At 39.0% G+C, this 72,089-nt stretch overlaps 1 long non-coding RNA gene across 1 annotated transcript; it reads right to left on the bottom strand.

Annotated features, from left to right (window-relative positions):
- Nucleotides 1-13,277: 13,277 nt before the first annotated feature.
- Nucleotides 13,278-68,435, bottom strand: LOC142053888 (uncharacterized). Its single transcript, XR_012659357.1, has 5 exons — nucleotides 68,332-68,435; nucleotides 20,565-20,637; nucleotides 17,943-18,043; nucleotides 16,462-16,533; nucleotides 13,278-15,823 (listed from the first exon to the last, which is right to left on the bottom strand). It is a non-coding gene; the product is annotated as an uncharacterized LOC142053888 (long non-coding RNA).
- Nucleotides 68,436-72,089: the final 3,654 nt, after the last annotated feature.

Genomic DNA, 72,089 nt, shown 5'->3' with positions numbered 1-72,089 from the left:
AATAGAAGAACATTTTTAGAAAGGAAGGTAATTATGAGGGAGGTAGCTAATATTCACTCTAACAAGCCAGAATGCAAACTCCTTCAGAGATAGTTTTATTTGTTAAAATGTTTGTGATTATTGTAATAGCACTTCTTTTTTAGTCTTCGGGGTGCTTTTAAATCCAGATGCTGGCAAACTAATATTAAACAGGCTGTTCCTATTTTTTAGAAAAGGAATCTTGAAGTTTATGTATTTATGACATATAGATAGACAGGTCGCTTTGTGTTTAAGAGAAAAAAAACATGATAGAGCAAAACTTACAGAGGGAGACAAAGAAAAATACACTGGCAAAACTGATTTATCAGCTGAAAGAAAACAAGGTGAGAGACCAGATAAGAGGCAGATGTAGAATGAAAGAAGACAAAGGAATGTGGCATCAGGTATTTTAAAAATAGTTGAGCCTGGAAACCCTAATACCCAGAGTCTGTATGCTTCTGATAAAGCAGATGAGGCTCTAGGAGAAAGGAAAAAATAACATGTGAGTGGGTTAAAGAAAGAACAGACATATGCAGGGTGAGAGGCCCACCAAAAATAAAATTCAACTTGAAAAATTGCAAGCCAGGACATCTCAGGGAAATTAATGTAAAACACGGGCATCCAATGATCAGATTAAAACCAGGGAAGCAGTAATAGCAGTGTGTCCTTTGGAGAAACTGTGAATAACATGCTAGCCATGAATTTTCAATGTAATATGACAGAGGGGGGACATAAAATCCAAGTAACAAACACAGGCAGCTAATCACAAAGTAGAGAGGAAACAGTTCCTTATCTATATGGCTTTGCTACAACTGTATCTGGAGTATTTCATTAAGGGTACTTTATGGCCAAAAATATACACATACTGTGAAAGGGAAAATAGGGGAAAGAAAACAGAAAAAATTACCAGGTTGATTTGGGCTGGTTTATGGGACCAAGAGGGACAGACTTATGAGGAAAGATTAAATAAATGCAGTATGGCTTAGATGCTTAGACATCGCTGGGGGAATTAAAGCAACCAGGTACAGACTGGCATAAACACTAGAGGCAGAAAGTATAGTCCTTATAAGACAACAGGAGCAGACTCCAGATATCAAAATATCCTTTTAGAAAATTTCCTGAATGGTATGTTATTGTACAGACAGCAACACAAATTTTCTGCTCATAGCCCTCAATCTGGTTCTTATTTCAGCTCCATTAAAAACACTAAACTCTCCCTGATCACCCTTGGCAGACAGTTCTTCCCCACCATTAGTAATCTGGAGATATTAAAAAACCCAATACTTTTCCAAGGAAAGGAGGAGGTTTAGGTTGGAGGAAAACCAGAGACACAAATAGATATAGACAGCTCAATATTTATGCTCATGAACACCAAATCAGGAAGGTATTTGCTCAGCCCCCTCAGGAAGTGTCCCACAAAAGGTGGTCCCACCCACCTCTGCAAGAACCCCTCAGCTTTATGCAGACATGTCTCTGAGAGTTTGAATGAGGCTGCACAGACTCAGTCAGGCTTAGCTCACTGTCAGAATTTTTACTGTGCAATTTGCGTGCCACAGCCTCTAGCCCAAAGCCCGCAGGTTCCTGTCTGGGCTGAAGAGTAGCCCTGCAAAGCAGCAAGGCCACACTGGACTGCGAGCAGCAGCGGGCATTCCAGTTCAGTATTACTTTCCTGGGATTAGGCTTTGCTTAAGGAGCTGATGCAGGCTGTCTTCCTCTTGCTCCCTGGGGCTGAACATGCCTCCAAGCATAGCTTGCAGCACAGCATGGTGAAGAGCTGCTGAGATGGCTTTGGCACAGTCACGGCTGCTGCCATGCCAGTGTGGACATCATCAGCTCAGCGTGCATTAGTCCACTGAACTGATTTCCTGCATACTGTATGGGAGGTGGGAGCAGGTCCCTTGAGAGAAGGTAACAGAAAAGCAAGTTGTGATTGACTGCATTGTCTAACGAGTACAGCAGAAGAGACAGCCTCTGGAAAAAACAAACAAACAAACCCAAACAAACAAAAAACCATTAACAAACAAAAACCTCAAAAATGGAAAAAAAAAACCAAAACAAAACAAGACAAAAAAACAGTACCACTTTTCCCATATACACAATCTTCTGATGTTCCATTGTCACATGGCCTTTACTTACCTCCACAGTGTCAAATAAGTGGTTTGTATTTAGCCCTGCAAGTTACATTGTCTTTATTTGTCCCTTAAAATGTTGTTTGACATCTGAGGGTCAGAACTGCTACATTTCCTCAGCAGATCTGCCCTTGGGGGTTACAAACAGTGTTTCTCCATTAAGAAAAAGAGAAGATTACTGAAGATTACTCTGTATCCATGGCTGAACAACCACACCACATATCAATACCATGTCCCTGAGCAGCCGAGAGTGACTGACATATTTTGGAATTTTAATGAAACCCATCAGGGAATATCTGATTGGTAAAACATCTGGAAATCAAAAATCCATGGAGTTGTGCAATACTCAAGTGAGGACTGCTTCAATTCTCATTTTTGTCACACTTTCTTTGTGTATTTTTAAGGACATTTCTACCTTTAAAGTTAGCTCTGCCAAGTCTGCTGTCAGTGCAGTTTGGTTATACCCATTCCCAGCTGATGCTATCAAGTTGACCTGTGGTGAGGCAGGGCTGTCAGAGTAAGCGGATTCCAATATACAGTAGTTGAAATAATAAATGATAGGGGCTGTACACCAGAGAAAACTGTGATTATATCATCACCCCAGTGCCCATTAAGCTCAGCAATTTCTAGCTATTTGAAAAACTGAGATGTCATTTTTGCAACATGTAAGTGTTTTACTGAATGTAATAAAATCCACCATTTTAGCAGTGATTGCTTCTCAGGACCTGCTCACAGGACTGTTATCTAAATAAACATTTCAGGAGGTTACTTACCTCTATCAGACTTTTAATTCATAATGTGAAGCTATATTGTTTTGGAAATGCCAAGCACTCCATGACTCATTTCTTTCTGTCTGCCAATGACCATTGGATTTATACCAGGACAGTGTCCAAAGTCTGGGAAGTGCCCAGGCTCTTGAATCGCTCACCTCTGGAAATCTTGCAAGGGCTGGCTATGAGAAGTTCCCACACTCTCCTCCTACTCTTTGGACTAGCACAGAAGTACAGCAAAACTGTACTTTTAGCACTTCTACTCTTCTGCAGCTGGAGAGTGTAGTTAATTGAATCGTCTGAACCTTAGATAGGTTTGCATTTAATTTGAAGATCTTTTTGGAAAGCTTTTTATTTTTCCTGGACTAGTTCTTCCTCCATGAACTCCCAAAACAGACGATTAAATGTAAAAGTGAATTCATCATCTAAATAGATGATGAATGTGCCACACAGTCATGGTAGAATTTGATGGTGAACTGATGGGAGGGTCCCCACAGATTTCACTGGGCTTTGCATCAGATCCTGAGAAAGTCCAAACTCCTCTTTTTCTTCTCAGCCAACTTCCACTTCTAGTTTTGTGTCAGCTGAGTCACAGAAAGAGAACTTAGCACTCCTGAAGTAAGAGAACCCAGGATCAGCAGCCAGGGAAGATATCTTGACACATAAATGTTCTTGGGGAAGAAAATATAAAGCAACTGTCTCACCTTTGACCCAGAGGCACTTAATGAACCTGGAGGGAAAGTACTGTTTCTAATTGGTGAAATGTGTGCTCAAGAACCATCAGAATGTGCATGTATGAGCTATGAATGTGAATTAAATGGAAATCTGGCTCAATGAGAAAAAAAGATCCAGAGCAGGAAAAACAAATGTAAACCAGTGCTACCAAGAAACAGATGAAACAAACACTGTACAAGAGAACAGAATGAAAGGAGATGTGCACACAGACTGCAGATGCAAAATACACTTACATCTTTTTAAAACCAATTAAATAGATGACAGAAATAAATTAATGTTTGTAATTTACAAGGAAAAGATGCCTATAAAAATGTTTGCAAGTGTTTGTGGGAGGGCAGATTTGCAAGCAGTGCCTCTGTGGCAGTTAGTGTGTTTATCTGAAAACAAGGGACAGTAAACCAGGCTTGAGCAATTTTAGATTTGAATCAAAATTTAGGGCTAATACACTGACTATTTGCTAGTTGAGCCTTCACTATCCCAAATATATTCAAACGGGAAGATTGTAGATAGAGACTAAAAAATAGTTTGATCTCTTTCTTTTTAATGTTATTGACCTCAGCAGAGTTTCTTTCCCTTTATTCCTTGAGTTAGAAAGCAGAAGAAAGTGTCTTCTAGTTAGTTGCTGAAGACTCATGCTTTTCACTGAAAAAAACAGTGAGCTGTGTCTATTACTTGAGATTAATTTTATTCTGATCTGTTAATCCTCACTGGATTATGGGATTCTTTATGTTCTTCTGTACTTACCTGTAACTCTCATGGATTGAGTACTGAAGTGCCACTTGTTCTAAAAAACTGATATTTAAAGGAAATTTTTTTGCATCTTGCTAAGACTCTGCTTTCCATGAGTTCTTCTATGTTGAACACTATAATATGGTACTCATTCTAGGCTGCATGGAAAAAAGAAGCCCCAAACTTTTCTTCTCCATTTTCTTGAGCTAATCTGATAGCCCAGAAAAAGATAGAAAGGTAATATCAGCAACCATAAGATCCCCTCTTGTCTGTGTTATTTGCTGCTGATTTTCCAGCTGAGTCCACAAGCATGGCCAAAAAGATTCACACTGCTGTTCTTAGCCCAGATCTCCAGGTTATTTCAGGATACGAAGCAACCTACATGGATGTCATGGTGTATAGGAAGCCTTCCGCTTCCTTTATACTCTTTTTGTGTCAGGATCTGGTCCAGATTTTTAGTCTTGTGAAATGTTAGTACAAAGATTCCAATGTAAATCCCTCCCGGTCAGTACCCAGGAGATTCTGGTGCCCTAGAAATGCTGAAGCTCTGAGCAAACCATGGTGTATAGAGCATCCTTAGACATACAGTGCCACTCTTGAGATTGAGCTAGACCCATTCTTCTTTGTTCCCATTTTAGACTTTGTTTCTATTTTATCATCTTCCTTTTCTTCAGTAAAAGTGTCAGTCTCCCTACTTAGCTGCATGTATTTTGAATGCTGAAATGCCTTATGTTTGAATTTTACTGCAAGAGGTAACAATCCTGAAGACCACATTTTATAAAAACCCGAGATAAACAGCTTCAAGGTATAGGAGATTTAATCCTAACTAAGACCTGATTTAGGACAAAACTTACATTGAGACATAAGGACAAGTAATAGTGAAGTCTGGATGACGAAATATGCAATGACTCATTCCTCTAGTAAAATACTCTCCTACAAGTCCTAATACACATGAAATTCCATTTCTTTTAAGTCAATAATTTGTAGCAGTAGAAAGTTAGGGAATGCCACATTTGTGTGGGATGGCGATTATCTGGATCTAAAATGAAAGATGTGACTCATAATAAGTGACAGTTGTGTACTAGATTGCATTTAATTTTTTTCTTCCCTCTTCAGCTACCCAAAAATAATTACCATGCTATTACTGTCTTTTTCTGAAGAGAAATCCTGCTTCCTCCCCCTCTCCTGCCTTTTCCTCCTCCTCCAGCTTTCAAGTTAAAATATTGAGAAATGTTTAAAATGTGTCTTACCATTTACAAACACACTTGATTAAGAGCAGCACTGGAAGCAGTGTGCCAAACTGTAGCACACCTGTTCTATCACTAATGCCTCACACATGCATACAGAGATGACAGCAAATCCTGTTCCTGTTCCCTTCCTGGACAATCTGCTTGGCCCCGTCACAATGACTCCATATGCTCTAAACTTCCAGGGAGAACCATTGCATCCCACTTTTCTGTCTGTGGCAGAGGAATCCTGCTGGAGGAAAAGGGAACACCTCAGCTCAAGTCCTGCAAGCTCTTAGCACCAATGTGGACATTACTCTCAGAAACCCCAGTAGCTTAATAGTTTAAGCATTTCACCTTCCAAAACATTAGCCACACAAGCATGTCAAGTTTATTGATAAATTCAGTGGGATGTATGACAATGAGGAAAATGGATCCCCAGACAGACTTTGAACAAGAAAATCAATCAAATTCAGTTATGCTTCACAGAAGAAATACCCAGAGTTAGACATAATCCTGAACAGACATGAACCTCTTTCTTCACTCCTTGAAAAACCTGTCTGGGCCTAGGGCAGAGCTCTGTGGAAGCTCAAAAAGCCATGCCTCTGCCTGGGGACTCTTTCTGCATGATCTAAATTGGCTTTCTCTGCCCCACTGTTAAACAGGACTCTCTTGATTGTGACCTTGCTCATCTTAAGCTGTTCCTCGCCTTGTCCTCCCAAGTTTGTAGTTGGTATTAACACCTCTTTCCCTTGCTCTGGCTCCTCCCTTGCCCTTGCTCTGCTTGCTGCCTCACAGCCTTCTGTATCATTTGGAAGAAGCTGAGCCCTCCTGTGATATTATCAGGCTTTCAGCCTCCCAAGGCAAAGATCTAGCCACACTATTATTATTCCTAGCTATTCACAGAAAGACACATCAATGACATCCCCATGTCCTTCATTCCAGGGACACGGAGCAAGTCCCTGTGTAAGAAGACAAATGCTTTGTGAAATCAAACCAGAGTCTTCAAATTTTGGATGCCAGTGTTCAAACCTGTCACTTCAGAGCTTCTCATTCTATTTTCCACTCTAAATATTCACTTGACTTTGGTTTTGAGGAGAATACCTGCTCTTCAAACACAGCAACTGTGTTTAGACACCAGCATCCTTTAACTGCACTAACAGCTTGCAGAAGGAACAAAGACCAGAGATTAATCTTCAGCTAGTAGAAGATGTCGTATCTTCACAAAATCAGATTGCTGAGGTGACAGCCTTTCTGTTGTTTTTGGTGAAAGCCACAATACCATGGGTAATAGTTTCTCAGAGCTGGAGTACTGGCTGTTATAGATGGAAATGAATCACACCATAACTGAAGGCATTTTAAAGTTAGTATTTGAGGCCTTCAGTCCTTGGCCATGTGAAATAGTTTTCCCTTGTGAGGTGCAAGAAGCAAATGCACAGACCATGTATGTCAATGATCTTTCCTTCATAAGACTTTTTCAGGACTAATTCTGTTTTCTGAAATAAATCTAGAGTGACATCTTCTGTCAAGTAAATTGCAGCCTCGTAAAAGAAATGACCATAACAAACCCCTTTCTTTCCTTCTTTTAGTGTAATTTCAATGCTACTGAAGTACTCATAGAGATTTCTACCTTCTAATGGCAAAGATCCTGAAATGCAGCTTGCAGAGGTCTAGTTAAGGACCACATAAACCTGGCAATAAAAAAGAAAAATAATAGGTCACATTCAGAAGGGTTGTGAGTTCTTACAAGACACCATCTTGCTGCTCCTCACAGAGCTGTACCTTATCAATTTAGATGCTTTTTTTAAACTCTGTAAACTTACTTGCAGCATGCATAAACATCAATAAATTGAGTGACTTACATACGTTAAAACTGGCTTGATGTGTATGTTGAAGCCTTAGAAGAGTACGGCAAGAGAATTAATGGGAGTATAAATTAAGATAGCTAACCTTACTTTCTGTAGCTTCTTGATAGGTAAGTTACTATGTAGATTCAGTTTCACCCAAGTATGGATAAATGGATACTGGTAGATCTAGGTGAATCTAATTCTATAAGAAATTAATGTTTATAAAAAGGCCAAAGTATAATTTATACATAACCTCTGCATTTGTCTCAGAACAGAAAGTTTTTAAACAAGTCATTCAGAAAGAAATAATTACTGTTTATTGATTCTTCACTCATTCTTGTATTTTTTGTGAGACTTTTTTTTTCTTTAGATATTTCAGGTGCTGGATTCCTCTACGCAGAAGAAGTGGGGAGAGCTGCTCTTTGGGCAGGTGGGACACACAGCGGCATGACCACTCTTCCATTGCTTGGCACACAGCAGGAAAGCTGGAGGAGGATACGGTCTCCTGAGCCACCTAATATAGCTGCCTCCCAAAAGCATATTTGAAATAAACACAGCAGATGCAGGAGCTAGACATTGCACTATTGATGCACACCAGTGTGAGGAAAAACCTCTATTGTACATCAGACACCACACACTATAAAGAATTAAGATCATCTCTGTTTGTCATGTCAAGAGAAGGAATTTGGGTTGATATGAGTTACTTCTGCCTATGATACCTATAGGCTCTGGCTTCCCCATCTATCAAATTTATGGCTTAGATTTTATCTGTTCACAGTCTCAGACCTTTTAATTTAGAGCTGTATTACATGAATACATCTCACTCCAAGACAGTTCCTCATGGCAGGAATGTGATGATATCCCTCTATTTTACATAAGGGATGATTGTCCTAATGTGGCGCTTGGAAAGAGAATAGGAATTAGTAAATCCATTGTCTTGAGTGAAGACATCCTGGGACAAATTCTGGAAAGGGCTATGGGCTGAGGAATCCTTGGCTTTTCCACAGGCTCCTCAGGAGATGGGGAGAAGGCAAAGAATTCCTCTTTTTTGCTGCCCAGAGAAGTACACAGTACTACTGTACTGGTTCAAAAGAGAGTCAATGCCTGCAAATAGCCAGCAGCACATACCTGGAGAAGAGATTAAAAACAAGATATGAGGGAACTCACTGTTCCCTTAACCTTCTTTACCATCTGTCAAGGATTTCTTAAGACAGGTTATCAGCATCTTTTTCAGTTCATTCCCACTGGGGACAAAATTACTCTGATCAAAATTACACCTAAATGCTCATGCAACACCTATACTTCCCAGGTGTGCCTGGGAAGGAGACAGTCATAGCTTTTTTAATCAGGAAATGTGTTCAACGCGCACGCGCACACACACCCCACACCCCCCAAGATGCTGATTCATCAAAACCAACACTTTTTCTAATGGAAGGGCTTAGGAATTTTTAAATATTTTTTCTTCACTCTCTAGAAATATACTTTAGAAGTTATAAAACTATTTCCCAGGTGCAGGGCAAGGGGGAGGGGAGATTGTTTTCTGTGTCAAAACAAGGTTTTGGGTGTTATTTTGGTATTATTGTTATTGTTGTATTAAGCTGCCTACCACTGCAACTGTTTTGAATGTAAAATGTTAAATGAAGTATTTTGGTGGATAAACAACATCTTTTTTTTGAAATTTCATTTGATGAATGTTTTTTGAAAATTAACTCATTGTCTTAACATAAAACAACATGATTTAGTTCATCTGTGAAAGGTTTTCATGAAATAGAAAAATTATTTCTTCTGCAGCTATAATTAAGCAGCAGTTTATGTGCATCTTTGCGTAACAGTTCCTTCCCTGTGTTTCTTTGAATCTGTTCCTCTCTGTCCTTAAGGCAGGCCTTATCCATACAATATAGTTGAGTCCTAAAAATAAAGTGTGTTTCAAGTTTTCAAAGCTAAAAGCGGGTGATTTAATCATGGAGGGAGTTAGTTTGCTTAGGCTATCTAAAAATAAGTCTGGTCTAAGCAAGTTTTTTAGGCTGTTTTAGTTAATGGAAAATTAATGTCAGCTGTACAGGGTGTTGGTACAAAAACAGTGTCTAAGATAGATGGGATTAATTATCATGAAGACTTGCCTACAGGCTGATGATAGAATAAGCCAGGTAACTAGCTCAGACTAGATTAACATCTTTTAGATATCTGAAGTTATATGAGATTAATGCCTCCTCTCCTTCCCAGTGAAATTAATGAAAACATGGAGGATTTATTAGCAGTGTTTGAGTTAGTCTTTTTAAACCCCTGAACAATTTAAGATTTTTTTTCTGCCATGTATTTTTAATAATATTTCTTTCTCACTAACAAAAAAGCTTTTGTTTTCCTAAATAATTTGATTTTATTGTTTGAACTCAACATCATCAAGCGAACCTGATTGAGCTGTCACACTGTTATCACAGGACCATATGGGAAAAAAAGAGGAGAAAGTTGTTGTCCCCATTTAATGGAAGAAGACATGAGGGCATAAAGAGATGAAATGATGCTCCAGGTCTTCCAAACCTTTCCAAAATTATCATTAGAAATACTAGATTGATGGTAAGCTGTTATTAGAAACAGAAACTAAAACTAAATAGTAGCACAGAAGATTTTCCCCCATACAGCTATATAAAGAACCATAAAAGAAAATTTCATGGACTTTCTCAGTACTGCTTATTTTCTGATTGTGACTGATCTCTTAAATATGTATACTTGTTAAACATATTTATGTAGCAGATTATGTCAAAACAACAGGTAACATAATTCTTAATACATGCAAACCTGTTTTTCTCCTTTCTTCTGAGCTCACCAACATAATGGCAAAAAACAACAAACTCTATTAGAGAAATCAAACATCTGTAATGTAAAGCCAAGTCAAAAGTAGCAGGAATAGTGTGTTACATGCTACTTTACGTTCCTCTTCCATGTCTAAGCTGTCAACCTTTCAGTCTCTGTTCTTTGAAAGGGAGCACAAGAACTGTCATTTAATAGTCATGGGATATTAACAATGAAAGAACTATCACTTAAATAAAAATAAAGGTTGTGAAACTGATGTTGCAGCTGTCTGATCTCCAGTTAAATTTTGTTTTGTATGTCAGGCAATAATATTTCATTCAGCAACTCCAAAAGAGATACAAATGTTAAAATTCAACATGCCTCACATTTAGACCTCTGGCAAGAAACCTGGACCAAGTGGGTGCGTGGCAGACTGCCCCAAATGACTGACACAAGGCAAGCACTAGATTTAGCATGCCTTCATTTGACAGCTGACCCAGCAGAACAGCACCTCAGTGGACTGCCAGTCTTTTTTATATCTCTGCTTTCAGTTATAATCTCAATTATAACATCACATCTCATATAGCACTCCAAATTCACAGTCATTTACAAACACTACCCAAGCCTAGGCAGTCAGCTAAAGGGATAAACTGTCTTATTGTTATTAGCCATCAAAGTTCTGAAACATTGTCCTCTTGCGGCAGGTTGAGAACATAACAAGGAAAATAGCAGCTTCTCCAGGCTGTTTCCCTGGCCCTAGAACCAACCAGCATGCCTGGGGAGATTTCGGGTGCAAGGCACACGTGTGAATTGCGGCAGAGAAGTTTCCTTAGTGCCATACTGTGGGCAGACTGGGACAAACTAAATCACAGTAGACTTACATGGCAAGATCAGGTCTTTAACTTGTAGCACTGTGTTTTGGATTCCCAGTGTAGCAATACCCATTAAATACAAAGCAATTTAGCCATTAGACTGGCTCACTTTTTCACTGGCCTGAGGAAGTACCAGCAGTTTGCATATTTATACCTGCTGCCTGGCTGTATATATAACTAACCAACAGAAATTAGACCTGACAAAGTTTAAAAGGTGAGCTATAGGAACATAATGCTAATAACTGCTGTACCAACCTAACACTTTTTTTGCTTGTTTTTAGGAGAACTCCTACAGGAAGAGCTTTGCCATCTCCGTTTTGTACTGTCACACGCCTCCTTCCAGAGCATCTGAAGGACATGCTAAACTCAGCACAGTTCTTCCCAGAGATTACACTGTATGCACTCATTAGCCAAGAAAACAGTGTGTCACCATACCTTGAGTCATCACTGAGTCAGAGTTTTACCTCTTCAGGACTCAGTGCCATAACTTTCTACCCAAAGTTCCTGAATCATACAGAGGAAAAAGAAAGGACAGCTACAAAAAAACTTCATGTTACATAAACAGCTCTAGACATGCCCAAGATAAGGGCACATCTGTCAGGGTGGACATAGACACATCTAAGCCCATAGAGAAGGAAATATTCAAACAGACCAAGCAACATACCAGTGCAGGTATGCAGATCTTAAAGATCTGGATTCAGCAAATTTGAAGGCCAATGTAGACATATCACTAGATGTCTTCATTGCCTAAGAGAATCCAGGCTCCAGCAGCATGTGCGTCCACCTTCTCACATTCTCAGCTCTTTTTTAACATATTTGTACTAGAAAACAGAGCTCATACAAAGTTCCCAAGCTCTTTCATATGAAATCAAATGAGTTAGTTACACTAGAAATGACCTGACAGCATCGCATTTGGCTTAAAAGTACTCGAAGGTTTACTGTTTCCTACAGAGTCAAGCCCAAGGCTGTCTGGTTCACCCTGTCATGTAAAAAGTAGAATTACCATCTTCATACGTCACCTGCTGGCGGACTGTGGATGGAAGATTCATGGAAGCTAATAATAGCCTCATGATACATATAAAGTGAATTAGTTCCTTATTCTGACTGAAAGAGAAAAACAGGAGCCACCACCACAAATGCAGGTCAGATCAGCTGAGCGATGTCAGTAGAGAGGGGTTCAGCACAGAATGAAAGCAAATGGATATAGCTGGTTTTTATAGTGGATATATATGCAGGCATGTGTAAGCATAAACAGAGACACGCAGAAGTATCACAGACACAGAGTACGACAGAAAGTCAAAGGCAGCTAGTTGTTGTTTGACCCTGACCTGATAGAAAGCCAGGAGAGCTTTCTAAGGAGAATGCAGACTGGAAAAAAAAAAAAAAAAAAAAAAGAAAAAAAAAGAAAAAGGAAAGGACAAAAAGAGGGTTGGAATCATAAGAGAGAAAGCATTCTGCTCTTTGATTTCCACTGATTCAGGGACACAGGCTTTTATGTACATTTTTTATTAATATACATTATCAAATCAAGGAAATGTCGTCTCTCACCTGAAGATTTCCTCCCAATAGAAACTACCTGCAGAAACCTAAGTGTTCTCTGAAGGCTAGGGCTGCAAAAGGGAGGGATGTACTACCTTTAGGCTCGTGTATGAAGGCTCCTGACCCACCCGTGTGGAGCATAAGGCCACAGTTCTGCACTGACCAGCCTCAGACCCGGACTTCCTGGGATTGTTCAGCCACACGACCTTGACCCGGCTTAGGCAGGTAGGCAAAGTTGTTCTATGCCGCTGCAGGAGAGAAGAAAGTACCTGACTGCAAGTAACATCAGAACTGAGCAGTCAGATCATATCTGAGCTGTCATAAAATCTAGTGCGTAATTGCCTGCCACAAAAATCCCTTGATCACACCAGAACAGTCAGGGCTACTTTGCACCAGTTCAGTGTTGCACCATATGGCTATGACATTTTAAATCCTATGTTGCATCTTCTAAAAACATATTTTCAATTCCTTGCAACCACAGCCTAAGGAATAAAAGTGCAGGGAAAACACTGTAAAGATAGCACCCAGCTGAGAGGCAACATTAAAGCAGAAGTATGCCTCAAATCCCATCTCTGTATGCAATTTATTGAATATAAATAGAGTAGCAGGAACAGAACAGAGGTGCCCCAAGCATTCCTGTATCATGCTTATTATCTGGCATGATGCACATTTATTTATTCCACATAAAACAGAAGTGTTAACAGAGGGAAAGAGAACATCTTCATTCTGTCCACAGTAGTTAATCCCAGGTTCAAATCACTTCAGAAAGATGAGGAAAGTTAAATCCTTCCCATCATCACCATAAAGTCTGAGTTATAATTAGTAGGTGAATGATTAAAACAGGAATGAGATAGAGACAGACATGTCAGCACTTCCAGAGATGCTCCATGTGAAGCCCAGTACAATAAGCAGCACTGGAGCATTCTTACAAATCAGTTGCAGAGGGAAGCTAGACAATTTGTGAATCTAGGCCAGACCTTTAAGCATTTAGGGAGTTCCACTGTGACAGTGTTCAGCACTTGTGCCCTTTAGGTATCACAAGTGTAAGGCAGCAGCAAAGCAAGACTACAGATCCAAATTTCGGCCCTAACTATTAAAAGCACCAGTGAGGTGGGTCATCAGCTCCAACTGCTTTGTGATAATGAGAACCCAACACCTGGATGAGAGCGCATGGCATGTAGCCACTGCCTGCTGCAGCCTTGGAGAGGACCAGCATTTCCCCTCTAACAGTGCAAAATTGTACTGTGGATTCCTTGCTATCATGGCTACCTTTTAGCATTGAGGTTGTGTGTTTGGGTATGAGAAGGTGGCTATTTAATACTGTGCCAGACAAACACTTGGTGTAAAGTCTGTCAAGACCAATAAAGTTTCACCATGGAAGAATTTGACTTACTATTATAATTCAAGGAGTTTTAGGACTAAGGGAAAGTACAGAAGAATGTGTTCACTGCTTAAAGGAGGGTCTAAGTATTATTTTTCTGACACCATTCATTAATATATTTTTTTATAGGAGTCACACTCTTATAAATGCTGTCTCATATATTTTGAAGCATAAAAGGTGACTGTCTCCTACTTAAATGAATAAAAACAATGTTCCTTTCTGATCAGATTTGAAAGGAGATCACTAATCAGCAGTTTTTGAATGAGGACCAGTAGCCAGCTAATCCATATCCTTCACCTTCCCATTTACCTTCTCATTGCCATTGTTCACATGGTTATTTAGCCAATCAGATGCTGAAATATTGGGTTGGCATTTATTCAAGCTACTTAAGCATTTTTATGCAGACCAAGTGAAAACACCTAAACAGTACCAAATCAAAGAGCAGATGCCTGCAGTTTATTTTCTTTGATTGAATTTCAGTAGAATTTACAGGCGGTCCTCTTCATATTCATGTTATCACATTAGGGAGTCTGGGCTTGTGGTGGAGAATGACAGACGTTTGAGAAATTTGTCCAGCATTTGCAGAGGACAGGCTTCCAGATCCAAGTAGAGAAAACAGTGAAGTGGTGTTTGCTCTTCCAGGACTGGAAAGGACACAGTGGATTGCTTTTGTGTCAGGTTCAGAGTTGACAAACTTCTTAACTAGCTCATCTGATGCAGCACCTTCAATTTCTGCATTAAGTCAAGGTTCTTTAAGGTATTTAGCCTTTAAACTGTCTTATCTCAGTATCTTTGAGGGTTAATATTCTGGCTTATCTTGGAGGTGAATTGTAATGTCATTTACTTTAATCAATTTTGTTGAACAGCTGTCAGACACTGCAGTCATACAGAGTCCTGAAGGAGTTAGGACACAAGCTCTGCTTCCCTCCTAACTCTTCTTGCACTACTTTCCCAAGGCATTAGAGGAGATAAAACCTTATCATCTTCACTTGATGTCCAATGCTGGAAGGAAGGCTGAGAGGTTAGGATTATATGAATGATCCTGTCATTCCTCTGGGGAATTATGCTACCAGCAGTAAAGGAAGTGTTCTCCCTTTGAGAATGAGCTGATATTACAGGCTTGAAAGATGGCTGCTATCCTGGCTGCTCCAGCAATTACTGAAGTAGACTTGGTGTCTGGAGTCTTTCAAAGGCAGCATGTCAAATGACATTTTACTTTCCAGGTTAGAAGTTAAGCGCATAAGTATAAACTGAGCAAGAGCCAAGAGATGCTACCTTTAAAGCAGGCAAAATGCCATCTGTCAGCAGTGCTCAGCCTCTTCAGGAGGCAGTGGTTTCTGGCTCATGCTGAGTTCAGGGTCCCATGGAACTCAGAAACTGGAAAGCATCAATATCTCCTCCGTGTGCTGGCCCTGTTCTGTGCAATTCAGAGTCTGGCACCCTGCAGTACCAACCCATGATGGAGGCAGCCTCCACAGATGATAGAATTGTGCTTCTACAGCCTGGTCTTTAAGAGGTGGGTGTGCAGGACAGGGAAGCTTCCCAGTGCAAATCCAGTATGAATCAATGGAACAAAGCACACTGGCATACAAGCATTGTGTATTCCCATAGCGTGCTGGTCTCCAAGACTGTAGAACCTCCGTGGTGGGCATGCATTATGGTCAATCTGTTCTTCTGTCAAATAGGCAATTCCTGAAGATCTAGTCTTTATTATTGCTCTGGCCAGAGTGCTTCCTGTGTGGTATATTAGCGTACCAGCCCCAGAAGAACCGACGCCTTTCATATTACTGTGGAAGAAGACACAGAATAAGTGCAGTTTCACAGTTACTCTCACTGCACAAGCAATACATGACAGCAGATTTCAGACCCTATCAGAGCTTGTTCTTCAGCCTGGTGCCAACAGGAAAAGGAGAGGTTGCACTGCTGCAGTGCTGACTGCGCCTGCAGGGCAACTCACACCCTCCTTCTCCAAATCATCATGTTCTGCTTGTGATGACCACCCTTTAAATGGTGAGGAAAGGCCAGTACTTTTGGAAACCCAGAAGAATAACTTGGGACACAACAAACCTGGCTGAGATGGTGTGGTTGAAGCCATTTTCTAGCAAAGTGACCAAGGCTGCCCGAAGGGAAATGCAGCAATTGCAGTTGACCGTTTACCTCACCAGCCTCCACTCCCTGCCTTTCTGCCTCTTTTAGTTGCCCTCATCTTTTGCAGGTGCATCTATCATTTCCTATCATTAAATACAGGGAGAAATGGGTGCATTTGAGGGCAAGGAAAAAAGGACAAGGAACAGGGTATTTTGCCTGTTCAGAGCCCAGAGCAACTTTCATTTACTCTGGCACTAGAAGGCTCCCTAAAAACACATAGTAATTCAGGTTAAAGAAAAAGAGTAATATATCAACTTTCCCATTAAATCTTACTTACAATCTGTCCAGGCCATTGTAATTCAAATGTTTTCCCCTCCTCATTTCAGATAAAGCTTTTACTCTCAAGTACCTGTTCAGGAAAGAGCTTTTAATTCCATTAAAATACATATTCATTTGTATATGAACATATGAATATGAAAATACAGAATCATCTTCCATACTTCATCACAGACTGTGCACATTAGTCACTGTGCTTCTTTAGTCATAAGTGGTCATTAAAAAAAGGCCTTTTAGCAGAATCTTTAAGCTTATTATAAACTGTGTTATAATACATTTCCTACTGACTAATCTACAGGTATCCTGATACAGTGGTAATCAATAAATTCACGGCTGCAGCTAAATTATACACCGCTAAGAACGGATGCGTACATTTGAGACTGGACTCTCTAGACTGCCAGTGAAAGACCAGTCCTGTCCCCAGAAGCTTCATTCTAGTCAAAACCAGCGATGAGTGGGAGAAAGGAAGCATAATTAAGCACAGTGTACCTATGGGGAACAGCAACACAAAGAAAAGGACTTGCCCAAGATCACACAGGAAGACAGGGACAGAGCTGGTAATTGAGCCCAATTGTCCTGAAATGCAGCCCAGTTGCCTTAATAGTAGCTTTTTCCATTTTATGCTGTCTTTAATTCTTTTCACTTCACTTAGATATTATGGTGACAGCTGCCTTATAGAAACCTAAAATATATGGAAAGCAGGTGTCAAGAATTTCTTGGACACAAAAGTAAGCAAAACAGAAGAGATTTTCACGTTCTCCAGGGTGTACACTGACTTGTCTGCTATCTTCATCATAAGAACACCACACTACTTTGATAGCTTCCCTAGCCCTTTTATATAGATCATTTTTGTAATTGATAGCGTTACTGTGAAAAAGCAATCTGCTGCTGAATAAAAGATTAAACCAAGACTAAACCCTTAGTCAGTGTGAATGTGCTTATTATTCAAGGATCCTGTTTATTATCAAGGTAATTCTACATTTTAATGCCCATGAAGATTGAAAATAAACTAGTCAAAACAATGACCTTACCATAAATTATATTCCTAGAAGGGATGAGTCTGAACTGTCGTTACCAGAGTAGTCTGCCTCAATCATTTTGAAAAAGATTGTGTTATAAAACAGGGTGATCTGTACACATTTTATACAGGTCAACTTCACCTAATATTTTTCTTTGTAAATTCAAGAGCTGCCAACACATACATGTTCCCATGTTTTCTTCATTAAAAAGAGAGAGAGAGCAATTTTTCCTTTTTCAACACACAGTCCAGCTGAAGCCAAGCACTCAGGTAGGGCAGCAGAGAGAGGAAAGAAACAAGCAGCCCCACAAACCCGCAAAAAGATTTCTGCCTGTTGTGTGCAAAGCGCTAGCCTTAAAACACAGCTGGTTAAAGCTCGTCCTGGCAGCAGGCAGGAAAATTTATCTGCATCCACCATATCCACTGGTGTTCCCAGCAAGTACAGTATTAAAGGTTTCACTGACCTGGAAGAGAGGAAAGCCAGGCTCTGGCCATAGACCAGTGGGGCTGTGTGCTGCACCTGGTTCCTCTGACTGATCCCTACATGTAAGGTAGTCACTGCAAACTTAATTGAGAACAAATTGAGAACAAAATGAAATCATCCAAACTAGATGTCTCAAGTATGACAACAAAAACCCATCCTGAAATTGCTTCTCTGTCTCCATTAAGCAGAAAAGGACTTTTTGGCAGCTTGCTCAGCTGAGAAGGTGTAAACCCAGTGAGATGAATCATGGTCCAGCCCCTTCTTCGGGCTTTTGCAGTGGGTAGAATGTTTGTAAGTTGTGTCACTTCCACTCTACAAATAAGTATAAGACAGACAGACTCGGACCTGTCAGAGCAAGTCTAGAGGAGGCCACAAAAATGATCAGAGGGCTGGAACACCTTTCTTAGGAAGACAGGCTGAGACAGTTGGAGTTCTTCAGCCTGGAGAAGAGAAGGCTCCTGGGAAACCTTACTGTGGCCTTTGAATAGTTAAAAGGGGCTTGTAAGACGGGTGGAGAGATTTTTTTTTTACCAGGGCCTGCAATGACAGGACAAAGGGCAATGGTTTTAACCCAAAAGAGGGTAGTTTTAGATTAGATATAAGGAAGAAATTCTTAACAGTTAGGGTGGTGAGGCACTGGAATAGGTTGCTCAGAGAAGTTGTGGATGCCCCATCACTGGAAGTATTCAAGGTCAGGTTGGATGGGGCTTTGAGCAACCTCATTTAATGGAGATGTCCCTGCCCATGGCAGGGTGGGTGGAAATAGATGACCTTTAATAGCCCATTCCAACACAAACCATTCTATGATTCTGTGATTATTAAAAAAGATTAATGTCTTCAAAATACCATAAATTCTATCAAAAGTCATGGTTAAGATAACAGTCCCTTGGGGCCTGGGTCTGTGATCTTTCATCCCAATGTGCCTGCCCTCATCATCTCCTCTCTTTGCTATGTAAATATGCAGCATTACTGCAGCATGTGGGGCAGCTATTCATAGCACAACTTAGTTGCATTATTTTGGTTGCTATATATTCTCATCTGATTGCCTTGCAACCCTCGTTTTGTTTACGCTTCTCTAGTATTGATTTTATCAGTTGTGCATATGTACTTAAAGGCTATTTTAGTACAAGGCCATTTAAAGCCTTTCAAGCCAATCAGTGCCATTGAGAAGTCACAATTTACAGGCACACAGGAGACACGACAATTATGCCATCTGGATCTGAAGGAAGAAATGGAAACAAGAACATTTTACCTTAATTTAAGTACGGACTAATCCCTGACATACCGATAATTAGTTGTAAATATTGGTTGTCTCCTGTGAATATTTTCTCTGTGTTTCAGGGACCTAGAAATGCAACTGTGGTACCTTCCCTCTGAGGAGGGCATATGGTCCTGATCCATGCTCAGAGTCTGAACACAGCTGCTCTACAAGCATTGCCCAGAGCTCACAAAGCAGAAGCAGAAAAGTGTGGGCCAAAAAAACCTTTCAAACGCACCACTGAAGGAAAAGGCAGATTCAGCCCCCAGTCTTGCCCCCTCTTGAAAAAAAAGCTGTAAGATCTTGTCCAGCCTCAGACTTATGTTGAATAAAAAGCTGTGGCAAATGTATCTTTTCTGCAATAAAAGATCATCAAAACTTTTTAAGGTTTCTTTTTAAGACATTGCACATTTCAGTGGGGAAAAAACATTTGTTAAAGGTCAGAACAATTTGCCTGCCATTTTCAAAACAAATAATTTTTGGTTCAGACTGACAGTTGACCCAGCAATTACTTTTAGGGCTTTTTTTTTTTAAATTATGCCTCAAATTAACTCTAATGAAATATTTTAAGACTTCCTTTTTTTAATATGATGAGTAACCTCCCCCCCAAAAGAAATCATTTCAGGTCAATGTGAATGGAATTTTTTTCAGTCAGTGAACTGAAAAATCAATTAATCCAACAGCCAGTGCTGTGAGCAACTCAAGGGCACTGTGAGACCAAGAGACAATTTGGGAAAGAAGAACTGACTGATCCTGCCATAATACTTTTCAGTATAGTGCTACCCATCTTTCCAACAGGGTGCCTGCTCAAGTTTCCAGCTGAGTCACATCTCTTGCTCATATCTTACTAGGGTTGGTGTAGGGGAAAAAAAAAACAACAAAGAAAACAACATAAGGAGGAAAATGAAAGTAGCAGAGTTCCATTTCTGCAGGTGGAAGGTTAGAAGGGTATAATTATATTTTCGTGGTTTAGTTAAATTAGAAGCTTTTTTGAGAATCTATCCTGTTGATGCCCCCTCCAGTCCCAGGTGGAGTGGGCAGGGGAGGGCAGACAGTAAAATACTCCTCATAGGCTCATGACACAAATGCTAATACCAGTGCTCTCACACTCATTATTTCCTGTGATTCTTAAAGTACCAATTTATTTCTCATTTCAGAAACTTTATTTCCATTCTCTGCTTGCTCTGAAGAAAATACTACATATTTATGCATATTTAAATACTTCTTCAGATGCTTAACCTTCCACCTCTTCTTTTTTTCATCTCATCTACTATGACTGGCTTGGGAAGCATTTAAAGGTTATAATGCATAGACTCAAGGCACTTGATATGTGATTGTACTTACCTATATCACCACAGAAAAACAGAAGCTTTGTTAACTTGTGTTAATTGATGAGAGCTGCCACTTTCTCTTCTTTCTGCACACAAGGTCAAAGGAAAGTAATAATAATAACCATCAAACTCAAGACCCAACCTCTCACACACAGGTCACCTAGTTCTGTGTGCACCAATATATTACATTATCAAAAACATTTTGGTATTTAGGGGGGAAAAAAATCTATTTCTAATTTCATTTTCTCACTTCTCATTATTTCCCTGTTTCTCTACAGCAAAAGTTAGGCTGGTTTGAGTGTAGCTGCAGTAGCCTGAGAAAGAGTAAAGATCTGTGCCTGGGAAGTGTTAGGATCACATGAAGTTTGCCATCTGGCCATGGGGCATAAACATGTGATTAGAATCACGTTTGGCCACCTATGACTCCCTTGCCTGGATGACTTTACAAATAGCTTAACTGGCAACATCCTGTGGCAAAATTTTTAAGCAGTTCCTTCCAAAATCCTGCTAAAGATATACATAATTTCATACTGAGGTGCCAAAATTAAGTGACTTAGTTCTCACATGGAAACAGCATTTTCTTAGTGCCAACAAGACTTTGTTTCCAGGACTGAACTAATTTTTGGATTCCAGTTAAAAAAATAAAATCTAAGGCCATTGAATAACCTTTAGGGAAGAGTAAAAGGAAGAGTAAATTAATTTTCATTTAATTGAGGATCAATGTCTTTTGCCTTTAAGCAGTCTGTTGCCTGAAAGTAATGTGCTTTTTATTGTTTGGCATAACTCCAAGGCTTGCAATAACTACAGATAACTGGGAAAATGAAAAACTATTTCTGGTTCTTTCTAGTTTGTTTACTTCTGCATTTATATGCATTCTGTGTATCTTCAGTTCCATTATTTTCCGTGTTTCTGTGTGTCTTTCACACTGCAATAGCAGAATGAAAATCACGATTGTAAAGCCCCAAGAATTTGCAGAGCAATCAGAAAGTGGGAATTTTATCTGATACTACTTTTAACACTTTTTAAATAAATTCATGTATTTCAAGTTGATAGGGTCCCTTTAAATCCTTCTACTCTGATAATCTGTATTTCTGATTATCTTACACATAGGCACCAGCTTGAATTTTTCAAAGCAAAAACCTCATTTTCTTATTTTCTGCAAAGCTTTGCAACATGTTTCCCCCCACCCCACCCCCCCACTGATGTTAGGATGAGGATTTATATGACATTTCTGAGAGTGACTTGATTTTTCTCTTCAAACACCCCAGGTACCTTGTGTTCTTTTAAGCATTCTCTTTCATGGCCCAGTTCCGCAAAAGCATTTAAGCCCAGGCTTAATCCTCGGTCAAGTAAAGTACATAAACATGTTAAGTTAATATGAATGCACACCCTAAAGCTAACATCAAAATGTGTGGCCATTCTATCTCCTCTTGACTTCAAAAGACCAGGTATTTTCAGAAAGGCAACATATTTCATTTAATAAAAAAAATATTTTTACGATCTTTCAGATCCCACAAAAGCCCAAAGTATTTCCATCTAACTGTTGCCTCGTCTCATACCAGAATAAAAAAATAGCTTTGGTGGTTTTAACAACAAAATCTTTTTCTTTCCATTTGATATGGAGTTTCATACAGCAAAGTATAAAACTCAAAGGTACCACTGTTTAATATGCTTGAATTCACCATCCTTAGTAGTCAGAGTGGGCTGAGAATTTTCCAACAGAGTACTTCTCTGCTTGAAAACACTGTTTCATGGCTGAAATATGCTGCTTTTGGACGGTCTCTTCTCCCTTGCCTGCCGCCGCAGGCCCCAGGCCTTCGCTGTGCCTATGGGACTGTGATGAGGAGAGGGTGTGAGAGGAGGAGCGGGAAGCAACTGCCAAGCTAGGTGATCGTGAGCAGGACTGAGAGATAAGATTAACAAACATCTTGGGCACCAGCTATATTTGTAACAGCTGGCTGGACTGGACCACCTGCAGCACTGCTCTGGTTTCAGTGAAGCAGCACTTTATGGTGTTAATTTCCTTATTCTTTTTTCCTTACTTTATCAGGACCACAGAAATGATACTCCACATTAAATTTTCATCTGGAAGTTTGACACTAGTATTCTTCAATTTCTGTCAAAATTATTCCCTTGTAAAAGGAAAGCCATCAGCGTTTCTTCACTGTAGATCCAATTTAGCAAAGCTTCACTCTCAAAAGTAACTTTTTTATGCCCGAACAATCTATGCACAGTGATAATGCATGTACTCTTGTAAGGCACATTTGTAAATTTATAAATATCTTCAGGTCTTAACAGTTTTTCCTTTGATTTCTACTAGAATCTTTCCTTTGTTTTTTTTTCCAGCCTTTATAAATGGGATATCATCACTGTTACAGTGTCCTGAATTGATGGGTGTGGATAGGATTCCCATTTTAGGATGGACTATTCGATATTTGTATTTCAGGATCCATGGTCACGTCCTTGCAAGTCCCTGCAGAACATTTTTGTAAAGTATGTGCTTATGTGTCCTGCTGAATAGTCAACGAAAGAGTTAAATATGGCATGGCATTTGGAAACATTGCAAGCTCAGAACTTTTCACAATTAATAATACAGGAAAAAAAATGAACAGAATGCTTTATGGCAGTCTGCATTTACTGTATGTCTATGTTTTGCTCTGATTGCATTTAAGTTACATTAGCACGAAAATCATGCCACTAACAAGATTCAGTGCACTTTAAGAAACACTAACAATGATCTTTGAGAAAACCCAGAATATAAATTCCACAATCCATTGTCAGAAATAACATTATATTGTTCATACTTTTAAATTTGATGGTGTAAAGCTTTCTTGATTTCTCTTCAAGCCCTGTAAGCATTGTATAAAATAGCCTGTGCTGGTGAAATTACCTGGCAATGCATGATGTTCCATAATCATTGTTCCTACAGTACAGCTGGAAATTCAGCAATTCAGCAGTCAGCATTAGATTAAGTCATGCTTAATCATCATGAGCAGCAGTTCTGGGAATACAGGCGTAATCCTGCTAACTCAGTCTTGTCCTCATCTTTGCAATAAAAAGATTCCCCCACCTATGGTCTCTGCTCCCAGGTAACTTGGTGGTAAAGTATCCATTGGACTTTTGGATCATCTATCCAGTGATGGTGATTTATTTATTCATCTGCCTTGAAGAAAAGCTATAACTTTTCCAGACTGCTTTGTGAGTGTGGCTGCTAATGAGGTGTCTGCCCCTTTTCTAGATATGGATGACTCATTTTAGATCAGAAAGGTTAGGTTTACATTACAGTACTTTATTCAGTTTACAATGCGTTGCTTGCATTGCAGGTTGCCCTGGTATTTTTGTAAAAAATTCAAAAAGTCATGATTTGCTATTTTACTTAAGCCTGCTGTGTGCTAATACAAAAAACCACACTAGTAGTAAAATTAATTTTCTTTAGGAATAAAGATGATGGGAATCTTACAAAATCCATCTTGTGGTCAAACCAATTTTCAAGAAAAATATTTTATATATTCTATAAATATAAAGTTCTTATTACAGCAGGTTAAGAAATTACTTTGCTCTGGAAAAAAATACAGAGGGAACTATCATTTTAACTTTTAGCTTAAAATATGCCATGAAATATCAATGCATGAAACCAAAGAATTTGAATAATATTTAAAGTGTTTTGTTTTGTTTTAAATATTTAATTTAATGCAAAAATAGAAGCGGAGTTGTAAGCATTTTGAGCATCTCCTCAGAATGTAATAAAGTGAAAACAACATTATTAAGGCATTGAGACTTGTCCAGGGCTTATAATTAACTATTGTGCTTGTTGAGCAGAAGCACCAATCACCTTCCCAAAAAACTTGTTTTGAGTTATAATAATTTGAAAACTAATTAATTTCTTAGTACTTTTGCCCCTGTGTGATCCCAATTACAGAAGCAGCAGTGTGCATATATCTACCCAGGCATTTGAAGATTTACAGGTTTGTTTAGCTGCCCAGTCGAAAGGCTCTACCCTGACAAACTCTGTGTCTGGATACCTTCATATGACTACACAGGATCTGCCACACCTACAGGCATTCACCTACCCAGAATGGACAACTTCATTGGCACTCAGTTAAACCAACAGGAGCTATGTCTGGTTCAGGACTTCCCTAAGCTTCAAGTGGACATGGGAGATGCATGATATATGCTCTTCTCTTTCTGATCTTTCCAACTTTTGGCCAATGCCAGAAGTAGGATGCTGAGCTAGACAGACATTTTGTCTGACTGTGGCAAACTCTTTTTATAGTGATCAGGACCAAAACTCTGCTACTTGTGGTGTCCTGATGCTTTGGCTGAACACTTTTTGTAACTTAAGTACAAACCTAAGTTGCATGTAATTATGAAACTTAAGATGTTTCCCCTGTTTGCAAAAGTGAGTCTCCACCTGTGTAAACAGAATATACGATAAAACACATCAGTATATAATCAGAAGAGCTGAGACACACATAGGTATGCCTACTGAGGCTCTAATTATGGAACTCTATTAAAATTTTTAGACAGAAGAACCTCAGCATCAGCCTGCTATTTCTCTCATACTGACATTGGGTCATTTGAAACAGGGACTGAACAAAGAAGCTCCATCCTCTACCACTTGAAAGGGTTTATTCCATCCAAACTACACCCTCAGTGCCCAGGAAAAGACAAAAACAAAACAAAACAAAACACACACACACAAAAAAAACCCAAAACCAAAACAAAACACAAAAATCCCCACTACTAGAGAAGTTTAGAAAAAAACTTCTAACCAGCCACACTGAAGGCAAAAAAAATGTTATAGCCCCAAAGTGTTCCAGCTAAATTTCTGAACGGCATCTTTAAAAGCCTTCTGAAGCCTTCTTAGCTTCTGAGCTAAACAGCCATCTAAGCAGATTTCTGAAAGTCTTTGATAGCGAACCGAAACCTTTCCTATCGCCTGTGCAGCTGTCAGTCTCTCTCCCATGCCCTAACCCTGCTAGCATTTGCAGCTGTCTTTTATGAACATCAGAATTGCTTTAGTGCTGCAATGCCCTAAGAAGACATGCCTTTTTCAGGTAACCTAGATCTGTCAATCTGTCCAAAACTAGCACATCATTCCATAGTCAGTAGTTTATTTTGTGACAGTAATAGGCAATAAAATAATGCAGTGAAATATTTTAGTGTGAAGAGTCTAATTCAGTATAGGTTAATAAAGTCTGGGTGATTCATCATGGCACATTATTTATCCACAGTAATTTAGTAGGTAGATGTCTGAAATCCCATTGCAGTCAGCTGAAATTCATCTGCTGGACAGTCTTTAGCTTTTTCATTTATTTTTTTTTTAACCACAAAGGACATTTACTTTCCTCACAGCAATTGAACAATAACCAGGAGTTGTAAGAATTGCATAATTTCTGGCTAAAAAAGCAAGACACAGATTAATGCTGATCTTTTTTCAGCACAGAACTTTTAAACTGCTGCTTTTTAAAAGTGATGCAAATTCTGCTGAAAGCACTGTAATGGTTAAAAAGAGTTTGGGAATTAAAACACAATTGGACACAGATTTGAATGGTTAAAAATATATATATACATAAAGGAAACACCTACCTATGACAATTTTTAAAACAACTTATGTTAAACCACTGTAGCTCATGTGCTAAGACAAGCCCCACTAGTCTGAATATTGGAATAGATTGGAATATGAGAAAATATCACAGAACAGTGCAAATGAAAATGTTATTCATTAACTGCATGAGAAAACAGCATCATAAAGGACTTGAGGGTGCTTTCCAAAAACTTCATTACTGAGGGCTGAAAACTTAAGGAAAAGTTATCTACTCTCTCCAATAATCAAAGCATCTCTGGTGCTAGCAACACAATGTGAGGCTCGACTGTGAGCAAAATACTGTCTCCCTGGAAACCACTAGAATGTGTCACTTCATCTGATCCCAAAATGAGAGATAAGAAACAAGAAGTGTGAAATCCTTTGCCGTAGAGGTTAGCATTTTATTAACAAACACCTGCAGTTTGATGTTTAGCAGTACCTGAAACATATTATTTCCTAATTGCTGCAAAAGGCACAGAATCTCCTTTACAGTTGCATCTGTCATGACAGAGGTCCTTCTCTTCACTGTTACTTTCCTGCCTGTTTAACAGATCATAGCCTCAAAACAAAATTATAAAGATCTCCTTTGCATAATTTCCTAATTAACCCACTCTTTGCTTCACTAAAAATTATATTAACGCTATCCTGGAAGCAAACTTAACATGTTTACTCAACACCAACATTGGGACTTTATCAACACAACTTTTATGTATACACTAGGATTGCTCAAAACAGTGTCACACTAATAATTTTAATTAGGAATCCATCCTAAACCAAAGCTGTAGAAAAGGGACGTTGATTCAGTAGCAAACCAGCCAGTGCGCATCACAAGCAATAATTTTTTCTGTTACAGCTGCTCCAGATTCTCTGATCTCACTAAAAATTAAAGCTTGCTTGGGAGATTCTCAGTCTCCACACAGATAATTATCCAGATTTAGACTGAATTTCTGGTCACAATAAGAGAGAGAGAGTGCTCTTTGGGGCAGCAGTAGTCATGTGCAGGCTGATGCCCTTCAGTTACATGGCTGTATCCACACTACATGAACTGGATCCATGCAGAGCAGCAGTGGAGGCTAAAGCTAAAGTGTCCTTAGATTTCTTGAATAAATCAGTATGTGGAGAGAAAAAAGAAAAGTGAACACCAAGCTCTTGGATATCATGGGTTGAACGCCTTATCCATTTTCTCTCTGTTTGGAAGGCAAGCTGCTTCAAAAGCCGTTAGTTTCCTACTGCACAGAGGGGAAAGGAATTAACTTTTCTAGAAGGCACATGAGATACAAAATACCTTCATATCTAACCCAGTTACTTAGTCAGGAGCAATCCTTACTCATGTGAACATACACCCCACCATGCCTGTTGGGCATAAACAGAACTCTGCAGTGAATAAGATATTTGAACACCTGTGTGAACCCTTAACAACTTCTAGATTTTGCAGGTGAATGATGAATGAGAGAGGACTGCAGAAAGAGTGCCTGAACACTGTATTTGAGAACTGGACTCTACACCTGTTTTCTCTCACAGGGTACAAAAGCAGTGTTAGGTAAATGTCTTTGCAGTGATTGCAGCTGCACCAATGATGACAGTTTGTCCATCCATCATCATGTAAGCCTTTGAGTTGTGAATCTGCTCCACAAAAAGGCTGTAGCAGTCAATGGATCGTTATACTTAAAAAGATACATAATATTAAGTACTCTGGAAATAAAAAAAAATCAATTATGTCTTATTTATTTAACATCAGAACCACCCCCCAAAAAAAGTGGAACATTTCAATCTTGAACTGCCCATGCTTTCGTATCTCTGTCTGTAATACAAGAACGTCACAACCACTTTTTGTAGTGTGTTATGAAAGTCATTTCATTAATAGTTAAGAAGCACTCAATCCATAGAGGAAAGAATGTCTTCTCTAGAGAACAGTCTGAATGACATGTCATACAGAGGGCATGGGCCAACTGTTCAGCAGAGTTAAGGTGGAATGGTGAATCCTTATTTGTTTAGAGATCACTTACACTGTGATGAGTGGGGACAGTTTAAAACAAAAAAAGTATGTGATCGTGACATTAAAGAAAGTTACAATGCAGTCTTTAATATCATGATCATACAGTACTAATGCCACAAAATTAATTAATACTTAATTTCAGTATTTCACAGAGGTAAGTTTGCAGTTCCTTCTGTATGTAATTAAATATTTAACTGAGACAATACCCTCTTCTGAATCTTGATTCAAGGAACACTTTCATAACACACCCTCAGGATGAGGTTAGATGTACAAAAGCAAGCATGGGAGACAAGTGATAGAAAGTAAATGGAAAATGAGAAGCCGGACTAGATCATTCTTTGAGAGATTAATATATTTGTTAGATTTTGTTTCCTAATGTATTGGCAATAATGTTTACAGAAACACTAGCCAGTAAAGAACGTGGCATTACTATCAGAATGAGGGACAGTCATCAACAAAGAGAAAACCAAACAATTATTAAAACATTAGGTCCTAATTCTGAAACCGACAACATGCTTTTAAATTCTTCCATGGGAGAATACGGTCTCTCATTCCCAGACCGGCAACTTTTAAACTAGATATTCTGCTATGCCTCCTACCTGCCTTCCCCTGTAATCTTTAATATTTAGATAAATGTCCTGCCTTTTTAGCTTCTTTGGATCTTTTTGTTACCTTTGCAGTGGAATTAACCTGTGGTTCTGCATCTTAAAACTACTGAAATTATTAGGTGATAGAGAGAACACTGAAGTGGCTAGTCTGGCCAAATATTGACTACTGGTGGATTAAAATGCATACAGAAATTTCCTTACATTCTTAGAAGACATCAGAACTTGTAACTGTGACTTTTGTTTCTAAAAAGGATGGACCAGCTGATCTTTCGAGGTCCCCTCCAACCTGCACTGTTCTACAATTCTATGAAAAACAAAATCTATCAGGACAGGATATATTCCTATTAGGGTGAATTTTTTTAATAGGGCATTTCATCATGGATAAAATTTTAATAAATAATAACTTTCTTAGCCAGCTACTAAAAAAGATGTTGAGAAGAGGGGATAAGTAAGGATTTTATGTTCTAAGTAAACAACCAAAAAAGGAGTAGTTCAGCTCTAGCTAAGGTGACAACAAAAGGCCACATGGATCAGAATCTGAAGAAACAGAAAGCAGGATTCATGGCAAGTTATGTGACCAGCAATGTCAGGCTCTCCAGCAGCCTATGCTGATACCTAAAACATAGCTGGAAACGTACACTTATTATGAGGATACTCTTTGTTGATTCTTGGTTGCCTGGTGTTTCTGCTTAGAAAGAACTAATAGAGTAGTAAAGTGCAAAACTTTCTGGATTTATTAGCAAATTTCTTGGCTGACCCTGCTTCAGAAGACCATGTTAGTTACTTTCGTGAATCTGAAACAAAGAGAACAGTAGCGCTAGTATGATGGATCATAGAATCATTTAGGTTGGAAAGGACCTTTAAGATCATGTTGCATGAGATCTTTATGTTAATTAAGTTCTTAAAAAGTTCCCAACAATCTCTGTCCACTGGAGCCGCAAGCCCTTGAAAATATCATTTCCTTCATCTGCAGTATTCTAATCGTGAAGGAAAGCAAAAGAACCTGGTATCTAAGAATTTATAAGATTAGTCCCTACAAGAACATTATACTGATTATAGCATGATCTTTCTCCTTTTCACTGGCCCCCGACAAGTCTCCCAAATACATATGCTCACAGGAACTCTAGAAAGTTGGTTGCCTATACTTCAAGTCTGTAGCAAATGACAAAATGGCCCCTTGCTGCCAAGCAGCAAAAATGTAAGCAGAAGTTGCTGGGGTAGTTACACAGAAGTGCCACAGAGAAAATGCTATAAATAGCTGTAACTCTCCCAAGATACACATTGCCTCTCCACCTGGAATTTAAAATACATGAGAGTGCACCAGAGATCCTAACAATGGTGAAAAATTGGTGGGGAAAACACCCCATTAGTATTGAAGTAGAGATGAAAGTTGCTGATGGAGGAAAAGGGAGAGTTTGAAATATCATGGGCGTCCAACATGTACAGTCAACCTCTGCTTACCCCGGAGATAAAGAAAGCTTTGCTAGCTGCAGAAACAGAACTTAAACAACCCCTGTTCCTTGTGGTTATATGTCTATTAAATCTGTTCTGAGATCTTGCAAAAGCAAGCTTGTAGCTGAAGATTGTACTGTTACAAAGCAGCCCTGACTGCTAAAATTCATTAACAATAATGCTGGAAAAAAACAGCATTTGATGTAGTTTCTCTTTTTCAAATGCTTCCCATAGTCAAAATGCAGTACTGAAAGATCAGCAACAAAAGTGTTGTGAAAAGAGACGAATGAAGCGGTATAAACAAAAGAGAACAGCTGCATTTCAGTTGAGGAAGGTTTATGGTACTGAAGTCTGAGAAGAATGGTAAAGGAGCTAAAGGAAAAAAAGGAGTAAGGGAGTAAAGAAAAGCTAAAGATAATTAGAAAGGAAGAAGAAAAGGATATTGCCTTCCCTCCAAAAGTAAGTTTTGAAGTGCAGAAGATTAATATTGAGTCCTAAATGAGCACATGGATTTGAAAGCCATGGGTCTTTGCATACCTTCTAATTATAATGCTTCCTCACCAAAAATGAGGCTTACTTGTTCTCTAATTTTTCTGTCTTCCAACTATACATTTCTCCTGGAAGGTATTCACCTGTAATACAAATTCTATTAGAAACTTGACCCATTGCCATTGACAATAGTAATTAGATTAAGATTCTTCACTTCTTTCTTTTTCCCATGGTATTCCAGGGTTACCATAACTGCTCACGTAACTGCAGCCATCAGAAAAATAAAGCTTACAAAATGCTAGTTCACTCTGTTCTTATGATATCTGCTGTCCACCATACCTCAGCACTGAAATCCACCTTGCCAGTCACATTTTAATGGTGAATCAAGGAGTGGAATAGGCCTTTGTGGCCCTAATGATGCCTCAGTAGGACTCAGAAAAGTGCAGAAAGGTTTGAACATAGAACAGCTGTGCACTACTGCCTTACACCATGACTAAAGTCATAGCAGAGAATTAAGCTTCCCTAGACACTTCATTCTGATATTTGGGATTGAAAACAGTGCTTTGGTTATAACAGCTTCACAATATTTTCTCCGTGTGCAGCCTATTTGTTGTGATGGTTTTCTTGGTTGAGTTCTTTCCGTCTATTACGATGCACTCCCTCAACGCTTCCTTTTCATTCCTCCCACGCAGATTTTCAGGACTGCTTGCTAGTGCCAAAGGTCTGATTTCCAGCTTATATCAAGATTTCCTAAGACCACAATATTTCACCCTGCCTAAACTGTCAGATAGAAGTTGGCAGAACTCAGTAACAATTTTAATGCTGTTTTCTGAGGAATGGATGATGCTCTAACTTTTATGTTGCACATAGTTTTTTACTAATTCAGACTTCACTTTTGGCTACATGGCTTGTCATTAAGTCTTTACAGAGGTATGTGTCTGTTTCTGTGATTCAGGCTTACAGGCTAACAGAAGCTTAGAGTTAGCCTAAGCTAACTCTAAGAGTTAGGGTGCTTCTTGTCAATACAAGTTTGCTGTGACCTGAAGAAGAAATGCTGTGAATTCATGAGGTTAACCTGGAGCATCCCTGACATTTTGCAGGGTATTTTGAGATTTGAGTAGAGAGGGGGAAAGAATATTAGGAAAGCTGGTTTCCTCACAGGGGCATCCCTCCCTATGCTTCACAATTAATCTGGAAAATGATAAGGTAAAGGAAGCAGTGCTATCGGATGTTCTGCCAAAGAAATTATATTAATATTTGCTTACCTTCATTTCCACATGGTACGTCCTCCGCTTTTCCAGAAATGCCTACACAGTGTGCAAAATGCCATCCCAGGAAAACCTTTAATGCCCCAGATCTTGCTTTCTGAAATGTTGTCCATAGTATGAGGGGGAGAGAGATAAACCAGTGGTGTTGACAAGAGTGCTGTGGTTATCACAGCTTTCATGGTTCCTACACAGGGCTTCAAAGCACAGTGCATTGAGTAGAAAAGGAGTTAGTCTTCTGGTGATGATAAGCTCTTTTGACTTTTAGCAAAAGCAAACAGCTACTTTCATGTAACTGCTATAGATCACACTGAATTAATTTGAGCAAGAACTTTCACAGAAACCTCTTCGGTTTTGTCGTATACAGAATCTGTTGTCCCAACTGCCAGCAAGTACACTACCATTTAGTTAATTCTCACAGGAGATAGACTTTAAAACACATCAGGGGTTGTGCCAGACTACTGCACATCTTTTAAATTCTGCTTCAGACTTTGTAAGGCTCTGGTTATAGCATGTTCCGAACATCAAACACAGGCAAAGCACAAAGAAACTGCCACATCAGCAGGTCTAACTAATCACAACATTGATATGGAGAATTATGACATTTACCACTGAAGAGCAGAATAGCGCAGTTTATCTGAATGTTAATAAGCAAACTTTTTTCCTACACCCTTTCTTTACCTATAGCAAAGGAAGAAAAAGTATGCTAAAAACAGTGGCTTAATTGGTAAATAGGACACCTTGTCCGGCAATCTAGTATTGTAGGTGTAGCTATGGAGAGGTGGAAAATAAGGTTTAGCCTCCCACTTCCTTGTTAATTAAGACATTACTTGGCTAAATCCTCTCATTTATGCCCACGGCAGGAAAGCTAATTTGAAGTTAACAATTACATCTTCAAAATTCCAGAAACCCTCCAAAAGTAAGGCTCATCTTGCTGAACTAGAAATGCATATCAGAAGTCAAAATTAAAAATCCCTGAAAATCTCCAGATAAGGCAGGAATGAAGAAAAGTGTTTCACCAAGATCTAAGCTCTGGTTAGACCAGAAGTCATGGTGACCCTATAAATTCTGATAGACACAAGCAGCTCTGCACTGGTTGCCAAAGTAATGCAACATCTCTTCTTTCACGTCCTTGTACAAAGCTGTTTACTGCTCAGTCAAAGGGTCATGGATACTCTTGGACACTCTCCAGGTCTTCTGAAACATTCAGACTTTTTGTCAATTCTGGCTCCCTCTTCTGAGGCACACAGCCCTGAAGCATGAAGCATAGACAGACACAGTAACATCCCCCTCCGGTGTCCGGCGTGGGAACACTGGACGTTTAGGAAGGGAATCTTTTCACTCCCTGCGTCTCAGTGCAACTGCATTATGGTTAACATTATTTGGTCACACATGTCTCAATTATTTTTTTTCTAATACAAAAGATATCTGAGTGACAGGAGAGCAAGTGCCTCTTGACTTTCAATATCTCAGTAAAAAGTATTCTCTTAAAGGAGTAAGACATCTTAGAAAACTGATTTAATGCCTTCTCCTAGGAGGTAAAGAAACCCACTCATTTCTGAGGAAGTGGAACACCAAATTACATTATTTGCCTTGGAAACTGCATCTCATTTCAATCAAATAATCAAAACAGCATTTGAACCTATCTGACAAAAAGAAAGATATGAAATAAACCAATCAACAACAAAAAAACACTTTCAACTTCTCCATATTTGTGGCCTATGAACCTCCTCACTTCATATTTGTTTCCACCTTCTTGTTTTTGCCAAGGTCTCTCAGGACACTGAAAATATTAAATCTTTTTTAATCCAGACAGGAGATGTAGGCACTCAAAATATCACCCTCAAAAATTCTTGATATTATTGAAAGAATCACTGTTAGTATGGATCTTTGCATTCATTTCATAAGAAAATAACAAGGTATCCGAGTTTATAATGGGGGTCACTGTTGCTGGTGTGACAGACAGTTTGGGGGCATGGAGAACCAAAGATTGATCTGTTGGTACCCATAATATGTGCCTCTAAGTATCAACAAAAGATGAAACAATCATCATCCAAAAAATAACTTTTCTCCTCCCAAGTATTCTGACCCCTTCCCATGAATTATTCCTCAAAAGTCAACTCCTTTTGGCTATCTTTTACCTGCTGTCTGCTTCCAGAATCTTCTTTCACTGGTAGCTAGCCAAACAACACTCACAACCAAGGAGAAATGCAGGAAAACACAATAACCCATAATACAACCAAGGAGAAATGCATAAAAATGCAGTGACCCATAATAAAATATTCTGTTTCAAAAATGCCGAAACACAGCTACAACCCAGAGCAGTTTGCAATTCTAGATTCTACAAACCAAGCCAAACAACTGAACCTGGTAAAAATCAAGTCAGCAGCCTCAGAGTTTGAAATTAGCAGCCTCTCTCCTACCTTTTTTTATTATTATTTATTTTTCATTTAGGAGAGAACACTGGAAAGGTAAGAGTGAGATGGATGGCCTGCAGCTCTAATAGTGCTTATTACTTCAAGTTTACGCAATGAGGAATTCATACCTAGTGACTTAATAACGTTGATAGCATCATCAATCTTGCCAACAGAAAATGGCTAATCTACTTTAGCAGCAAGTTCATTAAAGGTTGAGTCTTTCTTTTTTTTCTAGAAGAAGAAGGGGGCCAAGATAAGGACCTTCCAGAGAGTATTTGCAAACTATTCCTATAAGAAGGCTAATATGGCAATTCACGACCAGGAAGGGAGAGAGGAATGGAAAAATCATAAATTCTTAAGAAAACATTATAGCACATAGATTAAAAAGGTTATTACTTAGAAGATTGAAGAGTTTTAAATGAAAGTGGCTGAGGCAGAATAAAATGGATATCCACAAAAAATGAGATTCTAGGAGGAGAGTTAATGATGAAGTGCTGAGCTGGCAGGAGGCCAGCATTGTCCAGATTAGTTCAGTTGAGTAGGAGGGATAATGTCAGCTGACGTGCTGGCAGCAAGAAAGGCCTGCGAGATGGATGGCAGATTAAACACAGGCTGGACCAGCAGTCAATGGAAAGCTTGTTGCAATGATCAGACTGATTATTCTGTCCACTGGGATTTGGGGTACTTCAAAGTAACTACAGAATCCACCTGTCACGGAAACAGTTAGGAAAAGGGCAATCTCATCAACCAAATACACACGTGACTGGCGACAGACCAGACATATCACCAAGAGAGACTGCAGGCTGTATCCTCATCAGTGTAACACTGAAGTTAATACAAGGCAACTTTACTGACATCTTGAGAACTGACTCCAGATTTACACAGAAACTAATGAATTCAGAGTACGGCCATATTGGAATTTCCTACCAAATGCACGGGGAAGACTTTTATAAAGAAACTCCACTGCTCTGCAAACAGAAATTGTAGTTAACATTTGCCAGAATTTCATCCATGGGCTAGATGTTCAGCCAAGGTGAATAAGCACGTTTCCATGATACCAGCACAGACTCCAGCCCCCTAATATCTTCCATGAGGCAGTGCTAGTATTCGCAGAACTGCACTCTCTCCAAAGCAGATGTTGAAACAGCTTGAAAAAGTACTAGGGTAACTAGTATAAATATAACTCACTAATCTACTAAACTGAAACTGAAAATCCAATCTTGCTGTGCATCACCACACTCAGGTTTTTATTGCAGAAGGAGCTAGAGGACTTAGCCAGATGGGATCCTGTCAGTCCACAAACTTTAAAAACATAGAGAATGTGATGATACCTTGCCAAAGGGCTTACAGGGAAAAAAAAGAGGTGTTGTGAAATGGATAGTCAGAGTGGAATCTAGACTTGGATAGGATTTGACAAAATAATTATAATAAACCCCAGTATGAGATAAAGGAATTGTTACTGGTATGCTCCCTTTAGAATAGAGACCAACTCTAGGGTGGGGATAGTGAGTCCAGAAGTGAGATAGTAAACAGGGGACTCAGGGACCAAGACCTCCAACTCCACAGGTAATGGGCACAAAGAAGAGGAACTGCTCTCTGAGCCAATTCTTTGAAGAAATCTGAACAGGCTAATGGCAAAAAGCTGGCACACTCAATCATTGCTATACTTGATTGGAGTGTTTGTAGAATAACTTTCCCAGTAAGCAGGGATGGATGGAAAGATTACCAGAACGCATAACCAGACAATTACAATCTATAACATCCTCCACATTTTATTTTTCTGTGGATAGCATTCTGTTTTTACTTTCCACTCACGTTCTATGAACAGGGTTAAATGAACACCTAATTAGAGAAGGGTATGACTTAAACACTTATGCAAATCAACCCTTTTCATGAGTAGCATGGTGGACAAGTATGAAAATGAACTGATTTGTTGTCTGTGTTTCAGTTCCCGTTTTAGAAACCCAAATTAACCATTTCATCTTTGATTAGATCATCTTTCTCTGATGTCATGTGTCAACACGCTAATTTGTGATCCTTTTTTTGTTTATTATCATGTTTAAGGTCAAAAACACTCCTCTGCTGTCTCACATAACTGTAAGTAAATTCACATTTTCAGGGTCTGTTTGAAGTCTCATTCCACTCTGTTATAACTTCACTGATGTCACTTTGACTTAGCAAAGAATTACACCAAAGATATATTTCACAAAACAAATTCTTCCTTAGAATATATCTGGTTGTTTCTTTAACTTTTGCAACAGAGGAACAAAGATATTGCTTAAATTAAAAAGTGGGCATGAAATTTAACACAGTCACAACACACCAGACTGGAAAATAACAATCACATTTCCCACAGATTTCAGTTAAAGTTTTAGGTCATGAAAGTAATTGATGGAATTAACGCTCCAACGCTCTCTATTTCTTGCATTCAAACTCTCAACCTCAAACTGTTTTCCCCCAACAATATCACTCTTGCCAGACTTTAGGGAATATTGTAAACTGGTATAGCTCTAATCAAATTAAAAGGAATGAGATTTCCATAGGTGGCAATTATCGTTAAAGCACTGACTACATCTGGGTGCAACACAAGCCATCATACAGCAATCAACAAGTTTGAAACCTTTGGTTCAAGACAAGAAATGAGAAATGGAAGCTGCTGTCGTAATCAACAGGCAACCAGCTGCCTCACTTGGATGCTGGAAAAGGTTAGAGGGCAATGCAGAAATCAATGTAATAGCAGCCAGAAGAAATTTAGGAAAACTTGTGAAGCACACTTAAAGAAATGAAATGCAAGTAAGTGAAATTTTTTTTATTATTATTTTTATAATGCTCTGAAGGTGCTAAGGGATAAATGGGCTTTTAAAACTCCCTATGCAATCTGTCTGGCATACTGTATTCCTCAAGAAAGCCAATCACATAAAAACTCTGGAGGTAAGTGAAGAATCTGTAATTCTATCGAATAAGAATTTCTTTTTAAATTGCCCTGGCAATCATAATGCAGTAAAGGCAATAAATACATTTAAAGAATAGGTATTAGGTGTTTTACTGAGATGCACTGCTAAAGATTGTAGGCTTCAAGGTGGAGAATAGAACAATCTAGATGAACAAGGCCAAAAAGTCACACTCGGCTGATTTCATCTTTCTCCATTTTCGAATGCATGCCCTTGAATAATTACAGCTGTGCTCCATAAGATGCTAAGAATCAGCAGTTTTCATGGATTTTATTAAGTGTTGGGTTTCTCCGTTACTGTGTTTGGAAGAAAATAACTAGAGAACCAACAGACAAGCCCTTCAAATACCTAATAATTTCAATTGGGCACCTACATTTTCTGGGGCACCTCCTGAATATTCTTCCTGCTGAAATGATTCTGTTGCCAGTAAAGGAAGCAATGTAATGTAAAATTCTCAAGGGCCTGTTTAGATTCTAGAGGAAAAGGAGGTCATTTCTATTCCTATAACCTGACTAGCTTACAGACATTGCTCATCTTTTGACTATTTCCAAACTTTAGTCTAATTTTCAGGAGTCTATAAATCACTGTCACCTGGATTTACAATGCTATTCTTCAAATACAATATGCTTTTGATGCTTAAATAAGACCAGTGACAAATGCAAGGATTTTGCTTTAATTTACTAGAATAAGAGTAGAAGATCATTCCATTCCTGAGTGACTTCCATAGGTATTACGGAGGAAAAGTATGTGAAAGTAGATATGGTACACCTATTTTGCCCAAAAAGAAATTAATTTGGAGAATTTTGACAAACATTCATTACTTTCTTTCTTTCATTCTTTTGTTCTTTCGTTCTTTTGTTCTGTTGCTTCTGCCATCCAAGCATGACATCACAAAGTTTGTCAGAAAAGTGTGTCTTATGGCCTAATTCTTATCATGGCACATTCAACTAAAATCTGTTATTAATTCTACTCATAACGGGAAGCAGTATGATATTTACTTTTGTTCTCAGAAATTTAAAAATAAAAAGTGTTTCAATTTGTTAATAAGTAGAGCTGGTGCACAGTTGAGACATTAAATTAATTCCAGACTCAATATCCTTTTGGCAGGTAAGCACCATGTTACTTGTACATCAGTGAGATGGTAGTGGCATTCCAAGCACTGAAACCGCATCCTCTGCTCCCTGGCAGGAGCACCATAACCTTCAAATAGGGTCCTGCACCAAGGAGATTTTTGCCCCTGTAACAGCTTCTTCTTAAAGGACAATTGTCACAGCAATCTTGTCAAAGGTAGCAGAAAACTCTTTATGCAGCTTCCCTTCTGCACTGTTGTTAGTTACTGCCAATTCCTAGTGGATTATTTAATTGGCCAGATTTACATTGATAACCTAGTAGTGAAAGACTACTACTTCAGTTTCCTGGGTTCTCTAATCCTCTACGAACAACAGCTTTGTTGAATAACATGTAAACAATCAGAAGGGCTAACAACAGGCTAAAGCTGGGACTCGTCATGAAGTTGTTCATCTCCACAGAGTCTCTGATCAGTTCTGAGTAGGAACTCCTTGCTCTGTGTCAGAAACAAGCAAAAGTTCCAACTCATTTGCTCTGCCGTACAATGGGTAAGGTGATCCAAAAACCAATTTTTTCTGCCTTTTGCTTGCAGAAAAAGAAATTAAAGAAATTAACAACCCTATGGTTTTCTTTGTATGTGGGACAGAATAGTTAGGTAAGAATGTTTTATACTTATTGAAGATCTGACCACCTGTTCAGATAGGTCAGATGAGGCAGAAGGTAGCTTAAGTGACTTGCTCAAGGGGAAATGGTGAAAAAATGGCAGCACTGAGCACAAAACACTAACTCTTGCTCTCCCTTTCTAACTACTAGAGCACTTCTTTCCCTCGTACCCACTTTTGGATTTAGCTAGAATTTGAGTCACACCTACACTGGAAGAACATAGCAGTAGCAATTTTAGGATAGCTGGAAAACTGTATTGGGATCTTTCAGCTCCACCCAACAAGAAAGGAAAGAAAATTACTCATAATCAGCCTTGGGACAAGGCAAGGTACTTGAGGATGCCTTACTCCCACAGAGACTGCATATCCTGAGAAAAAAAGGAGATAATTGTTTTTGACAAGGGCCTGAACAACCAAAGAATAACTTGAAGATGACTCAAATATAACATGGATGCTTTATATACATATACACCATAATATACAGAGAAGTGGAAAAGGGAAACTTGTATACTCTGAGGTTGGGATAACAGCTTTCAGGAATTCACTGCAACACTAAATACATTCTTCAACAACTGCTACCACCTATTGTAAATTTACTTCAAGGAGCAGATAAAACATCATCGTACCTTTTTCCTTTTTTAAAATATTTCTTTCCTTTTTTCTTTATTCTTGTTCCAGTCCAACTTTCATTTAAACTAAATATTTAAACATGAAGTACTGGATAGCCCGGAGGTATGAATACTCAGCCTTTCACTTCTTCTTCAGTTATATGAATATAACTGAGATAAACAGTATCCAATATGTAATTACTAGTTGGCATTAAACCTGTTTTTAGAAGATACAGATTTTTTTTAAAGTGTTGTCAGCATTCATTGGTATTCATTAGCCTATGGAAGAAGAAAAGTTAAGGTGTTAGTCATTTAAAGTCAGGATGTAAAGTAAGGGATAAATATATGTTTTACATTTTCTCAGGTTGTTTGAGTTCACCATACCACTTTATCACATGCTTGATCTTTTAGTTGGCTGCTACTGAGCAAATTGATATCTAGGTATTTTTAAGGAACAGAGAAATACTAAAAAATAAAACAAAAATATATTAAAATAAAGCTAAGTCAGAGTTGAAACCAGTCACTTGATCAATTGAAAAAAAACCCAACCAACTAAAAACTCCTGAAAAATCCAACCCTCCAGGGACCACAAAATTATCTAGTGTTATAAAGTTGGAAAGTTAGAGCCAAATTTAATTTTAAAAGAAATCTAAACATGTCAAGATAGAAAAATTCATAGAAAACAATGTTATTTCTATTTTTTTGTGATTCAGTCAGTAGAAGTCACATGGGGAAAAGGCAGTTAAACCAAATTTTAAATCACAAATAATAAACACAATCAGTATGCATTGATGATAGTCATATGGCTATTGCACAAATTCAAGTTGCTCGTTCCTATTCGTGGATGATTTAGAAATTAAGCTGCTCATTTCACTAATGGCAATAGATATCCTTATATTTCATATCTTTTCCAAATATTTAGGCTCTGCAATCATAAGGCTCATTTCATCAAAGAATTTTGCATTTACACTGGGAAAAGAATCAGAAATCAAAACAACCAGATGGCCACCAGGCCTTAATCAGGACCTCCTACAAGAAGGATCTCTCCCAAGAGATGTGAGAAAACAAAGTAGAGCCATCAAACATAGAATCAGTGATCACAACATGAGAAAGGAAAAGCACAACACAGTAGAAGTCCTTAAATGAATGACCATGCAATTCACATGAGAGGGCAGAGACAGAAAAACAGAGCAAAGGGAAGACCTCTGCAGTAATCCTGCCAGCACCCAGAATTTTGAAGTCACTACCACTCTAGGAGATAAGAACGACTTCTGCTTTACCAGAAAACATCCCACAGTTCAGAAATGAGGAGAAAACACGTGCCTGAATGTTGTGGGAGAGAGAGAAATAATGAAATGGGTTGATTTTTTTCTTTTTTTTTAAAGTATCCAAACTAGAGTCACAAACACAGAAATGCCTACTCAAAATAACATGCTTATTCTATGCGGCCATTGCAAGGATGAGTTAAGGTTGTTACGGAAGTTCTGTCTTCCCATTATCCTACAGGGGGCTTAGAGTGAAGTTTTAAACATAACAGGTTTCTCCCCACTCAGATGCAAAAGTTGACTGAATATGATGAGGGCTGTATCATTTAGTTTTGGGGACAACAGCATCAACCCTGAAATGAACTTTCCTTGAACTAGTGATGGATAGTCTAAAACTCATACAACTCAGTCGTTGTTATGGCAATGCACGCGCACGCACACACACAGAGTAATTGTTATTTTAGCAAGTTTCTGTCTGTTCAGCCAACACATGATAACTAATTTGTTCATTCCCTAGCTCTATGCCATTGCTTAAGCTCCCCTTAAAATGGTTGAGGAACACATATGCAGTCAGATGTCATGTTTTTGCCAAGGAGATTATAACATCCAGCTGGATGGTGTGTATGTGACCAAGGTGGGGACAGACAGTAATACATTAGGGGACTATTACAGCTTTCCAGTCACACAAGTGCGCCTGAAGGTCCAACGGGCTTAAAATGTACTCTTCTGTTTGCTGTTACTCCTCCTTTCTGATACATAAGTTCACCTCATTTTTCACTGCACTCAACTTACGCATACTGTGCCTGTACAGCAGGATATTTCATGTCCATGGATACACACTGAGTTTGAAGCTTTACTTATCCTCTAGCAGAAATATCTTTGTGGGTTGGGACAGCCTGTCTCAGATGGTAGCTAGGCTCACTGCTGATTCATTGCATGAGTTGGAACTCAACCCCTGCTATGAAATACTCCTTGACATTAGCCTGACTGTTTTGCAAGCTTGCTAACAAGATGGTTATAAAGTACACACACTTATATGTATAGCTAAATATATAAATATATGATATACATGTACAAGTTAAAGCCAGGTAATACATTACAGTGAATGTTCCAGGTTTCATGGAGATGAGTGCCATCCTGAACTGATGTAAATTCATATAGCTCAATGGATATTGATCAAAGCTATTTTAATGATTCTTTCAGCAACATTGTAAGACTTTGCCACACAAATAAATTCACTGTATGAGGCCAAAGAGTTCAGTAAAAGTAGCAGTGTATGCATTCTAATGATGTGATATCTTCACTACTTTTTAATCAGTTGTGAGAGTATGAAACACTTTTTCAAAAGCGTCATTTGATTTTGAGTATCTCAGCTTTGGCGGTGTTCCAGAGATTTTGCTTTTAAAGACCTAGTCCCCTTCACTGTGCCTCGTCTTGAATATGCAAAGGCTCAGGACTCCAAATCACCAGTCACTAGAAATGTAGGTCATAGGTTTTTAGCTGTATTTCTCATTGTTTCAATTTACTGAGCACTGACTCACTATGATGGCTGTTAAACTCCATTACTGTTAGAATGTCAATGTTAAACATGTTTCTCTAAACTGAACCATATGATTTTGTGGTTCTACAGCGGAGTGATTGCTCTCCTCTCCTTTACTTTTAATATTCCCTTTGATAAACTATACTACCATAGTAATAATCCTGAGGTCTCAGAAGCTACCACGTACTAAAAATAAATGTTCTGAGATGCCGTTCTGCACAATGGAATATGCAATACATCTTACATCTCAATTTTGATTTTTTAATAAAAAACATACTGCAATGCAAAACACACTGTAAATTATCTAACAGATGTTATTCTGCAGTTTTTCTTTTAAATTATCCAAAATGAAATAAGTCTTCTTATTAAATTGTCAAATGACATTCTTCTTCCTGTAATATAGGTGGAATTGCTGGTACAAATTAAACAAAGCACTCAAACCTCCTTCTTTCTAGTGTTCCAATACAGTGTAGTTTTCTACATTTGCATTGACATTTATTTAAACTAGAGGATTGGTATGGAATTATCAATTACTTTTTGCCTGACTTGTATTATTTCAAAAGGGCATTTAAGAACAAGGAATTGTCAGAAGAAATGGAGGAAGGAAGCTAGTGAGAAAGGAAAGCAAAAACATGAAGTACAACTGTTCTTAAAATGTTGCAGCATAGAGACCCAGAGTTTTGAGTCCCTTTTGTGCACTACTGCACAAAATCATATCTTTGAAGAACAGCTAAAATTGTGATTCAGTGTTATCAATCATGTGCAGCTGATTAAAATGAAATAATTGAATTCTAAGACTATTATGTATCACAGTGGTATTTTCCATTAATCTTTCTTTTTCAGCTTTGAGATTGAAGTAAGGAGTCTTCTTAACTTAGATAACTGGATTGACACCTTACCTAACATAAAAGAAAAAATATTGTCATTGTGCAAGAAATGCAAGTGTTAGTTCGTCTATAGGGAAGACATTTTGTGTACGGTCCACAAACATAAAATAAAATTAGTGTATACTTCATGGAGATAGAAGGAATTCAGAGAGGGGAACATTGATTTGGGGACCAAATTTTTCTACAGTAATTGGAAGAACTTTATTAATTTCTAAATCTGCTTTCTAAGCAAGAGAGAAAAACCCTCTGACATTGGTTTCAGATCATAAAGCCAGCAGACTGTATAAAGTAACACTTCAAGTCCACAGAACTACACGTAGATTACAAAGACAAGGAGAAAAAAATCCTTTCTGCTGTGCCCTGATCACCAGTCAAGCCATTACAGGAAATCAGAATCTGAAGCAGAGTGTTAAAGAAGAGATATAGTTTTGAAATGAAGTAATTGCACAAGACAGGAAAAGCAGTAATGGCTCAAAGTTTAACCTTAACTTCACCCTTATGTCTTAAACAACTCTTCTTCCATAAATATATGAGACATAATGAACAGATAACCTAGTGATTGGGACAGATGCATCCACAGAACCCATTTTGCTGGAGCAGTACTGATAAAAGGTGGCAGTATTCATTTGCCAGTGTTGGCAAAAAGTATTATTGTATAACAGTCCATTAAACATTCCGGCTGTAGCAACACAGTGTAGATTTTTTTCACATATTTGAATTTCTTTACCTTCCATGTACAGCAAGTTACACTAAACCCTACAGTCTGAGACTTGGCTTAGTTTCAAACTCCAGTAAAATCTAGAGAATGAACGAAGGGTAAAGAAAATCTGTTCAAAGATGAAAATAAAAAAGGTAAAATGGTGGCAGATCCAGCTAGAAATTTCCATGTCTGTGAAAAATAGCCCAAAAAGCTGCATCAAATACCTGACCATAATTTTGCCTGGTTTTTACCATAGTAATTATTCCAATTTCATAGAGAATACAGGACTGGAGATTTCCACCTCTACAACCTGTGATTCATGTCCTACAATAGTGTCTCTTCAGCAAGTAAGTTTTTTTATTTTCACATAGATTCTTTGTATATAAATATATATACATGTACCCGTGATGCCAGATGCCAGAAACAGTGATGTCAGCATGAAAAGGAAAGCCACAGGTGGAACTCAGGGTTACATCAGTGAACTAACACTGCTGAGTATATATTCATGTATGTATCCTCTACATATGCGGATAGAGAAAAAAATAGAACTAAAAAGCAGTGTCCCCAGAAAACTTCACATCACTAAATTCAAGCAGCTTCAAGACCATCAGTCTCATTATGAGAATACTCTCATTGGAAAAGTAAGGGATCCAGCTCTGATCAAAAGCATCTATAAAACCTCTACAAGCATCTATACAAAGCCACCTAGTTTTTTTCCAAGGAGGACTTCAAAACTAACATAATACTGCTGCATCACCAAAACCAGTAGTCCTTTCACTGAATATGTCAACACAGGCTAATGTCAATGCACTGCAAAAGGGGAGAAAGTTGTGACCTTATTCCACACATATGCAATACAGTGTCCCCATCGGGGGAATGACATTTTAAGCTACTGATGGGAGGGATCACAAGAGGAAGTGAAATGGTGCTGTGTGACTCTCGAGAAAAGTTAGGAAGGATGCAGTTACCACCCACATATCTCTTGCAGAGGCAAATGAAATGTCATCCTTATTGTTATACCAGGGTTTGGGAGGGGGAGACACTGGGTTCCATACAAAAGCATGAGAGTTGCTCAGCAATCTTTGAAATTTTGCTGTGTTAAATCTGATTGCTAATTGTTGTTGCTGTCACTTAGATGGGAAATGGAAATGTGGAAATGGCATAATTTCAAAATTCTGGCATGAGCCAGACGTAACTGAAGCATGTTCTCAGGGACCAGTTGCAAGGCGGGTGGAAGGCACAGTGGATCCGACTTCTTGCCTCTGACTGATCTTTGATTCATTTTATACAGTACAGGAAACACTCCCAAATCATAGCTGAGTTTTCTATGTGTTGAACTATGAAGAGACGGAGAGCATTTTTATTTACATCACTAATGCCAGGAAGATTTCCATGAGATGCATCCTGGTTGGCAGCATGTGCACACAAGGTTGACAGAGGAACATGCCGTAATCAAAATCTGTGCAGTTCTGGAAATACCTGCAAAGGCATTTAAATACTGTGGGCAGTTTATAGGGGTGCCTGTTTTTCACAGCTTCAGTGACAACAGGTGAATGGGGAGGGGATATTGAACTGGGAAATTTAAAGTCCGGACTCACAGTTAAGTTACATTTGGAAATAAAGCCTTTATCTCCTCTGAGTATCTCAGTTTGTGAAATGGGTATAATGGTGTTCCATAAATACTTACAGAAGTGATGGTAACAGGTAATTAACCACAAAAGAAATTAAGTTTCTCTGCAAAAATGAAAAAATATCCTTAGTATCCAGCTATCCCCTCTACCTTGAGCAAAGATTTTTCTGTATGTTCAAGATCAGATCAGACTCACCAGAACTTTTTCCTTACCAGGATGTCAATGTAAAGTAAGAGTGCCTCTGACACCCGTTCAGTGCTACTGGGCAAGCAAGAACCTTGGTATAAAACATGCCTTCAGCAGTTAGATGGTTGCGCCCATAATAATTACACACTAAGTCAGCATCTAAGAAGGTGCTTTTCTTTTTTTTAATCTATCCAATGAAATTATATAATCAAATAATTCTAGAAAGTACTACAGCATATTATGATCCCCCACTATTAATACAAGTGTATTTCCTGATCTGGTTACAACGAATCCCAGTGAATCAGTACATGTTTCTGCACTCTTCACTTACTCCACTCAGGAAGGGAAGAGGGGAAAAAAACCACAGCTGTTTTCCCAACACAGCTCTTTATCAGTGTCCTGTGTCTCCCCACCCATCATCCTGCCCAGCTGCATGTGCATCTCTGCCTTTTAGGCAACTCATCAGTCTGACTCATCAGGGAAGTTGCACTGACTCAGCGAGGATGTTGTGCGGAGCAGAGTTTGCAGCACCTTCAGCAACATTCTCCAAGACGTGCAAGACAGAAGAGAGGCAGCAGAGACTGCATCACAGCAACAAACACATTTTCAGCAAAATCCATCTGTGAAACCAACTGATAATAATCAGCTAGAGGCTAGAAGGCAGCACATCATTAGCCATTGCAAAACAAACACGTGTGATACTGTTGAGCACAGGCATAAACTCTGTCAAATGCAGAACTGTTCTGTTAACTGGCAATATATCCCACCCATTCCTATGTTGTATTCAGGGGGAGGGAGCAGAAAGAGATAATATCTCTTGAATGATGACAGGTTAATTTAGCTGCTTGTGAGATCTTTCTATTGTTAAGGGTTTTCTGGTTTTTGTTTGGTTGGGGTTTTTTAACTAAATACATCCCATCAGTTTTAGTGAAGTCATTTGTTGCTCTTCAGTGTGTAGCTGTAAAACAATTTCAGTATGACTGAGAGGATTTTTCTTTCTTACTTGTTTCTATTGTAACCAGCCCACCCCATATGATTAAGGAACAAACTCCAGCTCTGTGTTTACAAAGATCTAATCCATAAAGGTTTTAACTTCTGGGAAGGCATATAATTAAAAACAGTATTTCCATGATCACTGCCATGCATGGATCCACAACCACCTCTTAGTCAGCTGTTTGTGGAAAAATAAGGAAATGTTGGTGTGGCAAGTGTTTATAATAAAAAATACAAGTACTCACGGCACAGAAATTTTCCTTTTGGTATTCAATTGCACTTGCTTGCAAAACGCTAATAGATTCAGATGGCATATAGTACAACAGCAGTGCAGCTTTCAACAGAAATACTGAGCAACTTGTTATATTGCCCCATGATTATTTAAGATTTGTTTACTTAAAAGTGCAACCATGAAACAAGATTATGTCATTCTGAAAGGAGATAGGGTTTTAAAGGGAGGTACCAAGGGCCTACTCATAAAAGATTATACAGTTATGGTTCTGAGCTTAGGAGAAAGTGAAATGGAAGTATTTTTTTAAATTGAAATTCATTAAGTTTTATTCACATTGCCTAAAAATGTTTGTCTTTTAGTTACAGTACCCTAAAGGAGATTAATTTTTTGCTTGGATAATAATGAGGTGAGCCTAGAGCTCGAGGCTCTGCCACCAACATCTTGAATGATCTTGGGAATGTTACATCATCTCCTTGAGTATTAGTTCTTTCACATAAGAAAAAGAGAGAGAGAAACAGCACTATCTTACACTCAGAAAGGTATTGATATGTTAATGGTTTAACAAATGTGTTTTTTTTATTTTATTGAGAACCCCCAAATGAAAGTGCCATATATCTCTATATATAAGTGATAGAATGAAGCTCCCTAAGACAAAGGCTGCACAATACATTGTCCAAAAATAACAGAAGTCCAATTTCACTTGTTATATTAAATTGCTTAGAAATGTCATCAAAAGATCATGGTAGAGAAAAAAATTAGTAACTCAAAAGGCCCACTCAAATCATATGGAACTAGCTTATGTTCATGGCTGGTGAACATGAAAAGTATAGAAGTGGAAATGAATAACCAAATGAATAACCAAAATTTATGTGCTAGGGCTTAGCTCACACTGGTAGAAAAATAAATTGACAAAAAAAGAAGCTACTCTACTAATTTTAGACTTTGTTCTTCAGTCCAAAGTTTTGGTGTGGTGGGTAGGCAAGACTAACAAAAGGAACCCTCACAGCATGACTGAGACTTCCGTCTCCTTTGGGTAAGTCAGTCCTATGAACCAGCTAGAATGGGAGGCTTCAACACCCTTTCCTTCATTTTCCTTGTTTTTTACTCCCTCTCTCAGCCCTTCTATCCTTCCATTTAGCCTGCTAGTGCTGCTTTTCCTATTTATTTTTATGACACTGCTGCACACTCCCCTCATGTTAGAAAGCCAGCTAAAAGCAGAGTGGCTGAGGATACCAGGTGCTGTGCCTGTCTGTAACTATAAGATTTGCAGCATGAGCCAGAAACAGAAACTACATTTTCAGTCTTTGCTGTTCTTTTTTTTCCCCTCTCCTTCTGTGTGTGCATTGCTTTGTCTTTAACAAAAGCAACCACAATAGCTCAAAACCCTAGTACCCGACTTCTTCAGTGTTCTTCCAATAGTTGTCATCCTCAGTACACACCAAAAGACTGCCAGACAAGCTTTTCTAAAAGCAAAGCAAAAAGAAAAACAGCCTCTCTAGAAATGCTCTAAACTAACATGAAAGGGAATAATATTGGCTATTAATGTGAAATTTTTGCTTAACACTTTACAAGTCTGAGTAAGCCCCCACCCCACAAACTTTTATATCTTTAAATAAAAACTTAACAGTATTTAATCTTGTTTGCTATGAGCATAAGCAGGCTGAAGCCTGTATGCATGCAATACTGAACGCTCTTTCACATTTTGAAGTGACAAATGCAAATTAACCCCTTTAATTCACATTTTTCAAACAAGGTGTTAGTGAGGCATTACAAATAGACTCCAGTGAACAGAGCAGGCAAATATTTTTGTATAGGAGGTTTATACATACTTTTAGGTCTAGCACCCTCCTCTGCTGGAGGTAATAGCTAATCTTTATAGACATCAGTGTTGCAGAAGACAACTCTATACGTCACTGGACCTGGCCCATAGTAAAGTACCATAAGTAGAGCTGCCCATAGTCAAGTTTGCTTAGTCAGCATCGCATTGAACTCCATCTGGAGGAGGTTTAGAGCTCTTCAAACAGTTAGAGAATCCATAAGGACTAAGGTATCCTTCCTCAAATAGCATGGTGACAGTGGAGAAAAATGAGAAACATTTTCTACCTTCCCAATTCCTTGATGAGAGAGGATTTGTTCCACTCAATTTTATTTCTATCCTGCTTGACAGCTGAAACTGTCAGTGACAAATGCTATTTGGAGAGTAGGGTCTCTAAAATATCTCACAGCTTATGATTATTAGATATAAAATGTCAAATCCATAGTTTAATACACCTATGTAATACTACCTTCCTGCCATCTGCAAGGTCAGAAGATGACCAAACTTATACCCATCAGGTTATGTTAGGCAATAATCTGAATGCCCTGGCCATTGAGATGTATTGCTCAAGATATCTGCAGTATCCCCCCTTGGGCATAGTACAGTCAGTCTTCATGCTGCCAGGGGAGCTTAAAATCACAGAAGTATTAGGGACAAAAAATGTTAAAATTAGGCTTTATGTAAAGCTTTTCTTAGGCAAACAAAGTACCCTGAATTCCAAATGGAAGGGCTTTATGGCCATAAAGCCATTCCTACCAGAAATGGCTAGATAAAGTGACCACCTTTCTTGGAAAGAGGTAAAGGTGAAATAACTTAAAATAAGAGCAACATTAAGACAGATGTATTTCCAGGGAAAAATTGGTGGGCAGAGGAGGAAGCCCTTGGTATGTCATACACTTTTCTTCCATTTCTACTGCCTTCAGAGTGAAAATTGTCAGAAACTTCAATGCAGTGTTTAAAACTGCCCTTATAAGATCAGCTTTGAAGTATAGAAACACAGCCCAGTTTTGATTTTGTTGTTACTTTTAAATCAGTTCATTACCATTTCTACCAAAGCAGTTAAAATTAACTTTAGATTCTAGTCAAAGAGAATCATCATTCAAAAATTTTGCCATCTGTCCAAGGCTGTTTACTCTAGGAAGAAAAACATTTAAATTTTTCCTTCCACAAATATTAAGAAATTTAGAGCACTAAGGCTGAATAATAGAAAAATAAACTTTCTTAACTTTCTTAAAATGCCTGATGTTTGAGTAAACAAAAAATGTATGAATCTTTCAATAGAGAATACTTTTCATACAAAGGAACCATCCACAACTTTCCATGAACTTTCAAACTTTCAACAATGTTTACAGTTTCTTGATATATTACCTTTTTTTAAAGGATGTGTTTGAATTGGATCACAGTGATAGTTCATCTTAATGACAGTGTGAAATCTCCAAGCAAAATGTATATTTATATATTTCTGTATTTATCTTGCCATGATAGTTTTTAGGGTTACATGTATAATAAAAAAGTGTCATCATAACTATGCCAGAATTTAATCTTCAGTGAAAATGCATAATGTTCAGCACATATTATATAAATAGGTTTTAATTTTAGAAATGTATTTTAAAGCATAGAACACAGTATGAAGAAAGAAATGTAACAGCCACTGTCATTACATCTTCTTAAGATATTTATAAGTCTTAAAGAGCTTCAGAAATGTACCTTTCCTAATTTACAAAATCTTTCTTCAATATACTTCTAATAAAATGGAGATAGTATCAGGATTCACGCAGCTGAAGAATATGGAAATCATCATTGTAGGCATATGGTTCAAGATTTTCATTCATTCAAACTTTAAAGAATGAAACATCATCTGTAACTCACAGAATCAAAGAATCACAGAATGGTAGGGGTTGGAAGGGACCTCCGAAGATCATCTCCTCCAACCCCCCTGCTTGAGCAGGCACGCCTAGAGCAGGGGCACAGGAATGCATCCAGGCAGGTTTTGAATGTCTCCAGGGAAGGAGACTCCACAGCCTCTCTGGGCAGCCTGTGCCACTGCTCTGGCACCCTCACAGGAAAGAAGTTTTTTCTCATATTGAGGTGGAACTTCCTGTGTTCCTACTTATGCCCATTGCCGCTTGTCCTGTCGTTGGCCACCACTGAAAAGAGTCTAGTCCCATCATCCTGACACCTTCCCTTTAGGTATTTATAGGTATTGATGAAATCCCCACACAGTCTTCTCTTCTCCAGGCTGAACAAACCCAAGTCTCTCAGCCTTTCCTCATAAGGGAGATGCTCCAGCCCCCTGATCATCTTTCTAGCTCTCCGCTGGACTTGCTCAAGCAGTCCACATTCTTCTTAAACTGGGGGGCCCAAAACTGGACAAAGTACTCCAAATGTGGTCTCAATAGGGCAGAGTAGAGGGGGAGGATAACCTCTCTCAATCTGCTGGCCACGCTCCTTTTAATGCAGCCCAGGATACCGTTGGCCTTTTTGGCCACAAGGACACATTGCTGGCTCATGGTCAGCTTGCTGTCCACCAGCACTCCCAGGCCCTTCTCAACAGAGCCACTTTCCAGCAGGTCAGTCCCCAGCCTGTACCGGTGCATGGGGTTGTTCCTCCCCAGGTGCAGGACCTTGCACTTGCTCTTGTTGAATTTCATGAGGTTTCCCTTGGCCCAGCTCTCCAGCCTGTCCAGGTCTCACCGGATGGCAGCACAGCCTTCTGGTGTATCAGCCACTCCTCCCAGCTTGGTGTCATCAGGGAACTTGCTGAGGTTACACTCTATCCCATCATCCACATCACTGATGAATATGTTGAACAGGACTGGACCCAGCACAGACCCCTGGGGAGCACCACTAGAGACAGGCCTCCATCCAGACTCTGCCCCGTTGATCAGGACCCTTTGAGTTCTGTGGTTAAGCCAGTTATCAATCCACCTTACTGTCCACTCATCCAACCCACACTTCCTTAGCTTGCCTGTGAGGATGTTATGGGAGACAGTGTCGAATGCCTTACTGACGTCAAGACAAACATCCACTGCTCTCCCCTTCATCGACCCAGCCAGTCACGCCATCATAGAAGGCTATCAGGTTGGTCAAGTATGATCTCCCCTTGGTGAATCCATGTTGACTGTTTCTGAAAACCTTCTAGCCCTCTACATGCCTGGAGATGACCTCCAGGATGAACTCCCCCATCACCTTTCCGCGGATGGAGGTGAGGCTGACTGGCCTATAGTTTCCTGAGTCCTCCTTCTTACCAGCTGTCTGTAGAAGGCTTCATCAACTTCCTCCTTTTGATCAGGTGGCCTGTAGCAAACACCCACAACAGTATCATCCATATTTGGCTGACCCTTAATTTTTACCCACAAGCTCTCAACCTGTTCTCCCTCCACTCCAAGACAGAGCTCGATACATTCTGGCTGCTCCCTCACATAAAGAGCAACTCCCCTACCTCACCTTGCTGGTCTGTTTTTCCTGAAAAGCCTGTAGCCATCCATGACCACATTCCAGTCATGCGAGCTATCCCACCATGTCTCTGTGATTGCAATGAGATCATGGCCCTGCGACAGCACAAAGACCTCTAGTTCCTCCTGTTTATTCCCCATGCTGCCTTTGTTGGTGTACAGGCATTTCAGAAAGGCATTTGAGCACACAGGTTACCCCAGAGGGGTGTATGTGGACCCACTACAGCCGTGCAAACCCTTGAGGTATTTGGTCTCCTGGTTGCCATCGCATGAGGCCACCACAGCACCTTTATCACTGCTCAGGTTGTCCTGTCTTATTCCCCCATTGTGTGTGGTGGCATTAGCATTGCCAGTTTGTCCCCCTCCCCCTGAGTTGCTCAGTTTAAAGCCCTCCTCACGAAGTTTGCCAGCCTGCTGCCAAAGATTCCCTTGCCCCTTCCAGACAGGTGGAGTCCATCCCTCCCTAGCAGCCTATGCTTGTTGAAGAACGTCCCATTGTAATAAAAGCCGAAACCATCACACTGACACCAGCCACATAACCAGGAGCTGATTTGTATTATTTGCCTATTGTCACCCATTTTTCTCCAACAGGTAGTATGGAGGAGAAGATAACTTGACACCAATATTTTTCACTTGCTTTCCCAGAGCTTTATAATCTTGCTTAGTTCTGCCCAGACTCTGGCTTGCAGCGTCATTTGTGCCCACATGGAAGAGTAAGAGGATAGTAACTAGTGCTTTTGACAAGTTGTGGCACCCTCTCAGTGATGTCTCAGATCTTAGCTCCCAGAAGACAGCAAACCTCTCGTGACTCCCTGTCAGGTTGGCAGATGGGTGCCGCAGTGCCTTTTAACAGTCACCCACTACAAGCCCTTGTCTCTCCTTTTTGCAGTATCTACTCTGTGCTGCTGGTACAGTTGCACTTTGTGGGCCTTGCTCATGGGTGTCTGCAGTTGCTAAAGCTACACATCTGTTGGTGGTGGTGGTGATACTGGGAGGTGGGGGCTGAGGCAGAGCCCCGCTTTTGCGGGTTACCAGGGTCCAAGGTGCCTCCTCCTTCTCAGTGGTGTCTGCTACAGGAGCGTGTTTCTGAGTCCACCTATCTATCTCTGCCTCAGTTCTACTAATATTACTCAGCCTTCTAACTGCAACTCAGCCACCTGGCACAGCAGATCATCAACCTATGCACATCTTGTTCAGGTAATTACCTTCTCACCAGATGAGGGGTTGGGGCACACATTGCAACCTACTGTCTGTAGTAAAGCCTCCAGCTCCATCTGGGTGGTTGCATCAGACCTCTCTGGGGCTTTTGGCACGATAACACTGGTTTTAGCTCTGTGGCAAGCGCTCACCATCCTGGCAGAGACCTAGAGAACTTCCTGGGCTGTGGGCCTCAGCAAATGAGGAAACTGTCTCAGCAAATGCGGAAAAAAGACAGTGAAGTTTTGCTACACAATTTTCAAGGAAAAATAATAACTCACCATAGGGTTCTCAGCTGTATTACGCAGCTTATGAAATGGGCAATTAGCTGGAAGTGTATATTCATTCTCATTTAAAACCATTTGTTGATAAAGCAGCATCTCTACAGTTAATAGTATCATCTCCACTCATAAATAAAAACACATTTCCAAGCTTAAACCTCTTGACTATAGCAGACTTTCTCTTTTCAAGTATTCTTAAAACCAAGCACAATGGCAACAGAACATCTCATTTAAGCTGCTTGTATTAACTAAATTGTTACAGGTTGGGTTTTTTTGTTGAGACATCCAGGGCCGCAGAAAATAATTTGCCCTTTCTCCATTATGCCTTTAATCGTTTATATGGTTATAAGAGGAAATAATACACTATTGGCAGTACATGAAACTTTTGCTGTACTAAAATGTTTCATTTCTTGGAAAACAGAACAGCATAATTTATTATCCCAATCAAGTGATCTATGTAAATGATTTTGGGTGATAGCTTAGCATGTTTGTGTTACTTCTGTAGGAGTAAACTAATGTGCCTTGTAATTTTCTGTATCTTCACTTCTCAGTGATGAAAGAGTTTCAAGGATTGTGTTCATAAAATTATATGTTAGAATTATTTTTATAACCCAGTTCATTTGCATGCTTCGTTTCATCTGACAGACCACTCTGGGTATTTAAGAAACCTCTTCTGCAAAAACTGCAGTAAGCTTTATGGCTATTATTGCTATGTTCACTGATCCAGGCAAAATCATTTGTCTACTCAGAATGCAAAGAACTATTTTTGGAGTGTGGTTATGGCAGCCTTCTCAAAGACAAGAACAACCCTTTTAAACATGCAGGAAGTCATACAGGCAGAAATTTGCCTTGGCTGAACAAGGAACTCCCCACAACTCCAAGGCAAAACTACTGCAGAGGAATGCTCTAGAGGTCTCTTCCAACACAAATTATTCTGTCATTCTATGATTTCTTGATGGAACGTTAGAGTCAAAGTCATTGCACAGTCACAGTCCATGTGGCAGATAGTTAAATCAACCAGAAAACATAAAGAATGCTAGGAATCTTTTTCTTTATTCCTTGTTGCTGTATACCACCATACAGCAAGTACTTATACAAAAATTACTGTTAGATAGGAAAGGATGAATACATAAGTTAGCCCTAGCTGTGCTTCTTCAAGGTAGTCTTGACACTCTACCGACAAGGTAGATCTTCTAGATTATAATGTTTTAAAAACACATTTCAGTTTTGAAAAAAAGCATCTCAAACAAGAACAAGTGGGGAAGTGAAACAAGCTTCAGCAAAAATAGACTAACCCTCACCAGAGATAAATACCTCTAAGGCAGCCAGTATTCACAGTACTTCTCTTAGCTTTCCCCAGTTCTTTAACTCTGGACAATTTCCTCATCCTCCAAGAAGCTGTCTCACTGCAGTCAGAGGATTTTTCACCCTGCCCTTTCTCTAAGAGTACCTTCACCTTGGAGAATACTCCTCTGAAACACACAAGATGTTCCATCTCAACAACACATTCAAGAGAAGCTCAGAGATGTATCATCCCCTTCTCCATTACCACCACTTGGCTCCAAAGCCCTCTCTTCTACAGCCTTCTCAGCATAACAGAATACTGTAACCACTTATAATTTCTGCTGTGGTTAGTTGGTTGGTAATTTCCACACTGCTCCAGGAAGGTTGAGGTATATCTCCATAAAGATTGAGGTATTCCAGAGGGCAGTGTCTAGCTAGTATGTATAGTATGACCTAAATCTTTCTAATAAAACATAATACTATGCACATGTGGGAAGCATAGCTTATTTAGATAGTTATTAACTATATTGTCCAGAAGATTTTTTCTTTGCATAATATTTTCTTATTGGGCTACAAATGCAGGACAGATGCTTAAAGAATATTCATTTTTAATAGTCAAAGCCTGAAACATGAAGTCACATCTCTGTATTACGTTTCAGACAGGGTCCTTACACTGTCTTCTTAAACCACAAAGGGATTTTTCTGTGTGATCAGTTTTTAAAACTCTGAGGTTTCAAATGGTTGCTGCACTGAAAACAGGATTGATCTACACTAACAGTATTCTGTGGAACTCTGATTAGCTGATTCAGCTTTATTCATGCTGGAAATGAATGAAATACAGGATAGTCCTTTAAAATTAGGAGCAGTTTTCACTCCAGAGTATGAAAAAAAAACCCCAATATTAGCAACAGTCCCTTAAAGTAACCAACAGAAGATACTCTTGACTGAGGAAAACTCCCCACAAAATTTCTTGTTAAAGGAAGCTCAGCTATTAGTTAGGGAATCCAAGTGCAAATGTGACCCTTGGATCACACTAATAGTCTGGGACTGCCTCTCCCTTCCAGCTGAATGTTCAAGGTTGGTGGGTACTCCGAGAGGTGTTAAAGAATATTTACAGAGTATTTTGAGGTGCCTCTGGACGTCCTAAACTGTACCCACCCACCCTACCATGCAGGAGCCATTCTACTTTTTCTAAAAGATTGAAATAGTGCAAGAGAGCAAGAAAGCACTCTAACCTTGTTGTTAGGGCACCTTCCTTGGAGCTAGATGTACCTCAGTTCCCATCCTTGCTCCTGGGAATGCTCCTTCACCTTCACAGAAATAAGACAGAGTCCTGAGCAAATTGTCAGAGCTTTTTCTGTGCACCTGCTAGCCTGGCAGCTGGAAAATTAAGATCCACATTCCTGCTAGGCTGCATAGAGAATTTAAATGGGGTTTCTAGTCCCTTATCTACTGGACATATCACCATGACATTTTCTTTTCCACAGCTGATACTGCTGCTATATTAAACATAAATGATTGAAGAGCTTTAGGAGGACTAAAGATTTATTATTAGTGAAAACTTTTGCCCAGCCCAAACTGCAAATCATAATGTTATGCCTTTGACTACTTGTTTTCTATCTGCAGTGAGCAGGCAAGAAGCCTCAGGTGGCGTGGTGGTGAGAAGTTGTCATTCTGCAATGCTAATGTCATGGTTCAGATTGCAGCTTTTGCTGGGGAGGCTGTCTGAAAAGGCTAACTTATGTTTCTGCTAAGTCACATTGATGTATTGCTGTCAAGAAGGAAGAGGGATAGAATTTTCAGCCTCATGAATCATCAGGAAAACTGCCCGCTAGTTTCTCATTTCAAAGGCTACTGATGAGCACTACTGAAAATACATGCAGGGTTATATATGATTTTCAAATACTCAGATGAAACAATCCAGGAATTTCAAATGGCACGGTTACTATTTAGGCCAATGTGAAGAACTTAAGACTCCAAAGTCATTCTCAGCTGCAAGCAACCAGCTACTGCAATAATGAGGTAGATAGCAGAACAAAAAAACCAGCAGCTAGGTTATCTCTTATGGAGAAGCCCAGTAAAAGGAATGCAGAAATTGACTGTACCTATTTTTAGTTTGGTTCTGGAATGTGCTTTCCAATAGTTCACTGATTTCCCCTATTTGCAGACTGGTATCAGCATCCGAAAACTGGAATTCTTTCAGAAGAAACAAAACTGGAGTATGTCCTCTGTTCATCTGCTAATGGCTGTTCAGAGAACAGAATGGAGATAGTCTGAGGTAAATTCAGAAGAAATAAGCACAGATGGAAGATCAGTTCCTCAGCCACAACTACTTCACTCCTCAAATCCTCTCCTAATGTATTGCATTATTTGCTAATACACAGGCATTATTGTTTTACCACTCTGTTGAGGCATTCTGAAGAAATCTATACTTGAAATTACCATGTTTTTAAATTCAAATTCATATATTTTGCGTTTATTTCTACATCATATTTTTGAAAGCAGTTTTGGAAGACAAATTTGCAACAAGGTGAAAACCTCAGCAAAAGCTCCATATATATACGTGGCACACTTGAACAGCATAATGTTGTATGATTCCAAGCTACAGTGGTAGGAAACTACTGCCATGGTTTAAAGTGAGAATAATAATCATTCCAGACTATACATTGCCACATTGAATGGACAAGTAAGTCTATTCTTATTTCCTCTAAACTTGACTTGGAAACAATGGGCTCAAGACTGGCTATTTACTTTATCTACAATTTTGTCAATGGCTTCATTGCAAGATCATTACTGGGACTAATGACGTGAACATAGGCAATAACCTGCCAAAAGAATGGCCAGGGTGGTACTTTCTTTGATCATTTTGATAGCTTTATTCTTAGCACCTAATTAAAATGAGGTGTCCTTCTGAGAGTAGCAGAACGAGCTACTCTCTGAAATGATGTGGCCTGCACAACACAAGAGTTAAGACTAAATGTCAATAATGATTTCTCCTGGCCTTAAAAAAAGAGTCTACGAGTGTGAAGCAAGGACTGATTTGAAGAATAATATCTGAGGAGTAAATCCTGTTCAACATGAATAATTATTGGGTTTTCCCCCTACAAGAAAGAAACCTCATCAAGGAGGAATAAAATATCAAGTTTTTCAATGAAATGTTTTAAACTGTGTTTTTACAGAAACAAGATTTGATGCATTCATACATATGGGTGGAAAACAGTGTTTAACAACCTGGAAAACGTGGTAAAGGAGACTGAGCAGCAGGAAGTAACATAATTGCCAATACCCTACATCATACTGGCATATTTCAGCAATAACCAGCAATGCAGAAGTGGTAGACTGAGGAAAATTAGGCCCTGAGCCAAACAGATTAAAAAAACCAGAACAAAACCACAAAAAGTACCTTCCATGAGGTAGCAGCTACTTGGATATTGGAAAAAAAACTCTAAAAAATTACTGAGGAAGGAAAGTAACCCCTAGGAAAAGGTGAAAGAGCTATTGGAATCAGAAGTAAAAGCAGACTGCAGAACGTAAGCAACTGCTGCTGGACTGATGCAACATCTGCCCTTGAGCCTCAGATCAGCAGAGACTGAGAAGATGTAGAGCAGCAATATTTGCATGTGTTTAACTTGTTGCACCTTTCCCTGGTCATTCATCATTTGCAGCTACTGAAGGAAGAACAGTGGGCAGGCAAAGCTTTAGTCAGTTCTAGTCTCTTTGCATGTTCTCATTGCCACACATCTTTAACACCAGCTGCTTTTCCTGCAGCTTAATTGTAAAGGGGGAAAACTAGGGACTCAATATTACATTATCAGAACCTCCATCTTTTTAACACTAGTTTCAGTAGAAAACTAAAGTGGTTTATCTCACTAGGGAAACAATATAGCTGGATTTTCCCAGCACAGCATTTCTTTCTGAAGGTGAAAGAGGAAGTATTTTACCCTACTTTACGTTCTCTCTTTTTCCTGGTTCTCAGGTAAATTACAGAAACAAAGATGGCGTATTAGTACATCTAGCAGATCTTGACTGTCTTACAGCTCAGTGGTGTAGATATCTACTGCCATTCAACTAATGACCGGCTGCATAAATTCCCATGGTTGCAGTACCTCTAAGCAATAATATCTGCTTCCCCAAACCAGTGTTTGATTTCTGCATCTAAATCTGCACTAATATGAACATCATGTTGACACTGGCCTGACATCGACTGAACACACCATTTCCTTTTCAGTCAAGCATGCAGCTTACCAAGCAAGTTATAAGGCATAAAACTCCAGTAAAAATGTTGGAGTAGAACTTGTTTCTCACTCTGTCACACACACGCTATATTTGCTCATCTGTTTCTCACAACTAAAGGAGTGGTAACGAATTGGCAGGAAAGTTGTGTCAATTTGCTCTAGTAAAACTGCAAATGGTAAAAATCTATTAACATTTATTGGAACTGGCCGACACCCCTCTCTTCTTGAGTGAATGTGGGCTTTGTTCCCCCCAAAAAACTAGTAAAACAGACTGTTTATAATGGTTGGCAGCAATACCATCCGTACCACAGACCTTTATATCTAGCTATTTGGATTCATGTCAGCCTCTAATATTTTGAGAAATTGATCCACAGAACAATCTCAGGGTTGTGATTCAAAACAAAATGCATTAGGTATGCCTACCCAGATGGCTGGGTACCAGCACGCAGTTGTTTTTGAGACCAAGCTGATGGATCATGCAACCAATGTGCTTCCAAGTGTGGGCTCAGAGGCAGCCCAAGTGTCCTCTGGGGAACATGTCTGTTAGACTCTCAGACCCAGACTCCCCACATACAGACTGCAGGCAGTCCATGGGTGATCATGCTGCTGAGAGGTGATGTCATGCAAAAAGCTGCTCTAGAAACCATGTTTCCAGAACTAGGTAAAAATAACATTGGTTTTGTCAGAGACCAAGTAACACGACTGAATTAAAGGTGGTTCAATATATACCAGTAAGAGGTAACAAAACTGACCACAGCCAGCCTGCCTTACTGGAGGAACAGTCCCAGCCAATGTTAGACACCCATACCTAGAATAGAGACTTATCTTGACAGTGCCAGTGGCAGAAGAGGTGCAGTTGCTTTTGGTAACTTGTCTAAAATTTAAAAGAAAAAAGTCTTCCCTCTGGGCATCATCTAACTAAAAGTTTTGGTCTCAGTATCCTTTGAAAACAGAACCTTGGTAAACGAATGTATTTTACAAAAAATATCATACTACTCCTCACTCTCTAGTACTCTAAAGATCATGACACTTTTCACCACATCATGGATTTTCCACGACGCTAATACTCATCAGTTTGACCTCAGGTTTTTTGTGTTGTTAGGTTTGGTTTGGTTTTAGATCCCCTACACACTTTTGTTTCACTGCAGTGGCTAAAGACATAGCAGTGGGAAAAACACACTTGGGATTCTGTTTTAAAAAAAAAAAAAAGATTTTCTGAAGATTAGAGAGACCTGGCTTGAATTTTTGGAAAGCTTAAATTTGAGGCTAGCTCACAACAGTTTCAATTCTATTTCAAGCAGATGGAGAAATCATAAACCCAAGTTGCTTATTACATCTTTCAAACTATAAACCAGGGCTAACTGTGAAGAGATTTGTATAACGCGTAACAGCAATGGAAGACAGAGCTGAGAAGAAACGGAATCTGTACTAGAAAATATCTGGACAATTGTTGCTTATGCATTGTTTCTCAGTTGTCCTGCCCATGGGCTCTCAGTAAGAAATAGCATGAATAAACTTGCCATACTGTTAGTTACCTTAAATCGTTTGCTTCACTGTGTTCCCCTTGTGGAGCAGCACATATTTTTTCTTCCATGAAGTTAATTAATTAATCAATCAATCACTGAGCAGACCGCAGAACAGATTAAAGAAAATCTTCTATAAAATATTCGAAATAATTGACACTTGCTTCTGTATTTATGGTGGGAAAGTCTATCATTCTGGCACTAATGCTGAAGTCAGGCATGAGTGAGGGATTGCAATGGAAAGGTTGTCCATTACTTCTAAACAAGAACCCTGCAGAAAGGCTGAACTGCTGGCAAGAATGAGCATATCTTCCACTCTCTTCTAATGACTCACACAATGGCTCAGAGTGTCAGGCTGAATTGCCTTGCCAAGCCCTTTCTTTTTGTTTCTCTGAGCAAAATGAAAACTAAAAAAAGGAGAAACCTTCAAGGAAGTTGGGGCAAATATCAAGGTTCAACATAAGCTCAGAGAAACGGCCAGTACTAACATCTGTCCAGCACCTCTACTGAAGCTCCCATTTAAAATTAGTGCAAATAAAAGTTACAGAAATTCCATTAGAAATGGTATTTTAAAGCTATTTACTGCAGGTATGTTCACATGGGAAAACAGTACTAGCAAATAATTTGTAAGCAAACAAATACAAATAATTCACATTAGTACAAAGATTTTAAATATCTTTCCCATTGTTTCTTTTTTCAAAAAAGGAGATCTCTTAACAAAGAAGGTGGGGGGGTTTTGTTTGTTTGTTTGCTATTGATTTTAAGACACTGCCACTAAGTTTACACTTTTGTTATACAGTAGTTTTAAAATATATTGATTGGAAGCAGGGGTTAATGTAAAACAACAGCTGTTACTTAGATATAATTGCTTCTCCAGCACAACCAGTGGCTTGATTTAAATATTCTTTATAAAGCTGTAGAAATCATAAGTATTGAAGTTGTTATTGCTTGTACCTCTTAAGCGATTCTGTATAAAATCTCATATACACTTAGATTTCAACTATCTTAAATGTCTGTATCATTCCTTACAAAGGCTAAGTTCTCACCAATTTTAAGAGAGTTTCATCTGACATCAGTACATGACATGTTATTCTTCTCTCAATGGTTACATCCTGCAGAGTGGAAGCAGCAAAGCAGACAACAGAATTTCCAGCCTCGCTGTCATTTGGGCTGCTAACTGATCTAGGGATCAACTAAAAAGTGAAAAGGATGAAGTTGTTTGGGGGACAGACAGAAAAGAAAAAAAAATAAAGAAGAATGCTTATTTGTATGCAATTTTGCACAGTTTAGAGTGTTTCACATACACAGAAAATTTTATATGCTTACCCAAGCCTACAATTTAACCAGTACTTCATCAAAGAAGCCTAAAGTGCTTCCTAAGAAGGGCTACTAAAACAACCCAGTAAAAAAAAATAGCAATGGGTATTTTCCTTTCTCTATTTCTTGCCTGCCTTAATCATCAGAAGTTCAAACGTAATTTAAGGAGAGATTTTCAACTAATTTCCATGTTGGAACATTAACCTTATTTAATTCAAAACAAGGTGATATTCAGCAACATGTAAGTTATAATTTCTCATTATTAGCATTATTTTCCACAGCTTGCATCATCTTATCACTAACCTTTGGAACTAGTGAAAATGAGCTTACGAAATTCTTCTGTGCTACAAACTGTTTTCTCCAGTCAAGATAACCAGGAAGAAATGTACATAAGGGAAGAATATTAAAGACTATTTTTGTCAGCTTTGAGTAACAAATTAATATTGCTGATTGTTTGCTCCCTGTCCTCTCCAGCACAGGTATGCACAGCCCATTTGATGAATGCAGTCCCCAAAGTCCCCAAGTATACTCTGCTTAAAGTCTAATAACTGAAATTTGGAACACTGATCAAACTATAATTCAGTGGGAATTTCCTTTAAATATAATCTATCTGAAGCCAATAATAAGTAGAGTTATATTAAAAAAAAAAAAAAAAAAGAAAAAAGAAAAAGAGAAAAGACAAAAGTATTACTTTAAGGCCAGGTTTTACCACTCACAGTCATAGCAAGTGGTACTTTATAATTAAAGTTCTGATAATGGTGATGAGAAAAGTAGAATTCAAGATGAAAGGGAGGGGGGAGCTAGGGAATCAGTCCTTATTGAACAGGAAAATAGACAGACAATGCCTAAAAGAATCAGAGATGATATTTGCACTGTTAATTCAATACCATAAGAATGAGATGTATTTTCACTAGTGTAAATAACCAAAGGTTAGGGGAAAAAGAAATTGGAGCCTCTAAGGGATGGCTACAATAATGAGGCCAGTACTAAAACCAGCCACATCCAGTATTAACCCTGGCATTTAGAAATAATGGGAAATTATTCTGGAATCTGCAGATGTTTCCCAGAGAAAACATATCAAATACTGTAGGGGTACTGAGGCTGAGCCAGAACAGGAATGCTTGAAGTCTGACATGAAGTGGTGGATGTGACAAGCGACAAAACAAGCACAGAAAGATCAATTTAATACGTCTTTGACAATTAAGAATACGCCAAGTGTCATTGTGAAAGCTAATAGAGAACACAACAAATGTTAAGGATTATGGAGAGCTGTGCACATCTGATCTAGAACAGCTACCTCATCCTTAATAACCTTACTTCAACAACTCGCTTCCCAGCCTCAGCTGCAGCGCAGAAGGGTATTTACAGGAGGAGAAGGAAAAGGAATACACAAAAGTAAGTGGACACCCATCCTCTCACTGGCATTGACCAGCACAGCAAGTTCCCTGCTGCAGAGGCCACATCAACAAGAAGGCTACATCCAGTCCTGGTTTTATTATTTGATTCACAAGCACCACACATTCCCAGTTCTGGACTGAGCTGTGTCATAGATGAACAAAGGCTGAAACAACAGGCTTTTTCACAGAAAGAGATGATAGTTATACATATTTCTAAGGATGGATAAATTGTGCGCTTTACACATTGCCACCTGCCTAATATTACATGGACAAAGATTAATTTGTGGCTCTATTGATACCCTGCACACGTAGTATACCACAGCCACAGAGACCTGCCTGTAACTCCCTGAGAAGGCATGCTGGCTGCTGCCTCTTGCAGAGGGTAACACCATCACACAGCAAAGTGCTGGTGCTGTGGGTGGCGGTTTGTTCCTTTTGCTGCCTCCTGCACTTTCTGAGATGCACTTGGGCTGTGGAAGAGCATTTACTTCCAGAACAAGCATTTATTTGCATAGATTTTGATGATACTCAATGTTACCGGACTGTAAGGACTAACTGTGTCTCCCATCTGGCAAATAAGCAATGACACTGGAAAATATGTGAGTGAGTGGGAGCTGAAGATGTAACTCCAGAAAAATAAAAATAGTGGGAATGAGATGCAGGAACTTGTGAAGCAATGGGAAAGCAACTGGCTCCTTAATTTGCTTAGGAACATTGACTCTTCCCCTGTAAAGAGTCAGAGAAGTTCTGCACACGTGGTGAGCAACACAGATCAAGCTGTGGAAAAATACTACAAGTTCAGCCTTAGGGAGCTCATAAGTGACAGAAGTCACTGTCTGAGTAACAATTCCAGCCCAACCCCGATAAATTTCTAGGGGTCATATTCTATTTGCAGATGTCTCTCAAAGCAATCACCATTCAGAGAGCAACATCAGCACAAAGCCTCAGCAGTCCAAGATGACCTGGAAACCAGAACTATGTTTTGGAGCTGATATGGCCATGAGGTTCTCAGCCATGCTAGACCAAGCAGTGCTCCTGGCCTTGTGTCAGAGAGCAAGGATGGTGGGTATTGCTTGCATCTCTCTTGCAATGGTTATTTCAGTTCACTGTGAGTAAAGTGGATTTTGCTACATGAAAATGAATTCCACATACCGAATTTCCTTCAGTTCAGACTTTTAGGTCAAGCCCATGTCTGCCACAAGTTCACATGTGCTTTCAAATAGCTATTTATAAAAACAAGTATATATCACACAGTCCGAGTCCTTTAGAAAGCAATCAGCGCTTGGCTACTTTTACTCAAGTACAGTCGGGACTTTTGATTATTATTACTTTTTCTAAATGCCATTCTGTCCACGGTGACACATCGTTTTCTTTAACCTTTCATTTTATGACAAGCAATCGCGCGCAACCCACATGAGGTAACTACGCCTTCCCAGGTCAAGTACGCAACTCATCATCAGCCTGGATCAAGCTGTGTTGATATTGATTGTCTTTTTTTGCAATGCCTACATAGTATTTTCATATCACTTCCAGTCATCACTGGAATGATAAGGACAGTGGCGCAGGTGAGGCATTTACCTAACGAGAGCACCAGACACCAGAGAAATTTTAGCTGAATTATTTTCACTCCTACAGAGAATATTGCCTCTGTGCAGGTTGGAGGAAGGAGTCTGTCATGAGGAGAAATGAAGAAAAGTACTGAGATCAGTCAGAAGGAGAGCTGGTCCTTGTGCAGTAATTGCTACCTTACAAAGAAAGAAGCAGAAAATGCTCAATGGTGTAAGTGCTTTAAAGAAAAATTCATTGATTATCCAAAATTCAGCATTATAAGGAATATTTTTTGCTTTGTAATCAGACAGGTTTTTTCCTTCCTTGTGTGTTTTAGACAATACTACAGATTTAAGTCACTGAAAGGGATGTAAAGGGAAAATAGGCAAGCAACCTTTGATGCCATTTGGAATGAACATAAACTTGTCTTCTGGCATCAATGCAGTGGAGATTTTCATGTCCCCATATGGTTATTCTCCTGGCTGAAGCCTGTAGAGCAGATGCACAGCACATGGAAAGGAAAGAAAATTATACTTAGATAATAAAATTAAAGCTGGAAAGTAAAGGAGAAAATTTCAGGGATCACTAAAGTGAGTACCTCCCAGAATACACTCTTTGGATTATTTCTGTTTCCAAAAGGAGGAAGGAAAAAAATAACCCCACCAACCCTTCTGTAGTTTATGAAAATGGTTTGCTTTATGAAGAGAGCTCTGCTGCCAAAGTCCTGCTGCTCTGCAGAAATGTATCCATGGAGAGAAGGCTGAGTGCCGCTTATGCTTTTGTTTTTCCCTGACTCAAAATGGATGGAACACAGATTCTGTTTTCCATTCAAAATACATTAAATCTTCATTTAGGGATACTATTGAACAGTCATAAGAAGGACAGCTTCTCAGGGAATATCACTTCTTCACTGCCCTCTGACAACAATCCTAGATTTGACAAGTGTACTTGATAGCAAAAATAGTTTCCAGCTAATAATAAGCTCCAGTAAATACAGCAACTATGACCTTCCAAAGCTACGTCAGCTGCATATCTCTTCAGCTGTGCTCAGACCAGGCAATATTATGACTGTCTGTGCAGTGAACCATGCCTCTTTCAAAAGCATCTGTGGATTTTAACTGATCCCTAAGCATTTTAGAAATGCAAAGCTAATTAAAATTATGAAAGGATTTCTCTTCACTCTTAATGGTAGATGTTTAACTACTCTTGTTAGCTGCTGAATTCCATCTCAGCCAGAGATATTAGTGGCAAGTCTGTGATGCTGTGCAAACTAGCATCCAGTTTGGTTAATCAAATTAAGCTTTCTTCGTTATTCTGCTATAAGAACACCTGATGGGACACCTGGAGGGCAAACGCCTGATGGTAGTTTCAAGTACTAGAAGGTGCTAAATAATGGATAAACTATGGCCTGCTGCAGTCTGCAAAAATATCCAAATTGCAATAGCCTGAAAGAGAAACCTTGCAGCACTACCAATTAATTTTCATTAGGCTTTGATGTGAGGCAGAAGTGGGCCCAGCAAACTAAGAGCTGTTACTTCTCTCCAAAGTCTCTACAGACAAATAGAAACTGTAAGGGAGGAGGAGAAGGGGGGAAGAAGGGAGGGAAGAATGCCCAATTTAAAGATAAATTATCAAGGGTTTAGTAAAATATGGGTTAACACAATTTCCAGCTTCTCAATTCTAAAGACCTGGATTCAAAGTAGGTTGCAAATAAAGCAAATCTGGTAATTGCAGTCTGATCCCTAATGGACATCGGTGTTTCATAAAAATATATCACTTAATTAGGCAGTGATGAGGAGACATTCAGATCTGGAACAGAAAAGAGGAACTTCGAGGTCATGACAGAGGTAATCCTGCAGTAACATACATGCTGGGGATGAAAACTGCACAAGTTGCATCAATTCTCTGTGAGACAGCACCCCCACCTTCCAGTATGAATTGCCAAGAGGTAACCCAACAGGGTTATGATATGATGCCATTTTGCAGAACTGGGCAAGTGATGCACAGCAAGTTAGTTATTCACTGAATTTAGCTCCCCCTTTGCCCCCCTTCTGCCCTCTTCTCCTTGTTTACTGTTGCAGAACACCTGGAAAACTGTTGTTAACAATTCTGACCTTACCAGTCTTCAATAATAATAGACAAAATGCAGTGTAAAATGCTTTACTTTCTGACTTGCTTATTAATATTCAAAATGCATCTAACTGGTCAGATATGTTCTGATAAATCTGTTACCCTCCTGGGGTAGAAAGGTGCAGAAGTACCTCTGCTGTAAATTTGCAACCTTAAAATTTGGTTGGTAAATGCATACATATTTTGCTGGCTTTTCTACAGTATCTGAAGTCCTCACAGACTCCTCACAAAAAAAGATATGTTGTGGGGTTTTCTTTGTTTCTTTGTTTGCTTACACAAAGGTGAAGAGAAAGGTCAAAGCCCTTGGACTGTGTCAAACAAAAATGTCTGAGGAAGGAATAAGGTTTAAATTCACATCTCCCAAAGCCCAAGATTATACCTTAGTCATAAAATCATCTTCTGCAGACAATTGTGATGATTTGTTTTCTGAGACTCTTGTGCTAGTAAAATCTGCAGCTCAGAATTTTTATACACACAAATAATGTGAATACCAATAACAGAAAAATACAGCCAAGGAGAAAATATCAACACTCACATTTCAGTCAATTTGTATTATGCATACAGGACAGCAATAAGGCAATATACTTGTTGAAATAGCTGCATTAAAGCCTTTTATGAATAGCTCTTAAAGCCTTGCTATTTTGAGCTCAGTTCAATTTACGACGGAGGGATATTCTAGAGACAAGGAGGATCTCCAAAGGAGGGTGAAAATCTTAAATCTGATTTAAACACAAGGCGTGCCAAGTCAAGACATTGTTCAAATTTCATCTAATATTTTTCCTCTTCTAGGACTATGGCTGAAGTTCTGAGTGGACATGAAGCAGGACAGGCCTAAAGTTTAGGCAAAATCTCAACAAGGTAAATTTAGTTAAAGGTTTGGCTTACACCTTCTCTGCTTTAGAACTTGGGTTCAATTTCCTGCAAATGTCTTTTTTGGGGTTATCTCATTTAGAAATTTAGTCTTATTTGGACATTACTATGATTAAAATCATAAATGTATGTGCGATGGAATTACATTCTCTCCTGTTTTGCAGTTCAGTCTTTCTATAAGCAGACTCACCTCCTGTAGCTTGTACTAACATATGCAGTCTGTCTCATTCCTTACCACAGTCCAATCTTGACTTTTACCTTCTCTTACATCCTTTCTGCTTTCTTCATAAACTTCCATCTACAGACAAGGGTGCAAAAAAGATGAGAGGAGGGTATTGGCAAAATTCAGAAGATTCAAAACTGCAGATTAGAACTTCCTTATCAAATGAAAAACACTGCACACATCACCGGCTTGCTTCACTAGTGAAAAAGTAACAGTCTCCCCTTCTTCTTCCATCTTGTTCCATGTGCGCGAATTACACAGCAGTTTCCCTTAAAACTAACTCTGGAAGGACTTAAGGCCGTCTTCTAAGTTTTCACAATTGAAAGCATTTCCAGTGAAATGTCTGAAAGGAGTCTGAAAGGTGTAAATAGTCAGACTTCTGGACTATGTTTGAATGACAGTACTTGACATGTTGTACAGTAAGCTTTAAAGGAACCATTTTCTATGTCACTTGAAAGACTGCCTCCATATTTGTGGATTACATAGGTCAGAAACAGCCTTTGAAGAGTTGTACAAAGAAAAGTTCACTCCATTAACACTTATAATAAAATTCTTATTAATTCCTGCTTTGCTCAGAAAGCATGAAAATATTATTCAACAGCCAGGAAATACAGACTTCATAACAGCTCAAACTCCAAACACCTTGGAAAATGTGGACTGGAACTGGGATCTGGCTGAGGAGATCATACATACATACAATAGTTTGGGTTTGAAGGGACCTTTAGGGGCCATCTAGTCCAACCCCCCTGCAATAAGCAGGGACATCTTCAACTAGATCAGGTTGCTCAGAGCCCCGTCCAGCCTGACCTTGAGTGTTTCCAGCTACAACCTCTCTGGGCAACCTGTAAAGACCCCTTTATTCAAGTCACAAGGCACTTAATACTTCTCCCCTGTGACAAGTAGCAATGGTTAACTCCAAAACAGCTTCCCCTAGAAAGGCAACACAAGTAGATATGATCTATCTTTTGATAAATCTCTAAGGAAATACCCTTGAACTTCTTTGAGGCTAACTGGTTCCCATTACAGAGAAATGTAGTCAGATGCAGGATTCTGTGACCATTTTGCATGTTCCTTTTGACAAAATTTAAGTTTTACTTAACTAGCAGAATCCCAATAACAACTTTTGTTTTAAGTCAAGCAAGGGAACAGTATGCATGCCTTTCGTATTCAGGGAGCTGCATTGCCCATTTGCAACAGAACCAGACATTTCGTGTGACCTTGAAATGACTATAAAACATGAGATTTCCAGTAGGCTAACTTCCATACAGAAGCTTCCATTGTAGGAGGACAGACTTTAAAGAGATCTTAAACATGATTAGATGCTGGTTTCAAACCTTTTGTTGTTGACCTGCATGCATAAAATTAAAATTTCATCTCCCTGCCAGGTCTGGTCTGTCATAATGCCTTCTGTGTAAACTTCCTGAAGTGTAAACTTCAGAGGCTCTCATGATGCATTTGCAGCTTTGCATAGCACAATGGAACTAAGATTTTTTTAGGGCCTCTAAGCCATAGTACACAGAAAGCTAAGTAAGTAAGTCTAAATAAACTCCCTTTCCCCCATTCAAGTGGCTCTTTTACTTCACTCACTGACAACCCCAGGAGAGAGGTAACAAAGGAGAACAAACACACAAAAATATTTGCCTTACTCTTTCAAAGCAGTAACAAATGTCCCACGGTTTTCATCATCTTTGCTATGTCAAAGGCCACTTATGTGTAACTAATTAAACATAAATCCAAGAAAGAACAAACCAGCAGGGTAAAAGAAAACGAGAAGAACAAAATAGATTTGGGAAATACAAATAAAATTGAGTAAATGTGAAAAAGTAAAGGGCTAACATGACTCAAAAGTAAAAGTCCGAGATGGTCTAAAGAGATGTTTTTGGATATAAACATATGAATTAAATCACATTAAGCCAATACCACCTGTGACATTTTTCACTCATCATTTTACACCTTTTCCTGGAATCGAGGAAGAAACATTACACTGATGGCCAGTAACGACCCCAAACAGACTACTACATTAATCAAGGATTGCCCCATGTGGAGGCTGAGATCCACAGTCCAATTAAACCTATGGAGAGTTCTTTTACTGGTAGAAAGTACAAGTTGGCTGCCCAAGAAAAATCTGCCCATTTGTACCTCTATCACATATTAGAAGACCAGTGATCATTGAAGGAGTTTCCTACAAGAATATGTGACTTTTTGGGGCTTGCAAGGAAATACAGAAACAATGCTCCAGCAGCACCCTAAGAGGACAAAGATATGATAAGAAGCTGACAAAAGCTGCTATATTCTATTTATGCTCTTCCCCTACTGTTTTTAAGTTACCTGTTGTGGTTTCGGGGAAACATCTTAGACAAATATCCAGCAAAGGCTACCCATTAACCACCATACCTTACAGAGGGAGGATTCTGGCTACAATTTCTAATGATTTCTCTTTTACATAATCTTGCATGAGAAATCTGGCAAGTATAGGTGAAATAAAATAGCTGTACCCTGATGCTATGCTCTGCTACACTGTTCCTCAGGGAGGAACTATTTCAGAGCAAACACTCAGGAAAAGTTACTCTGCTTTATTATTCCTCTTCAATTCCACAAAAAGGACTTTCTAAGTTTGAAACTCTCCTCCAGCCTGTGCCCACTGGAGCTCTACGGGATCATAGGTTTTCCACGCTCCGAGTAATTAGAGAAGGGAGAGACAGCAAAGTGACAAGTTATGTCTGCCATGTAAATGAGTCAGAAAAATTGTTTGGTGGGAGAAGGGAGGTGGAATAAATTATATATTTTAATATAAGTTAAGTTTTTTTATCTATTAAGTAAAACAATATACATTTGTAAAAGCCCAGAACTTTATACTGGTGCATTCACATTTATTTAATAGGGTAAGAGTTTTCTACACATTTTTGTTTTTAAAACAGTTGCAAAAGAAGCTACATGAAGTCCTAACTCCTATAAACAAGGTTTCCTTTTGGATTTGAGAATACTGTGAGTCCTGCAGCAGAAATCCAAATTGACTCCTAGTCACAGAGCAGCAAGATTCCCAGAAGTATTTTGCATATAATTCTTGGAGAAAATGAGAAAGAGAGGTAAATTGCTGCATGCAATCACATGGTTTATCAGCAACTGTTTTCTGAAAGGAAGCTGGGCCAGCTGAGGAATAAATCTACCTTCATAAATGATCATCACACTTAAGTACTGTAGCATGCAGTTGCTAATATGTGCTTCCATTTTCACTCCTAAAACGATCAGGTTGTGTTCCTCCTTGAATGGGAAGACTTTGGAAAGAGAAGAATTCAGTTTAGTTCATATTTTTCACAGAGTACTCCACTGCCACTGCATCAATGCTGCCGGGGAACTCTGGTGGATGTTTTTTTCTTAGCCCCAGGTAAATGAGGAATATTTTATCCATTTAAAATCCTTGAAGAGACCCCTGCAAAAGCCACTAACAATCCTCCAAGTTTGTTTGGGTTTCGGGTTTTTTGTTGTTGGGATATTTTTTCTGGCAGCTATAATGGAGCTATTAAAAGCCATGAATAACACAGAAAGTTTGACCTTCGAAAGACTTCTTCCCTTCCACCTCCTTCAGACACTTTCAGAGCATCTTCAAAGCCTAGTGCAATTCTCTCCTTCCATCCCTTGCCTGGATATCCAGGGGAACAAAGAAAGTGCTTTGTGGGTACTTTAAAATAATCAAAGCTAAACAAAGCCCAAACAGCCACTTAGCT

This window comes from Phalacrocorax aristotelis, chromosome 2, assembly GCF_949628215.1.
Source record: "Phalacrocorax aristotelis chromosome 2, bGulAri2.1, whole genome shotgun sequence".
Taxonomy (NCBI): Eukaryota; Metazoa; Chordata; class Aves; order Suliformes; family Phalacrocoracidae; genus Phalacrocorax; species Phalacrocorax aristotelis.
The sequence above is the reverse complement of the archived record's forward strand: the minus strand, read 5'-3'. Positions and strand labels throughout refer to the sequence as shown.